Source organism: Lycium ferocissimum, chromosome 4 (genome assembly GCF_029784015.1).
Source record: "Lycium ferocissimum isolate CSIRO_LF1 chromosome 4, AGI_CSIRO_Lferr_CH_V1, whole genome shotgun sequence".
NCBI lineage: Eukaryota > Viridiplantae > Streptophyta > Magnoliopsida > Solanales > Solanaceae > Lycium > Lycium ferocissimum.
The window spans coordinates 10,751,600-10,823,688 of record NC_081345.1 but is presented as its reverse complement, the minus strand read 5'-3'; the positions used below and the strand labels follow the sequence as shown (position 1 = coordinate 10,823,688).

Here is a 72,089-nt window from a genome sequence, read left to right as displayed (position 1 = left end):
GGTATTAAGGGTGATGGATAGATTGGTAAGATTTCGCGATCGCTCGATCTCGGTTGCACTACTTGCAGCTATTCTTTGCACCGATTGGGGCGATGAGTTCGTCGTTCCCTCCTCCCGGCTTCGGGTTCGTCTCTCGGAAGGGTGACAAGTCCCAAGCCGATTGTTCGGATGCCCCTGAATCATTCATATCGCTGGATGCTCGTGTCTTTGATCTTGTAAAGTACGGGTGGTCCGCCAGTTCGCAGTCAACACGAATCAACCGTTTGGGAAAATAATCAAAATAAAAGAAAAACCTTTAAAAAATGAAGAAAACTGCGTTAGTATAGTGCGAATGACTGCTGCTGAAAATAATGCGAACATTGAGCAAACAATGTCGAAAGAAACACATATTGCATTGCAAACAAAACACATATAGCAAACAAAACACATATTGCATGGCAACAAATCAAATAGTAAAAGGGAGATATAGCAAACACAACGCGACCTATTATGCACGGGACCTCCTTTGTGCCAGAGGTAGGCCTAACGCGGATTTGAAGGATAGAATATGCAATTATACGTCATCCCAATGTGCTATTAATTGAAAGCCCCGAAACATACAATGTTTAGAAATTTTAAAAAAAAACTAATACAAAAGTAATTATTACAATGACTCTCATAAGCTAATTAAAATGAGGAAAGCCCTTCGTTACTCTTGAGCCCCTTATTTGCTTGGATTGAATGCCCGATCTTTCAGGGATGCATGATATGGCCAGAACTCCTCCCGTTTGATGCTTTCTTGACGTAAGTGTCTCCTTGCTCAGCTAGTAGTGTATTTAATTCTTGCATGCTTTGCTCGTAATTAAATGCCTGCTGCTTGTATTGTACTGACTTGTGGCTGCCTGCGTATACAAGCGATTAGTTCTACCTAAATAGCACATGGTCCACATAACACGCATGTTTATCCTTCAAATCAATGCATATAACATGATAATCGTCACTTGGGGTCATGAACCCACTCGGACATTTGGGCGAGTTTAACTAATGGACTTAATACACCTTGGGTATTAAGCCTCCTAGGCTCGTGCATGCTCTTAACAAGGGTTTTGGTTTAGCTCTATCTTAGGCTGACTAGGAGCGGGTTTCCTATGACGCAAGGTTCCCCCAAGCGGACAACTTGGGAGTGGAAAGTCCGTGGCTGTCGATTGCACCGCCGATCGACTAAATCCACAAGATCGATCCAACTAAAGGGGTAATTTAGTAGTGCACGGCCGCGAACCGCGAAACCGCTTTTAAGTGTGTGAATTGTGTGAGTTTTCCAGGAGTGGAGGAAATATGAGCGGAATGTTAATTTAATAAAAACAAAAATATACATATTACATAGCAAAGACAAATAAAGTACAAAAAAATAATAATAAAAACATTTAAGCATATAAGGCAAAATAAAGAAAAACAAACAAAACATCCAACAAATTATTAATTAACCTAAGTCTGCTGTGGTTTAGAACCTAATATTCCCCAGCAGAGTCGCCAAGCTGTTATACCCCATTTAGACGGGTTAAATTAGGTACAACATATTGGTGATTCCTATTTGTTTTATTTTAAGGAGTCGCCACCTAATTGATTTTAAGGTGAATTAGGGCACTTAATTATTAACTAAGGTAAAACTAACTAAACCTCCGTTAATGGTCTGCTTAATTTTTAAATTCTAGGTAAGGGTTCTAGTTATCCTAAAGGGAAGGGGTTAGGCATCCTCTAGGATCCGTTAACTACGGTTTACCGGCCAGACTTGGATTAATTAATTAAGGCTAAAAGGCGATGCTTAAATTTTAAGAAAATGATTTTTAAATATTACTGAGGTTTTAAAGGAAGTTATAAATATGCCCTTTAAACTAACTCGTAGAAAATAAAGTAATCTGCATGAAGGAAAAACTTTAAATGCTTTTGAAATAATGTTTATAAATGTTAAAATTTTAAATGAAAGTATAACAATGCTATTAAAATAATACTTGTAGAAAATATAATAGTTTGCATAAAAGAAAAATTTAAAGACTAAATAGAACTTAAAGATATTGCTAAGGCCTTAAATAAAAAATATAGTAATGCTATTCAGAAATAAAATTTTGTGGAAAATAAAATAATTTGCTCACAAATAATAGTTCTAAGAAGAGATCTAGCAATTTTGAACTTTGGCTAAATTATGTTATATGGATATATCAATGTAGAAAAACTCTAGGCCTATTATAAGTAAGATTCAAAAAGAAGTTGTTTTTTTATTAACTTGGCTAAAAATATGCGTGATTGATTCAAAACTTGGAGAGTGATTTATAAAATATACTTGAATTCATAGTTGCGTATTAATGATGTTTTACAATTAAGATAATAAGTATAAAATATAATTCCTTTAATTTGAAAATATGAATTTATATTATCAATTATTCTAGAGGTGAATATTATAGACACTATAAATGACTTTAATACAAAGAAGAAAATAAAGCATATGGGATTAATTATTAATTTGCCTTAAATTAACTACCCATTACTAGAAAAAATTAAATCCCACTAATTTGCTAAGAATTCATCTAAATTAAGAAAATAAAAACAAGATAAAGGGTTAGTGGCATAATACAAATTAGATGCACAAAATAAAATAAAAGGGGCGAATAATCCATGGGCCAGCCTGATTTGGACTGCTGGATTTATTTGTTGTTGGGCTTCGGCCCAATAATAATGCTGTTGCGGATGCATTTCTTCTTTGTTGGGCTTTTAGCCCAGAATTTATGTTTTCCATTTTTTCTTTTTTTTGCGGGCCCGGACACGAGAAGATTGCGTTGGGCTTTTAGCCCAACACCGAATGCGGAAGACGAACGAGTCCCTCGGACTCATATGCGATGGTCATGCAAAAGAAAGATAAGGAAAAGGATTAGCATATGTATAAGTATTTGTATTGAGGCATAAACAATTTACATCTAATTTAAACACACACACAAGTTTGAGCAAATGAATCACTAAGTGACAGCACGGTATTTAAGAAGAAAATAGAATTAAGACCTAAAGAATAACAGAATGAGAAGTCGAAAATCTATATGGGTTACTTATAAAATTTCGGCCCATTTAGCATCTATTCAAATCAGCGAGATTTTCACCAATGCGTAGCAATCTGCTCCTAATTTCAGGAAAAATAATAAGCAGTGGCAAAACAGCCACAGACATCAGTAGCAAAATTGCCGCCCAAAAGTATCAACCCAGGCAACTGTAGGTAGTCATAAGCAACAACAAGTGGGGCAATAAATGGCAATATTCCTCCAAAACAGAAATGCAACTTCAGCGGCAATGAATTCCAGCAAAATGCAATAAGAGATTCATTGAAACATCGCGACCAAAAGTACGGCCTACTGTTGGCCAAAAACGTAACAAGAATGACCAAAGACACACCAGTGAATAGCCAAATGATGCAGCAGCTGGCTGCTTAAGATGTAGCAGCCAATAACAACAAACGATTAGCTACAAGCCAAGCAGGGGAATAGGAATTAAGATTAAGAAAAGAGGGAGACTCAACTACCATACCGAAAACTTCCATTTTTGACATCAGATGCAAACGGGTCTTAATTCAAAAATGATGCATTCTATCCTACCATTTATTCTTTCATTATTTCAGTGACAATATGAGGTATTTCAAAGAAAGAGTGAAATAGCTTAAAGAAACATGACAATTCGAAAATAGGAAAATCAGTTATTTAAAAACAGGCTATTTGAGCTAAACTTCTAGCATAATTAGATCCATTAAATGAAACTCATTTAAACTTCTTTCAAACACCATGCAATTGTTACAACAAGATCTTCTAATTTTCAGATGCTCAACAAGATTAGAAAAGGAACAGAGATGCAATACTGTAGAAGCGTCCAATTATACAAGGGCATGAACATTCGGTATGGCCACCTGAGTTACAAACAGGCAGGCATAGTTTGTTCAGACATTCACACTATTATTGACAGTCCCTTGACAACACGTATACGCATTTTAAGAACGCAAGAGGTGTTAGAGTGAGCACATAGACCACACATGATCGGGTATACGGCTTGGGCAAGTATTATGGATTATTTTAAAGTTATGTTAGGCTTAAATCGCCCTGAGCAACCACATGACAAGCACAAATCAGCTAGACAGGTCAGAGCATACAAATTCCTATATTAAACTTGAACTAGTTAAGGTAAACCAAAGTTAGCCAATAAATGAGTTAAGCAGATTCATGGTCGCATACACACAGACCGGCCGATGTTAAACTCATACGAAATCTATGATAATCCTAAATAAGTTAGTGAACACATGATGCTTGTAGAGTAAGCTAGGCAGACTGATCATCAAATGGACATATAACTAATCCCAATCAAATATGACAACCTTTAATCATGCTAAGGGATCAACAAGTGTCCAGATCAAAACGAGTTTTAGACAATATTCAAGCTAAACAAAAGCTGTTGGCATGCTAATGAGGGAAAAATGGATTTAACTCATGTTCAGTTGGGACTGGAACTAAACTGGACTAAAACAAGATCACAAGCTGGTAAAAACAAAACAAGATTAACACGATTTTGAGACTGATTAGTGCACATAAACCTAATAAACAGGGATTAGGTTGGACTATGAAATGCCATCATACCAAAATCACACTTAACTGACGAGGCAGAAAACAAGCTAAATAAATACATACGACGTATAAATGATTAAACTAAACTAACAGGCAGTTACACTAACGCTACTACTAACTAACAGCAATAAAAGAAGACAGGACACATAAACATGCTTATACGGGCGAATGACTAAACTAATCTAACTAAGCGTATATAAACTGTTAAACTAAATATGAACATACTAATATCTATTAACGCATAGCTAAACTAAACTAACAAACACGCAAACAAATCAGAAATTAAGGAAAATAGTTTAAAGGAAGAACAATTACCTTTTTCAAGTGCGGCGAACTGAGGCGTCGGGTCTCGAATCTATACTCGAACGCGACGAACTCCAAATCTACTCGAGTCTCAAATCAGAAGAATAGAATAATTTTTCTTAACTATTTTTTTGCTTTCTTTTATAAGGCTACGGCTACAAGCTTTCTTTTGTATCTGATTTTTTTTTAATCTCTATTCCCTCTCCTTTTTTTCTTGCCCCCTCAACTGACTCAAAAGTGATTATTTATAGGAGAAACATCTAGGGTTTTTGGCCGATACTCAGAATTTGGGCAGGATTTGAAATCAAGAAACTCAAATCAAGTCAACCTCTCTGTTCAAATCTGAACGTTGGAGAGTCCCTTTTTACGTCATCGATCAGAAACTGAGGAAGAAGGAGACAAAGACTCATTAAGATTTGTACCCGAAAACATCAAAAGGGCTGATAAAGGAGAAATTTTGAACTCGCAAATGACAAAGTTCATTAAGGAGTTTCAGATCGAAGCGGGGGGGTAGGAAGAAGAAAACAAACCTTACCCTCTTTCAAATGGTAGAATCCGGACGGGGGTGGTACAGACATTAATTTCCTTCCCCAAATTGTCCATGCATGGACTGAGACCATGAAAGGGGACTGTGATTTTGCTATTCTCGGTCGATGAAAAGGACGAAGGAGTGAGAGAGATAGAAAGAGAAGAGAGAAGAGAGAGAAGAGGGAGGGAGGCGGATGAGGAAAAGATGAAGAACCCTAGTGGTTCTTCAACTTGAACAAGGCGGGTCGGGTAATGGGCCAGTGGATTTTGGGCTGGTCTGAAATTTGATGGTTAGTTGGGCTCCGATTTGGGTTCTAAATTAAATAAAACCCCCTTTCCAATCAATGATATATATTAGTGTATGCTAAATGTTATTTAGTACGTATTTATTAATGCCCGGATAAAACAAAATTATACGACGTCGTAATAGCCGTACAATAATATTTTGAAAGTCACCAGTAAATAAATGCTATTAATTTTGCGAAAATAAATGCGATGCGTGTGCACAGGATGGTAAAAATGCTGAAATGGTCATAATGCGAATTATAATAATACTGGTAATAATAGTAATAACAAAAAATAATAACAATAATAATAATAATAATAATAATAATAATAATAATAATAATAATAATAATAATAATTATAATAATAATAGTAACAAAAATAATAACATCTAGTGACTGCAATAGAATAATGAAATGCCGGTATTAATAAAAGCTAATAATTTTTTTTTTTTTTTTTTTTTTTTGAAGTTGCTAAAAAGATACTAGAAGCTCAAATAGATATTTCGGAGGAAAGGTGGGACAAAATTGGGTGTCAACATATAATAAGCGGATGATATGTGCTAAATAATGATAATGAGATAGATTGAAAGTGCCAAACAATATGTAAGATTAGCTCGGTTTTGGATGAACACCACAAATTCGGACCAAAATGCTTGAAGAGAACTTTTAATATTTCAGATGGTTATAATGTTGTGATATGAGGAAAAAGCTAACCTAATAAAGGAAGAGGGAGGGGCGGGGGGAGGGGGGGGGGGGTTGCCCTCTATTTATAGGTTTTCGTAATGGGCCCTTAGTACACTACCAAATAAAACCTTTCTGAATAAACCCTAAAAAGGATAAGGCTAATTCGTACAGTCTGACACCCGTACGGTTGTCAGCGCAAATAGCGAAACGGTTTTATGACGCGTGGCAGCCTCACACTTGATTATCCGGACCAACAGACACGCACATTCGGGCTCAGATTATCCGGACTAACGGACACGCTTATTTTGGCTCGAATCTGCTGTGTCCGGTACAACACCCCCGGTGTGGAGTAAGACCGAACGTATTCGTGCCCTATTCGAACCTGTCTTTTGCTCTGATCTTATCAGTCACAAATTGATCCGGTTTTTACCGTATACACTTTTATTGATTGGACCCTACAAATAAGAGTCATTGGTGGTGTAAAATAACAAAAGAAATCTGTAGATACCAAGAGTACGAATTTAACATAAATTTGGATTTTACATTTTGACTTGGACCCAACAACTAATGAATTAATTTTACGTTTCTGTACATCAATATCGTAAGGCTATCTAATTAATAAAGAGTATAAAAGTCGTTCAATATTTAAAGGATATTTTGGTCAACCAACATTTATATTCATGCTTTTAAAATAATATAGATATAAATATAGATAGATAGATAGATAGATATCTTTTGTCGTCCCCCTATCTTAGTCGATATCGCTTTGTTTCTCTAAAGAATAAGTTCACAGCTAACAACAGTATCATTTTTCCAAATCACATTTAATGATGATTCTGCCTGTATGACTAGTTTACTTTACCGATTTTAGTGGATAAACAAGGAGGTTTTGCGATAGACTGACTGGCAGCATAAGTGCATGACACTAACTAATTTATTATGTTTAAATGAATCAACATAGTCAACAAAAAATTATATAATCGATCTCAATTGTTGTTGATTTAATGACATTATAGGCGATGGAACCTTAGATGGTAAACCAAACAAAGTGAAAGCAATGAGCCTATGGCTTATATGCTGGGGTGTTTAAGGGATCTGTTTCGGTAGGTTTTCCCCTAAAAAGGGATTAGGGATAAGGCATAAGAACCCTTCTGAACTATGGCGAAATTGTCGGTTCTGCGTAAACTATGTGAGGGTCTTATTACTCTCATGAACTTAATTTTTACGTATTATTCACACTTAAAATGGCGAAAGTCCCGCAATAGCCCCTGAACTTAATTGTCAAGATTGCACTGGGTTTTATGTTTAATCTGTTGTGTCTACTAAGATGGTGTTACTGCACATTTAAGTCAACTTTTGCACTGATTTTTGTATCTATGAAGCAGCATCACTCGTTTTGATATCTATAAAATTATTCTTCAGAGGTTCTTTTTATTTATGAAGTTGTCATACGTGTAAAGTTAGTATTTTGCACATGTTTCCTTCATTTATTTGGTGTATAGCTTGCAAGTTGTTGTTCTTGTTCATGTCATTGGATCAAGCTGGAACAATTTCAAAAAAATATGCACCAAAGAGTAGCTAAAACCAGACCAAAATCCACCAAAAACTGCATTAAGACAGCAGCAAAACCAGGACCAAGAATCGCACTTGGACAACAGCAAAAACTATACTAAAATAATTCAATGGTTTACAGAAATATTAAATTCAGGATGGTAATAGGACCCTTGCATAGTTTAGGGGTGTAAATCATTCGAAAAAATTAAGCTCAGGGGTTAATAGGATCCTCCCATAGTTTGTGTGACCGACAATTTCGCCATAGTTCAGATGGGTTCTTATGACTTATCACAAAAAATTATCAAACTATAAAAGTCAATTTTTTAAAATATTGGAACCAAACCAAACCAAACCAATTAAGTCGATTTTTTATAGCTTTAATTTCTGTCAGTTTTTTGATTTATTCAGTCTTTTATCAATTTTTTAAAATACGTGACAATATACTTCGAAACATATAATAGAGTGATTACATTCCAGCATAACACTACCAAATCAATTATGCTTTAAGAAAAGAGGGAACTATATATGTAATCAAGTTATATATGTAGCTTCCTCTAAGAAATTATACGCACTGTCCAAGAATTTAACAATTTTCAAGGAACTCACTATAACTTTTTACAATCATTTTTTTTTTCAAAAATTAAAGAGTTGTGATTTCCAAGATATCTTCAATAATTGAATTAAATGACTCAAAGACAAGTTATTTTTAACATGAAATAGATTCTTGAACTTATCAAAATAAAGACTACAAATAAAACTAGAAAACTAAGGCAAAAAATTAAATTACTATAAAGGCAAACACCTAGATTATGAATCAAGAATGCAAAAAAAATAATATGTACCATAAAATTTTAAAGAGTTCATGTACAAATATACATATATGTGCAACTATAATTTAAAATATGTATTTATACAGTCGATTTGGTTCAATTTTTCCGGTTATTTTTTACTTAAAATCATAACCAAATCAAATTTTATCGATTTCAAAAATAAAAAATCAAAATCAAACCAAAAAGATATCATTATTTTTTCTTCAATTTAATTTGATTTTCTGTGAATACCGCACCCCGTCTTATATGGATAATAAAGTATGGAACAAGTATCTGTATGTATTCAACCGTGTGTATCTGTGCGCGCATTTATTTATTTAATCAAAAAAGAAAAGGAGAAGCAAAAACCAAATGCAATTGGGAAATCTTGCTGTCCGTAGGGACAGTTGGGGTAATGAATATAATTGGATGAACCAACACCAATTACAGCAAGGTCCCTGATAAGTCTGTCGTGTCAGGCTCATGCCCCATCCATAATAGTATGGAAATGTCAGACAAGCTGTAAATGTACTAGTCCATATTGCATGCCAATCTTGATTGCTATATTTGTGGGGTGTTCCTCTTTTTCTTTTAAAAGAGAACATTAATGAACGCATTTATTTATATCACTGATAATATTAAAAAAAAAGTTTATATTGACATGTTGTAGAAAATAATTCATTTTAGTTTACAAGTTATTAATTTCAATTTTAGGGATGGTTAGTGTAGTTAGCTATTAGGTGATCTAAAAGTACTAAAACCATTAAATTGCGAATGTATAAAAGTAAACTTATAAGATTTGAAATTAATTCAAGAAATGACGCACATACAAATATTGGAACGAGATCCACTGCCATATTAATTGGCCCGGTATTGTTTAATGAACTTACTGATTAATGCCACGTGTATATTTAAAAAAAAAATGGAAGGCTGGATTTCATCCTGCTCATCTTTTGAGACGACAAAGTTACTTTACTACTACTATATATATAATCTTAGCAAAACATGACTGAGTGTTGCAAAATATGAACCAAACAACTTTTCTACCGTTATTGAACATTATCTCACTTTAATCTCGTATGGCAGGAATCATGCTGGGTTAAGACGACCTCTTGATAGTAACTTTGATCTGTGAACTCTTTCCGATGGATTTATATGGTAGTTTATGTATAAGAGCTTTTTCCGGTGATATAGACCTTATTTCTGATGTTTCCCAAAGGACAAAATCGGCCTTTTTCGGATGACACAAACTATGTAATTGAAATAGATGGAAATGCAATAGGAATTTAGGAGAGAATTTTCTCATATACCATGCAGAAAGTGATGGCTCCACTGAACAAAAGCTCCAACAGAGGCAAGCTAGTTGAAGCACCTTGTTGTCTTGTACTTCTTGGGTCCAATTTTGTTCTGATCCACCACCAGCCTTCAATGCGAGGTGAAGTGAGTTAAATTTCTAACTTTGACCAAATACCTGGCTATTCTACAAAAGATGAGAAGGGTGAAATTCAACCTTCCATTTATTAAAGCACACATGACATTAATCGGTAAGTCCATTGAACAATACTGGACCAATATGTACCGGAGGGAATCTCATCCCATATCTATAGATCCCATTGTAAAGATGATTTATGAGGAAAAAAGGAAAATCATTGATTAAAATTAGTTCAGAATACCGAGCTAATTATATGATGCATTCATGAGATTGCAAATATATTTGGGGGCTAATCTTGCGTGAAAAGTCAAATTTCAAATGAGTTTAAGTAATATACGTCATAAACATATTTTACACTATCGGGTCATTTTTACCTATTGTAGCAGGTAATATATTTGATTTTTAAGATTTCAAATCTCACATTTTAAGGAAGTTACCTATAAATATCTTTTATATGACTGATGGTGTAAAAAAAATGCTCTAACGGTTTATAAAATTTGAACTCTTTCAAAATTTATAATAATTGGAGGATGTGAGTTTGACACGTCTTAAGATGAAAAGTCAAATTTCACAATTATATTTCTGGAAGTGGCAATTGATTCATCAACATGCTTTCTTAAAAGATCCAAATATTTAAAATGCCATATATAGGCAATCCAACTTTGACCAGACATGTTCTGCTTTCTATCACATGGCATTCCAAACTAACCAACTGGCAAGATTTTAATTTGTGGTATCAACATTTCTTCATGTTGATATAGTATATACGTATTTTAAAGCAATCAACTGTTCAAGTTTTTAAAATTTTATAACTCCCAACCGTACAAAACTACTCACAGCAACTATGCTGTACTGATTTATATGTCCAATAATGTGAGAAGATGAGCATTTATAAGTTCATTCAGGAAAGCCATACACATCAACAACTTCTTTGCAAAAAGTAGTGTTATTATCCTTTGTGTTCTTCAATTCCTTTTCTTATTATCATGGAGGAAAAGTCCACAATTTTAGATTTCTGCAAGCTTTTATTGAAGCAAGTTTCATCAACTTTCATGGAGAGTCTCAAAGTCTTGGTTCTTTTGCTTTTCTTTTCCATGGAATCCTTCATTATCTTACAAAATGTTGAGCCTGTGTTTCACATTGTACCCTTTAGTGTTCTTCTTATATACTTCATTTCCTTGGCCTATATCTCAAAAACTAGTCCTGTCTATGTTGTGGATTTCACATGTTTCAAGCCACCAAATTACTTGAGAGCTCCTTTCTCAACCTACATTGAGCATGCAACAAAGTTTGATTTCTTTGATGATAAAAGTGTCTCTTTCATATCCAAGATTCTTCAACTTTCTGGTTTGGGAGACCAAACTTATTTCCCACCAGGTCTTTTTTATATCCCTCCAAGATCTGGACAAAAAGATGCTATCAATGAAGTACACATGGTCCTTTTCGCTGTCTTTGAAGATCTCTTGTCCAAAACAAATATTTCTCCAGAGGATATAGATATACTTATTGTTAACTGCAGTGGCTTTTGCCCTAGTCCTTCTCTTTCTTCCATTATCGTCAACAAGTACGCGTTGAAAGAAGGGGTGAAAAGCTATACGATAAGTGGAATGGGTTGTAGTGCGAACTCTCTAGCCATTGATATGGCTAGAAACATAATGAAGACACACAAAAACTTCAACGCGGTCATTCTTAGCACCGAGATCTTATCCACGGGGTGGTACCCCGGGAGAGAACGTGCTTTCATGATCTTGAACTGCATTTTTCGCATGGGGGGCGCTGCGGTCTTGCTTAGTAACAAGAGAGAGGCGAAAAGGGATGCTAAATATAAGTTGCTTTGGACACTTAGGACGCAAGGAGCCTTTGATGACAAGCGTTATTACTCTGCTTATCGTGACGAGGACTCGAGTGGAATCACTGGAGTTAGATTGAACGGGGACGTCTTGCAGGTGGCTGGAGATACTCTGCGGTCCCACATCCCTGTTCTCGGGGCGAGATTCCTCCCCCTCATAGAGAAACTAAGGTTTGTTGCATCCGTATTAAGGCACAAAACTCCTAAATGTTCAACGGAAATTTATATTCCTAACTTCAGAACAGCATTTCAACATTTCTGCTTTCCCGCGACGGGGAAATCGGTTGTGAGAGAGACTGCAACGAGGTTGAAGCTTGGAGATAGAGACATGGAGCCAGCATTGATGACATTGCATAGGTTTGGGAATCAATCTTCATCTTCCTTGTGGTATGAATTAGCTTACTTAGAAGCCAAGGAAAGGGTGAAAAAAGGTGACAAAGTGTGGCAATTGGGAATGGGAACTGGGCCTAAGTGCAATAGTGTGGTGATGGAATGTATAAGGCCCATTTTTGATGAGGCTCTTATTGGACCATGGGCCGATACCATAGATAGTTATCCAGTCATAATTCCATGATCTCAAATACTGTAACATTAAAGATGTGATAAAAGCTTGTTGTAAGTTATTACTATATAACTATATATACATTTGTCTAATTATAAAGTTTATTTTATTATTTTTCTTTTTCGTCAATTGGATTGAAAAGGGATATCGTGTTTTCTAGCTAGAGGATGAGCGGTCTGGGGATCCTGACCAACGATCTTTAGATTTATTATTTGAGAATAGTATTGTTCATTTATATTTTATGGGAGCAGAAAGGGAGAGGAAGACTACTGCGTCTCTTATGTTTGGCGGAGAAAATCAAAAGACCTCCTCTTTCACATGTAGGAGAAACAGTATAATTACCATATTTCATATCTTGTCAATTTGTGGGACTTTAATAAGAGATTAAAGATAGTTTCGTTTTACTCTAAATCTTCTTTTTCCATCAAAGGAAACAAGAATACAAAAAGTAGTTCATCTTTGGTTTAAATACTTGTAGCATCTCATTTAAAATGTTCATTTTCACCCCCTAACTTTGCTTTAAAAATCAAACTCCCCCCTCAACTTTGAACAATAGTCATTCTCCCCCCTTTATCCTAATTGGCTTTTTAAAATTTCTATTTTACCCTTACGTTATTAACTTGTCTTTTTTTCTTGGCTTAATGCATATGCAGCTTCCTAAACTTATCCCTTTTTTTCATTTTGGCACCTTAACTAAGTGTTGTTCCTACTAAACCCCTGAACTTAGCCTCAAGTGTATCTATCAAACACAATCCAACTTACATAATAACATATATGGTGAGTTTCATTTTCTTTAGCCTAGCGCGTGAATGTCAATCGCATCCTCCGTGAAAAATTCAACCAATTAAAACACCACACCCATTTTAATTATATACATCAGATAGGAAGAAGTGTACTACTGTGTTATACAAGTGAAGAAGCACCACTTAAACCAATCAAATAACAAAACTGGAAAATAAGAAATCAAAATTGGAAACTAAAACTGAAAACTGAAAAATAAGAAACCAAAAATATTAAGCAACATCAGATCCTATTATGTTATTCCAGAATCACAAAAAGCTTCAAACTCAATCTCAAAAGGCTGGTCTTCAATTCCTGGTTGGCCGAATTGCTTGGTTCTTGAAAAAAGGTCGTTATACACATATTTTAATGATGTGTATAATTAAAATGCGTGGGGGGTTTTAATTGGTTGAATATTCCACGTATGATGCGATTGATGCGATTGACGTTCACGCTAAAGAAAATGAAACTCACCATATATGTTATGTAAGTTGGATTGTGCTTGATTGACACACTTGAGGCCAAGTTCAGGGGTTCAATGGGAATAACGCTTAGTTGAGGTGCCAAAATGAAAAAAAGAGGCAAGTTTAGGAGGTTGCATATGCATTAAGCCTTTTTTTCTTTTACCTCTTTAAAATCATGATTTTTTTATCTCTTTAATCTATGTAACAAATTTCCTATATAAAAAAAAAAAAAAAAAAAAAAAAATATATATATATATATATATATATATTTTCGAGATAGAAAAAGAAAAGTGAGAAATACTAGTGAAGTATATAACTTACTACTGTACTATAATGAAATAAATGAGAAGAATAAGAATTTTATTAATAATACTCAAAACTATGATATCTATTTATGCAAGTAAAAATAACATGTAATAATAATTTTATAAATATATTTCAATGAAGGTAATATAAAATATAAAATATAAAATAAAAATAGAGGTATATTCTATAACAAATTCCTAAAAAATTAGCTATTTATATTGTAAATGAATTTTATATTTTTTTAAAAAATATTCCATTAGTGACAATCAAAACTCATTTATATATTGACAATAGAGAATAAAAAAGAGAAGTATATATATATATATATATATATATATATATATATATATATATATATATATATATATATATATATATATATATATATATAGAGAGAGAGAGAGAGAGAGAGAGAGAGAGAGAGACGCCCACACGCACACACACATACAAATATATGTAAAAAATAAACAGTAATATGTATTTGTATGTGTGTGTGTGCACGTGTGTATATATATATACTTAATGCATCTAATATTAAAATATCAATCATAAAAGTAATATTTGATTTTGTGATAAATTCATAAATGGATTATTCTACTTAAAATATGAATTTAGATAAAAATGTATAAATAGGTTAAAAAATAAATTTTCTATAATATAAAAAGGTATTACATAGATGGAGGATTGAAAATGCCAAGGGTAAAATAGACATTGTCTAGGATTGGGGGGAGGGGGGGGGGGGGAATGTCTATTATTCATAATTGAGGGAGATTTTGATTTTTAAAGCAAAGTTGGAGGGTGAAAATCAAATAGGACACTTTTTCCTCTATATACTTGTCTTTGCAAATGAAAAGTTTATTCCTTGATTAGAAATGGGCTGGTTGAATAATTTCAAATAATTAATGTCTCCGGATAAGTATATCCAAGCTTAATAGTGAGTAATCTGGATTCTGGATAATTAACTTCAGCTTTGGAGCATATTTTGAATAATTATGGCTTCTTCGATGCTTCACATTATTACTCTGGGAACTAGATATACATAGATTACTAAAACTCAATGAGCTTCAAAATTGGACCATAAATTGTACAACTAGGGCAGAATTTGTGAATAATCGAACATGTGCAAGCTTTTGTGTATTCGGTAAAATTGTGAATAATTTATTAATATTGGTAGAATGAAGATAATACAAAATAGGGTTGTACATAGTTCAGATATATCCGAGAATCCGAACCGATCCACGCTATTTGGATGGTCGGATTTCGGATATGGGTTATTTTTCTTAAAATTTCGAATCAGGCTTGGTACAATTTTAAACCAATGCGACCCGAAATTCAAAATGTATATATATATATATATATAAAGGTTACACTTTCATTTTAGGTTATTAGGCATTTGTTTGGGATTTCAGTTTACTTTGTTGATGATTGCAGTTTATTTTGTTCACGATTTGTTTAATGAATTTTGTTATATATTGGTTGATGAAGATTATGAACTAGGTGTTGGGATGTTGGCGTGCTGCAGCAGTTCTATAAGCATCTTAATAAGGCTACAATCCGATCCGAAAATTGAAAATGTTAACCCGAACCAAACATCAAAAATTCGATCCGATTCAAGTTTAATTTGGATTGGATTCGGATTGCATTTTACAAAATTTGATTTCTAAAATTATAATCCAAAATGTGTTAAATCCGATCTGATTCGGCCGGTGAACAGGCCTAATACAAAGTCTTATAAAAAACTTGTGAATAATTGAACAACACATACAAGTTTTGTCAATCCAGTAGAACTTTTGCACAATATGTACCAAAGTATGCCGCTTGTAAACATGGCAGGTTTTGTCGATTCGACAAGATTTGTGTACCAAAATTATGCCCGAGACTACTTTGCACAAAAATTATAAAACAAATGCAAAATTTAAACAGCAGCTCCGAATCATCCTATTTCTGCAAATAGCCCAGCTTTCAGTAACGTTCAATCTGGAAAAATAGGAACTGCATGACAACCTAATCTTGTGATTGGCATAAAACAACCCATTTTACGTTTTTGGCCCGGGATAGCCATCAATCACTTTTCATTTTAAAATTGGTAAGATATTGTCCTTTAAATGGCTTAAGAATATTTACTTTCTCTGTCTTCTAACCATTTTCCGCAATTACTCTCTGTCAAGATAGACCCATGACGAGGACAATTAGCCAGCCATCTCCTTTTTTTTCACAACTTGAACAGGAAATCTAGAGATCCAACTTGAATATGCACGTTTCTTGTTCTCCAAACTCATACTACTTATTTTTCTCTCTTTTTTTTTTTTTCCGTCTCTTTCAGTTTCTCTAATCAAACTGATATTCGATCAAAAATATATTCCATCTCTTTTGCACTAATCAATATACAAAGCTTTCAGAAAATATGAGATAGATTATTAGTATGTATAGCTGGAATAATATGTATAGATTTTATTAGAATACATAGTTGTCTATTGCATGTGTATACATATTATTAGGTACATATTAATGGTCTATTGTAGTGGATATATATATACACACATATTAATGTATATCAATATGTATAGCACCCATTTATTTGAGATATGTTATGCTAGTGTACATACAATGTATATCATTGTGTATATCATATATTTTGAGTTGAAATTGGTATGCATTATCATATTTAAGCAATGGAACTGTATCCAAAAAAAAAAAAAAAGTTTGATAGAATATCGGGTTTTAATTAGAAAATCTAATGAGATGGACTGTAAGAGATGAAAAAATGGAGAAGAGAGATGAAATGAAAGAGGAAAAAGTGAAGAGATTTAAGGAGTTAACTGGTTGTGTGTACATGTCAATACCCCATCGATCTATAGATGCTCGGGTCAGACCGGGCTCATTTAAGCCGGGCCATGCCAAACATTTGACAGCTCTAAGCCTTGTAGTAGGTTTTCAATCCATAAATATCAAAAGGAACTTCATACCCCATTCCGCCAGTACTTGTCTAGCAGATTAGCTGTGTTATTATGGCATAGAACCTACATCCAGTACTGACTGCTAGGCTCTTGTACTACAGCCACAATTGATTGCTACGTTTAAGTATCCGCACATGATAAATCTGATGATTCTGTGAGCAGTGTGATTCATTTCAATGGTCACTTAATTATATCTAGTTTTGAACCTCTTCTATTTTCTTCTTTTTCCAAGTCAATGAAACATCTTTTCTTTGTATTAACTTTTAACAGGTCCAGTTAACAATATTTGTATTTTTGTTATATGAGTGTATTATGAGCCCGTTTGGATTGGCTTATAAGTTGGCTTATAAGTGTTTTTCACTTTTTTGAGTGTTTGGTGACAAATTTAAAGTCATTTTGTGCTTAAAATAAGCTCAAAAAAATAATTGGACCCATTTAATTTAGTTTATCTAAAAAGCGACATAAGTTTAAAATAAAACGGCTTATAAGCCAAAAAAAATAAGTTGGACTACCCCAACTTATTTTTTTCAGCTTATAAGCTGCAAACAGCTTTAAGCTATAAGCCAATCCAAACGGGCTCTATAACTACAATTATAAAACCCTACTAGATCTGAAACATATCTAACAATCCTGATGGATTACAAACTGACTCCACCCTACTAGATCTGAAACATACCTAACAATCCTGATGGGTTACAAACTTACTCCCAACGTTAGGTTTTCACACAAAATTTAAGAAACTAATGAATACTTCTAACATATAAGTAGGGGTGTTCATGGTTCGGTTTGGATAGGTTTTCCTCAAAAAAATATTTAAAAAAAATCAAATCAATTGAATCGATTTTTCAAATTGACTATAATGCAACATACATAACCAAAATAGTTGCTATACTACTTATTAAGAAAAGAAGGAAATATATATGTAATCAAGTTATATATACATTTACGCACTACAAGCGGGCCAGGATGAGGAGATAAAAGGCGATTCTGGGAGGATTTGGACAAGGTTGTGCGGGGTATTCCGCACTCAGAGAAGCTTTTTCTTGGTGGTGATTTCAGTGGCCACATCGGGACGTTGGCTAGGGTTATGATGATGTGCATGGAGGCTTTGGGTTTGGTGATAGGAATGAGGGAGGTACGTCGCTATTGGATTTCGCAGGAGCTTTTAATTTGGTGATAGCAAACTCTAGTTTCCAGAAGAGGGAAGAGCACTTGGTTACTTTTCGGAGTACAAGCGCCAAGATCCAAATTGATTAACTACTCTCCTGAAAGTGCGATAGACGTTTATGCACGGATTGCAAGGTTATCCCGAGCGAGAACCTCGCGACCCAACATAGGCTCTTGGTTATGGATCTAGAGATAAAAAGGAAGAGGAGAAAGAGGGTTGTATCTGGTCAGCCGAAGATTAGGTGGGACTCTTTGAACAAGGACAATGCCCAGGAGTTGGGGGAGGGCGTTGGGAGCCTGGAAGGATAGCGGGGATACGGGTAGTATGTGGACTACGACGGCTGCTAACATCAGGGAAGCCGCAAGAGAGGTGCTAGGGGTCTCGAAGGGTTACTCTAGCAGACACAAAGGGGACTGGTGGTGGAACAAAGAGGTCCAAGGTAAAGTGGAAGCTAAGAAAGCAATGTATTTAAAGTTAGTAGAGAGCACAGACGAGGAGGACTAACATGGAGCAGTATAAGAAGGCGAGGAAGGACGCGAAGTTAGCGGTTATGGCGGCTAAGACTGTTGCACTGGGGGGAAAAAGGCGGGGACAAGAAGTTGTATAGGCTAGCCAAAGTGAGGGAGAGGAAGGCTCGGGACCTGGATCAAGTGAAATGTATCAAAGATGAGGGAGGCGAAATTTTGGTGAAAGATGCCCATATTAGACAAAGATGGCAGACTTACTTTCATAAACTCTTGAACTAAGAGGGCGACCGGAACATCGTATTAGGCGAATTGGAGCTCTCAGAGAGCCGCCGCGATTTTAGGTACTGCAAGCGGGTCAAGATTGAAGAGGTCGAGAGGGTTATGCAAAAGATGAACAGGGGGAGAGTGACCGGACCAGATGAAATCCCGGTAGAATTTTGGAAAAATGCGGGCAGGGGAGGCTTGGAGTGGCTTACGCGGTTGTTAAATGTTATTTTTAGGACGGCGAAGATGCCTAAAGAGTGGAGATAGAGCACCATGATCCTGTTGTACAAGAATAAGAGGGATATCTAGAACTGCAACAACTTAGGGGTATCAAGTTGTTGAGCCATACGATGAAAGTTTGGGAGAGAGTGGTGGAAGCGAGGATGAGGAAGATAGTGTCTATTTTGGAGAACCAGTTCGAATTCATGCCGGGGCGTTCAACTACAGAAGCCATTCACCTTGTAAGGAGGTTGGTGGAGCAGTATAAGGATAAGAAGACTGACTTGCACATGCTGTTTATTGACCTAGAGAAGGCTTACGACATAGTCCCAAGGGAGGTGCTGTGGAGATGTCTGGAAGCTAGAGATGTTCCGGTAGCTTACATTAGAGCGATTAAGGACATAGATGATGGAGCCAAGACCCGGCGGGACGGTTGAAGGTGACTCAGAACACTTCCTAATCACAATGGGCCTGCATCAAGGGTCCGCTCTTAGCCCTTTTTGTTTGCTTTGGCAATGGACGCACTGACAAGCCACATTCAAGGAGAGGTGCCGTGGTGCATGTTGTTTGCAGATGACATTGTGCTTATTGACGAGTCGCAGAGCGGTGTTAATGCGAGACTAGAGGTTTGGAAACAGACCCTGGAGTCAAAAGGTTTCAAGTTGAGCAGGACTAAGACAGTGTACGTTCAGTGATGCGATTTAGGTAGAGGGCGAGGACGTGCAGCTAGATACTCAGGTCATCCCGAAGAAAGAAAGTTTCAAGTACCTGGGGTCGATCACCCAAGGGAATGGCGAGATTGATGACGATGTCACACATCGTATAGGAGCGGGGTGGATGAAATGGAAGCTCGCATCGGGGGTGTTGTGCGATAAAAAGGTGCCGCCTATACTAAAGGGAAGGTTCTACAAAGTGGTGGTTAGACCGACCAGAAAATGAAGGTAGCAGAGATGCAGATGCTGAGATGGATGTACGGGCATACCAGGAGAGATAGGATTCGAAATGAAGTGATTCGGGACAAGGTGAGTGTGGCAGGTTGAGATGGTCTGGCCATGTGCAGCGGAGATGCATTGATGCGCCAGTGAGGAGGTGTGAGAGGCTGGCAGTGATGGGCTTGAAGAGAGGGAGGGGTAAGCCAAAGAAAGCTTGGGGAGAGGTGATTCTGCAGGATATGACGCTACTTCAAAGATACCGAGGACATGACCTGTGATAGGAGGGGGTTGAGGTCGAGTATCAAGGAAGAGGGCCAGTAGGGGGCTGCGAGGATTTCTTTTTCGATTAGGAGTATTATTATCTTTGTTCACTCGCTTATTTTTTCTAGATATCTCATATAGCTTGCTTGTTTCTTTCTTTCTTTCTTTAATGTCATTTATCATACTGCCTATTATTATTGTTGTCTTGGCACCTTATCTTGGTAAGGGTCTATCGGAAACAGCTTTTCTACCTCCCAAGATAGGAGTAAGGTCTGCGTACACTCTACCCTCCTCAGACCCTATCATGTGGGAATATACTGGGTATGTTGTTGTTATTTTCTCAAGTTATATGTACGTAACTTCCTCGAGAAAATCATATATATTATCCAAAATTTATCTATTTCCAAGGAACTTAATAAAACTTCTTACAATGAATTTTTTTCTTGCACAGAAATTAAAGACTTGTGATTTGGTAAGATATTTTGACGAATCAAAAAATGATGAATAATTAAAGGACTCAAACATAAGTTATTTTGGGCATGAAATAGATTCTTCGAATTATCAAAATAAAGACTACAGATCAAACTAGAAAGTAAAGGCAAAGAATTGAATTACTATAAACACCTAGATTACGAACCAAGTGTGCAAAAGATTAATATATACCATAATATTTTAAGTATTTTACATAAAAATATACATATATATGTACGTATATATATACATATGTATGTACGTATATATATACATATGTATGTACGTATATATATACATATGTATGTACGTATATATATATATATATATATGTATGTATATATATATATATATATATATGTGTGTGTGTGTGTGTGTGCGTGCGTGTGTGTGTGTGTGTTCAATTATATATTTTAAATAGGTATTGATAAAGTCGATTTGGTTCGGTTTTTCCGATTATTTTTCGCTTAAAACAAAAACCAAACCATATTTTGTCTATTTTTAAAATTGAAAACCAAAACTAAATCAAACCAAAAAGTGTTTGTTTTTTTCTTCGGCTTGGTTTGATTTTCCATTTGGTTCGATTTTTTGGTATTCCGTATACACCCCTACATATAAGTCAAATATATACAAAGTAAAATATACCTTCTAATTAAGTAACGGTCCTTCGAAATCAAGAAAGTCAAATCATAGAGGGTAAAATGAGGATACTAAGCAGGCGTTTGAACATGCGATTTGAAACCATGAGCTGAAATCAGCGTTTGGACATTTATTCCATCTCATGATTTTAAATCATGATTTCAAACCCTAAATCATCCAAAAGGCATGATTTGAAGTTTCAAACCATGATTTCAAAAATTTTAAATATAAACTTGACCCATAAATTTATATTTTGTAAAAAAAATTATAAGTTAATAGATATTTTTAACAACTACTTCCACCAACCGTTTACAAATCTTTATTTATATCTACCATGTGCGAGAATTATTTTAAAGAGTAATTACATTACTATTCATGTTAAATTTTTCTTTTTATTGAACTAACATTTAATCAATTAATGTTGTATCTGACTTTGCTCATTTAGTAAGATTGTATAAGAATTGAGAATATTTTAATGGAAGCCTAAACACAGTGCAACTTGTTCGTACTGTCGTATAAATAAATAACTTCAGTTCCCGGGCTTGTGCACTGTGATGTTACTAGTCAAACCAAAAAATTCTTCACAAATTTTAGCTTTCACGCTGGCCCCAAAAATAAAACATTTCTTCATATATCACACAGGTCAAGAACTGCTGCATCCATCAACAGTCTGCCTCCAACGGTAAACATGCTTCAAAGGTTTTAGATTTTGGTATTCTAAAATCATCAACCTAGGTCAGACAGGTCAAAGCAAACAAAAAAGGTCGCCGACATGGGTTTAAGTTTCCAGGGCCATGAGCACTAACATTAGGCTTTCCTAAAACCTAGTTTTCCCGAGTCTAACCCAGAAAAAACATCCTTCCTAGAATTCAAACCCCAACCCTAAAATTCAAACAGTTGAAAACACAATAGTAGATTAAGGAACTACTCATTCAATTTAATTCAAGAGCAATCTGCAAAACTTTGATCATATAGCAAAGCAATCTTTTTTCCACTAAAGAAAGAAATTAAACTACAGCCCACTAACAGGAAAATTTAAACATAACCAGTACAGAATCCCTAACAAACATCTTAGACATATATCTCCTGCAGCGCATAAACGAAAGCATGTAATGAACAAACTGACAAGTAGATGATTTAACGCTTTTTCGAGACACCAACAGTCTTTCCCCTGCGGCCAGTGGTCTTTGTGTGCTGACCACGCACTCGAAGGCCCCAGTAGTGACGTAGACCACGATGATTCCTGCAACCACCAGAGGTAAAATTAATAAAGTAATAAGGGAGGCAAGCACAAACAAACAAGGTTAAAAAAATTTATACTTGACTACTACTTGTTGACCGTATGTTTCCCTTAGTTTCAAAATGCAGGCAGTATTCTCTTTATTTTGTTTATCAAAGTTGAATGAATTATTTTAACAGCATTGAGTGGCAAACTACCTGATCTTTTTCAGGCGCTCAAGATCATCCCTAAGCTTCATGTCAAGAGCATTAGAAGTGACTTGTGAAAACTTTCCATCCTTGTAATCCTTCTGCCTGTTCAAAAACCAATCAGGGATTTTGAATTGACGAGGATTAGCAACAACCACCATGACACTGTCGAGCTCTGCAGCAGTGAGTTCACCAGCCCTACAGAACAGATTAGCAAAAAGATCTCCGGTAAGATTTCAAGAGATAAAATACAGAGCAGGAACCATCTACAGAGCTGTTAACTCATGTTACCCTTATATGACAGAAAAAGGCATGTTCTGCCCAACAAAGTACAGATGAAATCCTACACAGAAATCTCAAAGACAATGAACAGAAAACTTTCAACCTGAAGACATAAAGCGGGAAGAAAATTTTCAAGCCTCAGCTTCACTTTATTGGATAGGAAATACTCCCTCCGTTTCGTTTCAATTTAAGTGTTTTAGTTTGACAATGCAAGACGTTAAAGAAAATAAGAGAGTCTTGAATCTTGTCATCTTGATTCTTGAACTAAATATGTGTGTAATGTAACAAAATGCCCCTAGAATCTTGTGGCCTTGTAGAAAATCGGATTTAAAGAATTACCAAATATAGAAAGAGGCTTTCTTTCTTAAACAAACTAAAAAGAAAAAGTAAGACACTTGAATTGTAAGTGTGAGAGTAATAAATAAGACTACAAGGAGGAAAATTTCAAGAAACAGCTTGATACTGTTCTTTTTTTTTTTGGGAAAATGTGATCAAAGAAATGTTGGGTTCAGTTACTGTTTTTTAAGCCGAACAGAAGTTGTCCTAATATGTACTACATATAAAAACACACTAAAGTTAGGGCCTGTTCAAAATCACCGCCAAAAAAGGAGAAGGTCAAAAAAAAAATTGCAGAAAAACGGAGCCATCCTTTTTGCAAACAACTCTCTCCAACCTTTAGATAATCACCCTGATCCCGAAGAAAAACAAAGTGGCATCAGGTTATAAGACAAATCAAAAACTCTAGGCCCAATCATCTTTATATATGCATCGTGACCAAAATTTCGCCTTGTTACTGAATTTGAATAGCAAGTTAACAGTTGGTTGAATATGTCTTCAATGTAGTGCAAGAAACCTTTTGCATCTAATTTATTTTTTCCCAAAGTCTATTGGTTAATAGAGAATTAAGACCCAAACAATACACACAACCCAAGCACACTACGGGGCATGACAAAAATAACTAAAAATAAAACACCAATAACTCTCTGCAAACAATAGCATAACCACACCTACAAACAACAGTAAAGTATCACTCCCTCCGGTCCAAAATAAATGGATTTTTAGAGTGTGTCACAATCCTTAAGAAAGTTAATTCATTACAATAATCAAAGTCATTTGACAATATAACCCTTTTGCAATTCATGCCTTGAAACATACTCCCTTTTTAATTCTAAAATAGTTGAAAAACACATTTGAACGAAGGTTAATTATGGAAAAATAACAAGTGTATATTTGGAATTTGAACAATTCATTTATTTTGGACCCCCAAAATTCATTTATTATGGACTGGAGGGAATATTTCTTTAGCAAACATAATATCCAATAGTGGAATGATTCTATACAATAAGTTAAAAGGGTAAATACAAAAACTAAGGGTGCAAATGGACATTTAAACAAATACTAGTTAAAATAGCTAACCTTTTGTTCATGTCAACATCGGCTTTCTTGCAGGCAATGTTAGCGAAACGACGACCAATACCTTTGATAGAGGTCAAAGCAAACATGATCTTTTGTTTCCCATCAACGTTGGTGTTTTGCACACGAAGAATGTGCTGAAATTCTTCATTTGCAACAAGCGACTGAAAAAAAATTCAACACCCACAAACAAAAAATGAATTCCAAAATCATTAATCAGTATAAACATGGCTAATATCGTAAAAGACTAGGTGTTTTTTTTTAGCAAACCATGGCTAAGTTTTAAATCTTGCTATGTGCGGCGGCGGCTTCTTTTGTGTATACAACGAGAAGTGAGCTCCAAAACCCTACTAGGCGAAGATTAGAGCTTTGAACCGTTTATATATAAACCAGAAAGGGGTAATATCGTAATTACAATTACCCCACTCACGTGGCAGTATTTAACCAAAATTATCCTTTATGTTTGAAGTAGGTTCGTTTTCACCCTTTAAATATACACAAGTCAGCATATAACGTCCCTCAAGTTTTCATTTCGTTTACGGAAGAACACAAATATAACCTAAAATTTGGATCAAGTAAGCTCAACTTTAGCAATTCAAAGGATGATATGTGCTCACATGCATATTTAAATGATAAAAATGAACTTACCTCCAAACATGAAAGATAATTTTAGCTGAAAACCTCTTTCATTCGTCAACGAAAATTGGAGAATATTTTTTATAAGTTAATTATGAGCCCGTTTGGATTGGCTTATAAGCTGGTCAAACCAGCTATAAGCCACTTTTACCTTTTTTAGGTGTTTGACAAAATAGAAAAATGCTTAAAATAAGTTAAAAAGTGCTTAAAATAAGCCAAAAATAAGAAGTTGGGGACCCCTAACTTTTTCCTTTTTGGCTTAAAAGTCATTTTAGTTTGACCAATAATTTTATTTTTTTATCCCTTATATTTTCTTCTAATTCCAATATCACCCTCACTACTAAAAAAAGTGCTTAACGACACTTGTGTACCAACCACATCAACAACTTATTTTCAGTTTCAGCATTTTTATCCAAACACGTAACTGCTTATTTATAAAATATCTTTCAGCACTTAAAAATACTTTAAGCACTTATTATGCTTAAAAGCCACTTTTTTTCAGCTAATCCAAACGGGTTCTATTTCTTTTTTTGCATTCAGTTGGGGTTAGAGATGGACAAGGAAAAAGCGAATAATAAGAACTAAATCATGCTTATTATGTAGAAGACTTTCACTAATACCATTAGATTATAAAATACTCCCTCCGGATAAAAAAAAAATCCAATTAGTCATTTGCACACCCCTTAAGAAAATACTAATTCCTAGACAAAATGGGTAATTTGACTAAACTACCCCTAATTAAATAGGCATTGGGATTTGATCATATATAACACTTAATAGGAGCAACTATGGAAAAATAAGGTTAATTCTTTCTTGATTTGTTAAGTGGACTCTTTTTTTTATCCAAGAAAAAAAGGACAAGTGGACTCTTTTTTTTATCCGGAGGGAGTAGCATTCTAATAGGGCTATTTGGCCATGAAAATTTTTCACTTTTTTTTTGGAATGTTTTCACTTTATTTGGAAATTAACACAAAAAAAAACTTGTTTACACTTCTTTTCACTTTCAATACATTTAAACAACCAAATATTCTTTGCAAAAACTATAACCAAACACAACTTCATTTTCAACTCCAACTCCAAAATACCAAATAAAGTAAAAAATATTTGATTTTCATGGCCAAATGCCTACTAAATATGATTTAAGGTTTTCTGTTTTCCTATTTTGAAGTGATTTTTCATAGATGTATTTGCTTTTAGCATTCGATTTTTTCTGGTTTAGGCTTCATTCTATTGGTTAATGTCACTAGCTAGGATTTATAGAGGTGTGTCCTTAAAGTTAATGGTTACTATGTTAAGCCGCAATGACATGGGGTGATGTACATTGGTTATTGACAAGTTGATTTTTAGTCAGCTTATCACTACCTTTTTTTTTTTTTTTAAGCAAAGTCCACTAGGCTTTTTGGGCCTAGGGCTAGTTTTATTAATTTTCTAGAAAACAAAAAAATACCCCAAAGGGAGAGTACAAGTAAGGGGGACTAGGCCTTACCCTACTAATCCTATGAGGCAAAGAACCTCTAAACTAACAGGAATGTAGAAAAAATGAACTCGAAATGATCAAATAAGCTATGATCACCACAGAGTTTATAACACACTCTATGATGATATTACACATGATAATGCTAAAATAATGAGAAAATAATACAAGAATAAAGACAGAATCCTTAATCTCTGAACTTGTAAAATCTTCTATATTCATTGAATTTTCCACCTTGTCTTGTTCTTCATGCCTTTCCAAAAAATCTTGAAACTTTATCATTTCTTCTTGGATCTTGTGGATTTTGTTGAAGTGGCGGAGAGCCGGCACCGTGTCTTCTTTGCTTGTCTCATTGGTATACGCCTTGGGACAAATTCTTCGATCATTTTCCATCCCATCCTGCCTTCCTTGCATGAGTTTTGTGTCTTTTTACACTTTCCACCGTCTAGAGACAAATCCCCATCCCTTGCAAAAGATTGTGGAAATTTTGTGCAATCGACTCCTCATCCATGTCAATCCTAGGACCTTCACTAGATGGTATTGCTACTTGTAAGTTAGTTTGAGGCTTTGCAAGCATACCTTGTTGTTGTTGTTGTGTAGTGTCCATAAGATTACCGCCTGCTGCTGCTACTGCTTTACTTGGTTGCTGCTTCTTGACACTGCTACTATCATCTTGTTTCAGTTCAGCTGGTGTGTTTATGCCCACCTCTTGACCTGCAATTATTATTGATGGATCTGTAATAGCCAAATGTCCCTCAACTTGATGCCGTCGACTTCATTAGCAACTTTGTTTTTGGTTCAGTCGGAAACGGCAAACGCAAGAACGCCGGAAACGACAAACTTTGTCAAGTTTCGTCCGGAACCGTGTAGACGGCAACCGTGGAAACAAAGAAACTTTGCTTGTGTAGGGGGCCTATCTCGAAAGTCATCTTCCACATCATGTCAACCCCGTCAAACATATTGTTAACCTCTTGAGAAGATGTAATGGAGTCCGCATAATGTGTAACATCGCCTTGTTTGACTCCATAAATTTCTCCTTCCTCTCCATCTTCTTCAACCCGTTCACTCCATAACGCTCGTCCCTATCGGTATTAGTAGCATTTGAAGGAACTTCTAAGCAAGCTTGGTTCAAAGTAACAAGCTTCTCCTCTACTCGACTATCTTTCATAGATGGCTTCATGCTCTTTATCGGAGTGAAAGCTTTAGCATTAACATTAAGTTGCTTCTCACCAGCCTTATCAGCTACATGAACTGAGTTTGTATCCAGTTGTACTGCAGTTGTACTTGCAACAACCAACTGCTTCTCCAATCCATTCTTAGCAACATCATTCACTACATGACCTGCAGGTGTTATAGCAACCCCATCTGCAATCTCGCCTTCTTCCACCTGTTCTTCAACCTCATGGCAAGGCTTATTCATAGTGACCTGCTGCACATTTGAGCTTGGAAAAGAAGCTTCAACCCACTGCTTAGTGTTACCAGGTGAGTGCTTCTGCCTTCCAGGAGTGAAAGCGGTGCCTTATGATTCAAAGTATCCCCAAAGACTAACCGAATCCGGGCTGCTCCCTTGCACCAGATGAAGCAACTGCTGTATTAGCAGTCTTTGCACCATGATTTTGACCATCACCATTACTCTTAGACAATTGTTTCCCATCATCAATATTCTGATGATCTTTTTCCACAATTGCATTCTCATTATTACCTTCATGATCATGAAGATTAACCACTGCCTCCTCATCAATAGAATACTCATTATCATCCCCTCCGTCACCTAATGCAGCAAATTTATTTTGCTGTGTACTAGGCTTAGGAATTACCAGTAGCGAGGTTTCGCACGCGTGTTAGGGTTCAACATATTTCCCAACATTACCTTTCTTATTCTTCTTTCCTCCTTGAGTTTGCCATTTATGATAATCATTAACTTTGCCAACGATTTTCCCACTGGATAAAATTGTGTGAACACCATCAGGAGGGTTTATATTGCTTCTATGGTTTCCTTCTTCATTATTAAGGTTTGCCTCCTTATTTCTTTGAACTCCTTCACCTTCACCATTGTTTTCCTTATCTAGTAACAACTCGGGATGTAAATTCCAACACCCATTCACATCATGTCCTTGAAGACAACACTCTTTACAATATTTGGGCATGAAATCATATTGGATTTTTACCCAACGAGATTTAACATCACCCTTAGCATCCATAACATTAATTTGTACTCGTGTAGGATGTTTCTCCAGTAAATCAACCTCCACCTTCACACGAGCACAACTGGGTCTCGTTTTATTTTTTGTAGCTAGGTCAAGTGTCAATGGCTTCCCCCTTTGCCGAAGCTAATGAAAACAATACCTCTTCCACAAAATAATGAGGTGCAAGCGTTGGGAAGGAAATCCAAGCTATAGAATACTTGTTTTTCCTCCGGAGTAAACCAAGGATCCCACTTCAACGTTCTCGTGGGATAACATAAATTTTTATCCTTAATCCAAAATGAAGACTTGGACATAAGTGTAACATAATCTTCAAACGAGCTACATCTAATAAGAACATGTCTATTGCACAAATATCCAATAATAGGCTCTCCCTTGAGTTCACATTGCTTTGGAATGGCCGTACGTAGTGCGTTAAGATCATTCCAACCATTCGTGAATTTTCCAACAACTGCGTATTGGAGATTTTCACGTATTATCATAGCATTAATCTCCTCCATAGCATATTGAATTGTGGGTTCACCATGATGGTAAACTATAGGCTTAATGGGTATTGAAGCCGGCGGCTTTTTGCTAGAACTAGGGTTTTGCGTGGGGTTTTGAGGATTTGTGAGTAATCAGGGGTTGTAAGAATTGTTGTAGGTGGTGGTGGTGGCTGGACAACCTCAGGAGGAGGTTGTCCATTGGCTTGGGAAGCCATAGATGGCCGAGAAGGAGCTCAAAGCTCCTCTCTCACTGGTTCGCCGTCTCCGAGAGGGTTTTGGGGTTTAGGGTTTTTTTTTTTTTTAAACAAATTCTTATCACTACCTTAATCTTAGATTTTTAAGTTTTTTTTTTTTTTTTTTTTTTTTTTTTGGTTTTGGCGTTGTGTGTTGATAAGAAAGAATTGAATTCTTGTAGAAAGGTGCTAAAACGAAAATTTGAAGTATTGAAACTTAAAGAAAAGTTGTGCAAAACAAGCCTGGACAACTAGTTAAAAGAGGAAAGATTGTGCGGAAGACAAAATTTTATGCAAAACCAAAAATAAAATTATGAAGACACATATTACCGAGGGTTGATTTGATCATGAAAGCTCCCTTTCCTATTGACATCCAGGATAAGGATGTAACGACCAAACTTGGTCGTTACGGACTCTCTTTATCTTTTTTTTCCCCCAAAATACCCTAGTTCAGATTCGCACATGGCTTCTACGCATGGGATTTCTGGGTAAGGGTGGCAAATTTAAATCAACTTAGGGTTCATTGTTGCAGTACTTCGCGCCAACGGTCAGCGGGCCGCGTCGGCGACCTCGCACCCCCGACAGTTTGGGCCGCCTCAATGGAAAACAACAATTTAAGTGGGTCCGAAGCAGCGGATCATTTGTACGCCGAAGCGAGGTCGCCTCAGCGAACCTCCCTCCGCCGGGGCGGGATCGCTGAAATCAGCAAACCCTTATAATATCTTATTTCCAAATTCGAGGTTCATTTACTCCCTTCTCATTTTCTGACCTAGGGGGCTAGTGGAAGGCCTTGGAGAGAGATTTTTCAAGGTCATTGGGGGTAAGTTCCATGTCCTTGCCTTGTGATTTCATTTTAGATCATTAAAGGCTTTGATGGGGGGAAGTTTGTTTTAGGGAGAAGGGTTAATGGTTTGTAAACCCTAGGTGAAAAATAGTGTCATTAACTAATTTTATGGTTCGTAGGGATAGAAGTTAAGGTCTAGCTTGGGGGAAACCATTTCTTATTTAACTCTCTAACCTTTGATTTGAATTCTTAAATGGGTTAGTCTAAGGTTCTTCTTAAAAATTGGAGGTTTATAAGATACAAGGAATTGCGGCTTGTTTGGGTTTAGATAACTATGAAATTTATGTTATTAACCAATCGGGAACTTAGTAAACTAGTTAAGAAGAAGTTTCAATTTTACCCTTGTGGACTCGGGATTGTCTTTTAGGTGTTCTAGAATCTTTCTTGGGTTATAGCAAATTATATATTCTTAACGCCTTGCTTACTCGAGTTGTTTGCCTTTCCTAGACCTCCCGTCTCGACTTTCTATAATGACCCAATTGGTCGTTATAGTGTTAATGACCCTTTTACCCCTGTTGACCTTTCCCTAGGTCATCGGGCGGGTTTTAGAGTGACTTTTGGAGGTTTGAGCCTCAAAGTGGAACTCATTTGACCCAAATTGGACTTTTGAGTAAACACACCTATTTCGAAATTCCGTCAATTTCAAAAGGTCCGGACAGTTATTTATGACTTGGTAGTGTGTTCGGTTCGGTTCTCAATGCAATTGGGAACGTTTTGAAACTTGGGTTGGGAACTTGGCTTTAGGCCATTGGGGGTTGACTTGGTCAAATAGACCTCCGTTAGGAAATCTGAGGGCACGGGTGAATTCGTAGCGCGTTTTTATATGTGTTTGCGTGTTTGTTTGGTATCTGTGGGGCCTCAGGTGATAGTCTGATTTCGGGATGAGATTGGTCAAACCAGAACTTTCTGGTTCTGATGTAGGCACTGCAGCGGTACTATAACCGCTGTAGCAGTCCCGCTATAGCGCTTGAGAGACAGCTATAGCGGACTGAGGGATTTAGCGACTAGCCGCCATAGCGGTATGCTTGCCGCTATAGCAGCCTAATAATGTTTGGTAGAGGCCGCCTTGGCGAGCCACATGGGCGCCATAGCGCTTGCGCTGTAGCGGCTCCTATGACCGCTGCAGCCCTAGTTGGGCAGAATTATTTCCCTTTTCTCAAGTTAAGACCCTTAACCCTATCACTTCTTCTTATCACTTTTCTAAGCACTCTTTGGGGAAATAGAGCTACCTGTGGACTGATTCTTCTTGGAGGTAAGATCTATGACCCTAGCCTTTGTCATTTGCCTTCCTAGATTCCTATTCCATGCCTAGAATCTAGATAGAGAAGATAAGTCTTGTGTTAAAAATTTTGAAATGGGTTTAGACTTCTAAATTAGAAATTGGTGGTGAAATTGACTAGAATAACCATAGAGTTTGATGAATTCCTTGTTGTTAAGCTTATTTCTTCCATTATTAATGGTTAATTTAAGGATTGAAGAATTAGGGTTCATACCCAAATTTGGGGGTTTCTCTTTAAATCCAAATTAGGCTTAATCTTGAGTTGTTTTAGCAAATGATTAGTGGGTTTAGTCACCTAGAACTTGAATTGCATGTTCAATCTTTCAGTTTTCTGTTTTACCCTTGTGGGCCGTTTTCCCAATTTCCTTGGGTTAGAATTTAGCCTAACTAGAAGTATAGCAATATGGGTGTCATTATTCATGGATTTTAATATAGAATTTGATTATGAATAGACTTTGAGTACTTGAAGGAGTTACGAAGAGGCAAGGCCAAGGCGTGACAGTTCGAGGCTCCTGTTCGGCTTTCCAGGTAGGTTACGACTTACCTTTCGGTTAGACTTTGGTTAGCGGACTATATGTATAGTTAGTGATTGTTGGAGAAAGCATGTAAACCGTCGGGTATGAACTTGGGATGGAAGACTTAGGTTGTGATTTATGGCTTGTTGCCTTATTGTGTTCTATTGTGTTGTAGCTTATTATGAGTATTGGTTCGCCGCCACGTGATTGATTCTAGAGATTTGATGCTTAGTGATTAGTTGTGTATCGGAAAGCATATTTATTCATGAATGAGGTTGTTGGGAAGGAAGCAAGGATTTGATATTGTTGTTGTGAGTGAGATTTGTATCTATGTGTGGCACCATTGATTATTTAATCTTGTTGGCTTTGTTATCATGCATTCACTCATTCGTATATATATTGGGATCGGGTTGCGCTCCGCAACACTGACTGGGATCGGGTCACACGTACCGCTACAGTGACTGGGATTGGGTTGCACGTTCCGCAACACTGACTATTGGATCGGGTTGTGTGTTCCGTAGCAAGTACATGGACTTAGCGGTCCCTTATGGGTCATGACTGTCGAGGCGACGAGATATTCCGCTCGAAGCGTGTGTGCATCACTGCATATGCATTGCATTCATCTCATATTTATTGTTGGCATTGTTTTGGACTTGTTGATTGATTCTTGGTGATACGCGAACTTGATAGTAGTTCTTAGGATGTGGATCAGATTTATAGCGGACTTGAGGTGATTTACTAGACTTGGTGGTTTGGTACTAGATTCGATAATTGGATTGTGTTGAGTTTTATCTGATTGTGAGCATGCCTACTTTTTCAGTCTCTTTCTTAATATATATATATATATATATATATATATGATTTTCTAATTGTTGTCAGCCTATGATGCCTACTTAGTATGTGCTGCCTTCTGACGGGTATTCCATGGTGAGCATTGGATGGATTCACTGCCCGGATGCCTCTTCTTAGTTACTTGTCTTATTTTGATATTCTGAGACAGTATTCCATTATCAGACATGTATTCACATTCAGACTTATAGTGTTTGTAGTAGTGGCTCTTGTACGGCCTTAGACAAGATTCCTTGGGGTTGTTGTATTATTTTCCCACTTATTCACTATCTTTATATTATCTATGTTTGAGACTTATAACTCGATTGCCTTGATTAATTTATTGTGGTTGAATGAATAATTTGGGAAAGAGCTCACCTACCGATGTGGGAAACGGTAGGTGCCCGCACGATTCCCCTAGTTGGGGCATGACACTTTCTCCCGGAAATGGAAGAGGGAATTCAAGTGGACGTTCGTGGCACCTGTTCGGCTTCGAGGTAGGTTACAGCGTACTTGAGTTAGACTCCGATTAGGATTTCGTCCGTCATTAATAGATATTGATGGCGAAAGCATGCTTAGGTCTTCGGACATGGTATTAGGATGGATATTCTTGGTTGGTATTGTTTATGTGTGGCTTGTCGCCATTTTTTGATATTAAATTTGTCGTCTTTGTTGTGACCATGTGGACTTGTGGCTTGTTAGTGTGATTGGGCTTACGCCATGTGATATGTGTTTAAATTGTTGCCCTATTTACCTTTTGGTTAGACCTCAATTAGCGAAGCATATGTAGAAGTTAGTGATTGACGGAGAGAGCATGTAAACCTTTGGGCATGAAGTTGGGATGGATATTCTTAGGATGGTATTGTTGTTCGACTTTGTGGGCTTGTCGCCTTGTTTATTGTGGTTTGGCTTGTTGCCACGTGTGAGGTTTTAGGCTCGTTATCCATTTTCTATGTTGTGTTTGTTACGGTTCACTTTTACGCGAGGCATAAAAGCTACTAACAGGTTGTGGACTCTATTTGAATTTTTATATTTTTAGAGTTACCACCTGATTTTATAAAGGAAATTAGGAAAACTGAGTTAAAGGGTTTATTCAAACAAGAGAAAAATACTTTAAAATTAGAGTTCAAGGTAAGGGTTCTAGTGATCCCCTAGGGAAGGTTTTAAGCACCCTAGTATTAAGGATCCGTAAAATACGATTGACCTACGAGCTTCAATGTGTGATTAATTGTGATTATTTGCTAAAATGTTTTATTTCTTGCAAAAATTGTCATGTCAATATCATAACTCCATCTCTTTGGCAAAATATTTTAAGGAAAAAGAATTGGTTTTTTTTTTTTTTTTTTTTTTTTTTTTTGGAAAAAAATGTTATAAGGGGGTTGAAATCACTTTATTTTCGGACCAAAACACACTTAAGATTTTCTCTTAAGTACAGTCCCTACTAGCTTGATCCATTGTCATGATTTTGCCCTTTTAAATTTATATATATGTGGAAAAATAAATGGAGTATATCTCCCTTTGAAAATATAGGATAGATTTTTATAGATGTAAATGAAGAGAAAAGAGTTTGCTTATTTTATTCATTTATTCCATTTTAGGTCAACCAATATCCTACTCCAAAGCCATCTTACTCCGAACTAAAGTCCAAATATATCTCCTCTTGTTTTTTTTAACTTAAGGTTTGGGTTTAGACCCAAAAGGTTTTTGAAATCAACCTTAAGATTCTGAAAAAAAAAAAAAAAGCATTTACACTACTTCATATTTTTTGAAATCCGTTTTTTATTCCTCTTTTCCTTTTCAAAAATCAGTCCAAGGGTAGAGAATTCAAGTTTTTCGATTCTGTTCCAAAATTAACGTTCAAAACAATCCCATTTTATTGAAAGGGCGTAAGGACCCAAAACAGCTTTTTCTTTTTCTTCCTTATACATCTTGTATATCATATACCAATTTTCATTAATAAATAAAATAAAAAAAGACTTTGCCAAAATTCAATTACCAATTTCATGCATTGATTCTACTTTAACCGTGTCCAAACTTGGAAAATCGTTTTGAAAGTTTTTCCTCACTTCTACATGAAATTCCTAAGTCCTAACCATCGAGTTTCAATATTTACAAGTATTTGTTTACAACAACATTTACAAATACATAAAGATAAAAGAAGGGGAAGGCTGGTGGGCCTACCTAAGCCCACCAGTTGACCATTTTCACCCATGGTTGGGCCTTCTTTATTTTTAATTCCGCCCGGACTCTATCACAAGAGGAGTTGGGCCTCTAGCCCAACAGGTTTATGAGAAGTTGGCCCAAATGGCATCGTCAAGGGTCCTATGCAAACAAATAGGGGACAAGGGAAAATCCGATTAGAGGGTATCTAGACTTATTAATGTATGCAAGATAATCACATGTACACAACCATAGAGGATAGTTTCAATTCATACATATATGTAAAAAAGTTGATGCAAAAACACATGAGGAAACCGTCCCAGTTGAAGTAAAATGAAAACATAAGATAGGCCCAAAACTCATAAGTATAGGAATGTAAGACATAAGGTCCAATATGATAATTAAAGGCAATTTTCAGAGTTTCAAAGTCCAAATTTAATAAATAGAATTTCTATTCAAGAAGCACAAAAATGAAATATACTAAGAATATACTCGATATACAAATCAATGTATACCCAGAATATGAATATACAAAAAGTTGTATACATCCAGTATAGTGATGTATATCCTTCTCTTTACAGCAACGATTTCCCAGAACAAGCATCAATAAGGGCAAATATAATCTTTGAAATAGATAAGGGAAGAAAATGCAGCATGTTATTCTAATAAAAAAACTCAACATGCTTTGGACAGAAACAAGTCACAAGATGGGGTTAGTGAAAAGGGATCATGCAGGCTTATAACCAAAACAAGTTCTAGACGAATTCCAAGTTATCACAACAACATATGCATAGGGTGCCCATTCAAACAAATGAGAGAGGAGAAAGGAGGTGTGCAAACATTTATACTCAGAGTCAGACTCCTTAATTTTTTTCAGATCTAAAGGCAAAATTGGGAGGGATAATCTAAAGACCCACCAGTTGCCTTGGCATAATCTTTTAAATCACATAACCAATTTAAACAGAGAATATCCCTTCTGATTCTATGGCATGTTCAAATGACTATAATTCAACTCTTAAGGACACAACTGAACCTCTGTCCAAACAGGCATACATCTTTGACACATTCTACGACAACACTGTAATGAGAACTATTCATGAAAACCCCATACATGCATACTTTCAAGTATACAAGTCATACTTAGGCAAAAGAACCATTTTTTAAGTGAGTAGTACCTTTAAACAGGATATTCATATTCACATAACAAATAAGACTGCAGGACCTCAAACATGCCAACACATATAAAGGGATCACATAAATTAAAAAAGGGTTTGAAGGTATGGGACAAAGCAGGTTGCACAAAAAACTAACTTTCAAACATCGAATGACCCTACCAGTCCCATTATTGTCAAGTTTCCACTTAAATAGGATTAAGAATATGCGCGGGGAGGGGGGGCACATTTCAGCACTTAACATGGTCAGGGCAAACTAATAGGTAAACATGCACATAGGACATAAAGAGAGGTTAAAAAACACTTGAAAGGAAATCACTTTAGATGTAGTGTATGGTTATAGGCTTAATCCATGTACACAGAGTCTTATAGGACAAACAAAGTCTAAATATGGCAAACCAGTAAAGCATTAAGGTCATACAAGTCCTCAACGGATTCCATATCATTCTTTAGGCCCTTTACACAGATGTATAAGCAAGTAGACCAAATCTGCACATAAATGGGATAACATGATCACATGAGAAAATATTAGAACAACATCCACAGACTGAGGTTATGGAAACATGGGCACAAGGGGCATAACTAGTCAAAAAATTATATACAAGACATGCTTTCATTTCAAATAACCACCATGAGATCATATTAAGCAGAACCAGGTTCATACAAAACATATAAATTAGCTTGAGTGGCTGGAAGCCTTATGTAACGACTCGTTTGGTCGTTATTGCGTTTTTACTATTTTTGCTCCCGTTGACTCATCCCCCAGCCTTGTTAGTACTATTTTTATCCGCGGGACTGGTGGCACAATTCCCTAGGAATTATTTTGGGTTTTGGAACGACTTTTAGGAAATTTAGTCTTAAAGCGAAAATCGTTTGACTCAAAGTTGACTTTTGGGTAAACGTGCCCGTAATAGAATTTCGACAGTTCCATTAGGTCCGTAGGGTGATTTATGACTTAGTGGTGTCCCGAAGGGTTCGGGTGTGATTTGGGTCATTGGTTGAGAAATTGGTTAAATTAGATTTGGAGTTGACCACTGTCAACATCGGGTCAAGATGAACCCGTGTTGATGTTTTGAAAGTTTCAATAAGTTTGTATGATGATTTTGGACATGTCCACAAAGTTTGATTAGATTCCGGTGAGTTTTGGATAAATTTGAGTTGTATGGTGATTATTTTCGGTTTGGACGTCGGTTTGAGCATAAAGGGCACCATATTGAGCAAACGGTCTTTGATTCGTGTTTCGACTAAACCATTATATCCGTATCGTAAATTCAGAACCATAGCAACTGGAATCATCAAGTTTCGACATCGTATGAGGGAATTATGGTCATTTTACTAAGAATTGGGTTGCAGATTTGTCGATTAATTACGAAATTGCTTTGAATTCGTATTTAAAATGCTGCACTATTCCAAATATTGAAACCAACATATCTCCTTTATTATAAGGTCAAATAGAGTGATTCAAAACCCTAACTTGACTGGAATTTTACAAGGAATCCATTGGAGGCATCAAAAGCGAGTTTGGGGATCGTTTGGCACCAGAAACGAGGCAGAATAACTGGGCGTTTTTGGCTTTTAATGTTGTTTAGGTTTCTCTCATCTTGAAAGCTTGGGTTTGGGAGATTTCAAGGATGTTCTTCAAGTTTCTTCCATGGGGTAAGGTCTAAACCATAATTTAAGTATTTCCCTTTGATTCATTCCCTGGGTTTAAGTTTTAATCCATGATTTCTAAAGTAGGGAATTGGGGTTTTCATGAAAGAAGATTTAATGGATCTTTCTTGAGAAGTTCATAAAATTAGTTAGACTCCCTAAGTTGCTTTAAATGATGAAATTGATTGGGTTTATGCCAGATTATGATGTATCTAAGGTTGTTAATCATATACCTTCCACCATTAGTGTTGATTTCTTGAATTTAAGAGTTAGGGTTTATACCCAAAAATTAGGGGTTTTGCTTGGATTTCGAAATTGGATGAATCCTTGAGTTAATTTAGCAATTAGTTAATGGCTTTTGATCACCTAGTATTTAATTGGATAATATTGTTATATCCCGTATTTTGTACATTGGGATATTCCGAGCTAGTTGTGATAAGTTAAGGACAAGACTATTCCGGGATACGAGGTTGAGACTTTTGACCTCCGATTTTGTTTTAAGGCATAAGTTGCTTATGATTTTATTGGTATGGAATATTAAGGAAAATTTGGGGTTAAAAGTGAATTATGGAAAGTTAATTATTTCATAAAAAGGGCCAAGTTGGCCGTGTGGCTTATGGGTGGTTCCACCCATGCTGGCAAAAATTTAATTCATCCAAGCCATGTCTGGGCCATGGTACACATGGATGAATTATATATGTGGATATTAGATGACTAGCAAGTCATAATTCATCATTTTTCATACCTTAGAAGCTTGGAGAAACATGGAGAAAACAAGGGAGAACCATTCGGCCAAGGGCTGGCCGAACATGGTGCCACAAAATGGATCAAAAAAATATTTTCTTCTAGCTTTTCAACCAATTGGAAGGTCCTAATTAACGTGGAGTAGTTGTTGGAGCAATCAAACCACTCGTTTGTGCCATTTACAACCCTAGCCACGTTGAGAAGTTGAGTGGAAAAGGTAAGGATTAATCTTCTTTTTCATATGTTATGGATGGGTTGTGTATGTTGTAGTATGTAGAAATGGATGAAATTCATGAAATGTTGTGTGTTGGTGTAAAGCCGTGTGGGTGGTGTGTTGTGTAGGAGTGATGAACTAATTTTATTTAGTATTTTTGGTTGTTGTTGTTGTGGATTCTATGATATAAAATGAAGGTTTAATGATCCAAGTTGAAGTGGTAATCGTGTGGGCTGTTTTGGAAGTTAATGTGATTCTAATATAGTCTCTTGAGTTTATGAGAATGATGTTGTTAACATGTGGATTATTGGTATAGTTCATGAATTTGGAAGAAAGAAATGTGCTGTTGTTGTTCTTATTGAATTTGGAAGGTTTCGGGTTATGTTGCATATTGGTTGGGTTGTTTTGAATATTGTGTGGATTGGTTGGAGTGTTCTTGAGTCGTGTTTGAATGGTTTCGGATTAGTGCTTGAATGTGTGAGCATTGATGTTGGCTTAATTATATGTGGTTGATTTGAATATAAATGGAATGTTGTCGAATTATGTAGAGAAGAGTTACTAACGTTAGAATGCGTTTTGAATTGATTGTTGATGTTGTTAATATGGTTGTTGGTATTGTTGTTGATGATTTGGCCGAGTTAAATTCTCGGGGTTTGTTGAATTTACGGGAAATCTTTAAATTTTGTAAATAAAGTGCTAGCTTGGGATTGAATTCCTAAGTGCCCATGGCTAATGTTTGGTGCCTAGTGACGTTATTGTAGATCTTGAGAAGCCGAGACTTACGTTCGGATTAGCTTAGGAAGCGGACAAGGTATGTAAAGCCTAACCTTTCTTTCTTTTGGCATGTCTTAGTTGTAGGTAAGTTATGATACGAGTCTCGGGGTAACTCTATTCTTACGATCCGAGCATGTCTACGATTCTTATTCACTTCTTGACTTTCGCATTCTTAATATAGTCGGGCTATGGTCTTTGTGTCTTTTGTATGATTGGATTTCAAAAATTGCATAAAAAGTTTTGTTTCTAAAGGGTTTTATGTTGAATAATGTCTCTAACTTTCATAGACGGGCTCGGATCGCTTCGATACGTTCGTAGAAGATTCTATAGCGTATAATGTCCGTAACTTTCATAGGCAGGCTCGGATTGGTGTGATACTTGTCCGTGGTCCCCGAGACTTCCCTTTGTATAGTTCTAACGACATTAGAAAGAACTTAACTCGACTATCGTCTTAATCCTCGAGTGTCGATTACTTACTTATCTATTGGGTCTGTAATGATGATTTTTATGCATATGGTTACTCACGACTCTGTTCGTGCATACTGTGGTTACATCTTTCGCCGAGTCCCGGGCCGGTTATGTCATCGTGCGCACTATGCTATATTCTGGAGTATAATGTGTTACGATTCACCGAGTCCCTCGCTAGAGGGCCGGGTACCGTGTATATATTCTGGAGTTATGATGTGTTATGGTGTTATGATGTGCTATGATGTTATGATGTGTTACGGGGATATGTCGGGTTACGGAGATATGAAATCTTCTGGAGTATGATGCGTTATGGCGCCAATGACAGGTGAGCCACCATATTCCCTGAGCCCCATGCATGATTTGTGTTTTAATCAGTAAGCATTTTGGTATTCTGGATATTGCACTTATTTTCTGTACTTTTTTGTTAGATTATGATCTGTTCTTGTATTTCATGCTTTGCATACTCGGTACATATTCGTCGACCCCTTTCTTCGGGGGGGCGCGTTTCATGCCCGCAGGTATAGATACTCGTTTCGGTGATCCGCCAGCTAGGGATTTCCATTCAGCTATCTTGGAGCGCTCCCTTGTTCAGGAGCCTATGTTTTGGTGCAGACACCTTCATTATATATATGTGTATGTATTTGTCTATTCAGGGGTACGGCGGGGCCCTGTCCCGTCATATGATTCTATTATTACTCTTAGAGGTCTGTAGACACATATGTGTGGGTTGTGGGTAGTTGCGGTCGGTTGTGTCGTGTGATTTGTGTTTTGGACGTCCTCGTATTATGACGGCCTTGCGCTTATGTGCGATATCATCGGCCGAAAGTTGTATTTGTGATATATATATATATATGTGATATATATTTCATTATATATATATAAGTTATTTGTATGCGGTTTCTGGTTAATGGGTATGTACGAGTGTCCAGTTCGGGCACCAGTCACGGCCTACGGGGTTGGGTCGTGACAAATATAACCCCAAATTTTCTGTTATGACCTTGTAGGCCCCGTTTCCCCAAATTCTAGGGTTTGTTTTGACCTAATTTGAATGGTAGTAATATAGGTATCGACCTTCGTCACTTCTAATCTAGAATTCGAATATGCCTAGACTTTCTTGATCTTGAGGCTCAACGGAAGGGTAAGGCTAAGGAGTGATCGTTGGTGTATTGTTGTTCGGCCATCCAGGTAGGTTATAGCTTACCCTATGGTGAGACTTCGTTTAGCGAAGCATATATTTAGACTATATTGTTGGAGAAAGCATGTAAACCTTTATATATGAAGTTATATTAGATATTATCTTATATTGAGCCATTGTGTGATTGGGGCTAGTCACCCCGTTGTGTTGTGACTTGATACCATGTGGTGGTAGTAGATATTGGAGACTATTGACGTATCTTGTTCTTGATATTGTAGTATCTTACTTGTTAATGTTTGATACGAGGATAATGTTCTATATGACTTGTGTAGCCTTTTCATGATATTACTTGTGTGCCCTGTTTAGTACGCTGTGTATAAATTGGTGGATTGTTTGTGAATTGGGAGTAAATCGGAAGGATAAAATTACTTGATATTGATATTGGTACTTAGTGTACGCCTTGTTATTGGTATAGCCATTTTGGGATAGTTGGCTCTTATTTTTATGAAAAATGGAGATTCATTATGATTACTCTGTGGATCACTTGTTAACGATATGGGTGCGCTGTGTGTGGCACAACTTGAACTTGATATTATTCATTATTGTACTTGCATCGTTCCATATTCATTTCATATCATTTTATTATGCTGTGTGACTAGTACTATTGATGGAAACGAGAAGGAACATTGATGATTATAGAACATGGTAAGTCACTTCTGAGCTGTGTGCGGAGGGATAGATCATGGGACATAGTAAGTCACCTCTGATCTGCGTGCGGAGGGACTGATATGGATCACTGACATTGCGATACTTGTGGAAAATTGGGTCCTCTGAGCTGTGTGTGGAGTGACGGTGCATGGACTTCGCAGGTCCCCTGTCACACCCCAGCTTTGATAGGGCATGATGGGCACCCGACCCTTACTTAGGGCCGAGCGAACCCGCTGATTCTCGTGATACTCACAATCATATTGGACTCTTAAAGCATGAAATGAACGCATAATGTAAGCTTTTCAAACAAACATACTTTTCGTCTTTCTCAAATCGAGGAAAATCTGTAAACATATGAAATTTGTAACATACTGCATAATGACACATCGGCTTACACGGAGCGACACAAAGACGACATGTTCTATACGTGACTCTGTCTGCAAAGTCTCTAACATAAAACAAGATGCCATAACATAGATACTTTGACTCGGCGGCAATCCGGGAAGAAATGGGGCTCGCCAATCCAGCTGGAACATCTTCTACTGATATCCTCTACTCATCTGTATACACCTGCGTGGCATGAAACGCGACCCCAAAGAAAGGGGTCGGTGACGAGATATGTCGAGTATGTAAAGCATGAAATACGATGAAGGATCATAACGGAACAAGAAGTACGGTAAATAAGTACAATATCCGAATACCAAAATATTTACTTTTGAAACATAAATCATGCATGGGGCTCGGGGAACATGGTCGCCACCCATTATGGGCCATAACACGTCATACTCCCGAAGATTTCATATCTCCGTAACCCGACATATCTCCGTAACACATCATAACGGCATAACACATCATAACACAAAAATATATATGCGGTACCCCGATTTCTGCAGCGTGGGACTCGGCGAACCATAACACATCATACTCCGGAATATAGCATAGTGCGCACGACGACATAACCGGTCCGGGACTCGGCGAAGGATGTAACAACCATATGCACGAGCAGAGTAGTGAGCAACCATATGCATATAAAATCATCATTACGGACTCAATAGATAAATAAGTAATCAACGCTCGGGGGTTAAGACGATAGTCACATAAGTTCTTTCAAAAAGGCATTAGAACTATACAAAGGGAAGTCTCGGGGACCACGGACAAGTATCAAACCAATCCGAGCCCGCCTATGAAAGTTAGAGACATTATTCGTTATGGAATCTTCTACGAACGTATCGAAGCGATCCGAGCCCATCTATGAAAGTTAGAGACATTATTCAACATAAAACCCTTTAGGAACAAGAACTCCTTATGCAACATTTACTATCCAATCATGCAAAAGACTCAAGGCAACAGCTCGACTATATTAAGAGTGCGAATATCAAGAAGTGAATAAAAATCGTAGACATGCTCGGATCTTAGGAATGGAGTTACCCTAAGGCTCGTATTATATCATACCTTACTTACATCTAAGACATGCCAAAAGAAAGAAAGGTTAAGCTTTACATACCTGCTCCACCTCTTATTAGCTACGCCTATTCGTCCAAGCTCGTAAGCCTACACTTAAGAGGATTTACACTAACGTTAGACTCTTTGTTGCACACTTGTTCCAAATTTCAAATCAAACTACTCCATATTCTACTTGAAAATCGGTAAAGATCTCCCCCGTTTATATGCCTAGCCCAAAATTATAATTCAAAGAACCAATCAACAACAACAATAATACCAACATCAACAACACTATTATTCATACCAACATATTCCATAAACATCCCACACGACGCTTTTAAACATACAACAACAATATGCACTTTCTACAATCCCAATCAGGGAGTATAATCTCATCAACACGCCAACAATGTTAGATACCGTTTTTGGTATGCATAAATCAGTCCATCCACACGGCCACAACACGTTCAAAACAGCCCATAACCACAACAACTACAATACAACACTCTATGACCTTTTCTCCATAACTAGTTTCATTTTTAAGGCTTGCTAGACCTTCAAATAAACTCAACATAAAAGATGGGATAAATAACATACCTTATACTTGAAAAAAAAAAAAAACTCAGCCACATCAACCTTTTTCCAACACCAAGCTTAAGTAGAAGCAAGAACAATTACCTTTCACGGACTAGTTTGGCGTAATCTTGTTAAATTCTTGATTTATCGGACCATAATATTTGGAAGATGTTTTGAGAGGCTTCTAGGACTCTTTGGAATGTTAATATGCTGAAAAAAAGGGGCTTATGGGGTATTTATAGCCCCCCTAGGTCGGTTCCACCGACTTATTCATGTGGGGCCCGCGGAACCATTTGGCAGCTTGGGGTCTTGCTCTTAAAATGGCCATAACTCTCGATTTCGACATTGTGTGAGGGCCTGTGACCTATGGATGGAAATATTTTTCAATTATCTACAACTTTTATTCTTGGTGTTTTTCCAAATTCCAAACTTACAATGCGTTTTTGCCCTCCTCCAAGTCGGATCGTCGAAAACGATTCCTTAAATCGTCCTTTTGGGGGCTTATGTCCATATTTGGCTTATGGGTCCTTCTTAGGACTTTCAACTTTCCATGTACTACTTGTATCACTTTTAATATATCCTTTACAAAATCCCGACATGTGGGCCCCACCTTAACTCATGATTTCGAGGGCTATCATCGAGTGATCATGTTAACCGATTTACTCCATACACTCTCCAAATGTCATATATATGTTCTTATGCTCAGATAACATAATCTTCATCCATAATCCTTGTGTAACTACGCTCTCCCCGAGCTCGTACTAAGCCGGCCACAATTTGATAACGAAATTTTCCAAGATGTAACATCCTTCCCCCCTTAGGAACATTCGTCCTCGAATGTTAAGTTCTTAGGGATTCTACGAAAATTTTACCGAGTTTCCCCTAATGTACCACATCATCATCACAACAACCCAAAAACATATAATCGCCCCACCGGACTACAACATCAACATCCATACTGGCCTACACACGACCAAGAAATCGCTTTAAATGAAGCGTTACATACCTGAGGGCTCTGTTTGCATATCCTTTGGGGGCTGAAATAGATACGGGTACCTAGACTTTACTTCTTTGCCCTCACGTACACGGTCAGAAATTGGCTAGCACCTCGCTCTTGTTTTGTCTCAAGCAGTGTAGTCTTGACATGGTGTGCCTTGACTATTTATTATCCCGTAAGTATTTCTCTTTTTCTCTTTCCTTGTTTGCTTGCTAGTGACCCACTACTTTTCTCGTACACGGTGCCACTTTCTCGTTTATCCCTGTACACTCGGCCTACTCTTTTTAATATCTGTCCGCCTTAGATATACCGCACCGACTCCTTATAGTTTATCGGGCGTGTTCGTGATCTGCGCACATCCACTCGTCACTATCTCTCCTACCCTTACACCGTAAGTGTTTATTGAATGACTTTATCGCTAGTGGACATAATGGCTGTGTTCGTTAAGATATTCCTTCCAGTTCCTTTCCAAGACCATTTCCCTTGATCCAAAGTACGTATATACCTAATGATTCTTCACCCCCCTTTTTTTTTTCCTTCACAGCATAGTTACACTTATGGTAATTCATAATCCGAGTTCAATTAAATTTGTAACTTATGACCTTTTTGAGCTCTTGCCACAACTGTTTCTTTAACCTACATTTTAAATTCCTTTAAACCTCCCAATACAACTCAAAGCATAGGGCTACGACAATTCTTACTCCATTACGACTCTCTTACCACTTATATGTATATCTAGCTCCACAATGTGATTACATGTACCATTATACCGACAGGTCAACTTCACATCGTTATTCTTTATCGTATTTTCGGGGTAGCCTTTTGCAATTATAGTCGGGCATAGCTTCATATCGATGGTTTATATACTCCACAGCACATGCTTTCATATTTAGTATAATTAGCGATCCATGAAATATCTTCTAATATCCGTTGAACTCTTTTATCTCCATTCATAGGAGCAACATCTTTCAAAAATTTCTGAACTACCAATCGTCGTTCATTTTAACACAATGTTATCCTCTTTGGTGCAAAATTTCCTCTGGTCATCACCCTGGGTGTCCTTTAGGTTCGTCATCCTCTCTATCATCCTTTGTGAATTTGACTTGAAGACCTTTCTTTTTGCTTTTTTCATTGCCACCAAAGACATGTTCTTGCATATTTAGGTACGGCGCGAATTTACCCGATACGAGGGATTCAAATCATGGTCTAAAAATATCGTAGTTCCTCTTGACGTAAGGTGCTCTCTTGAGTTCTCTTCCATACTCCCTCTCCGCATGTCTACCTCGTGTACCCGTATTGTCAATTCGTTTCTCTTCTTGCCATTACCTTCCCGATATGCCAATACGCCTCGAACTTTATTCCCGAGCTAGTAAATTTCTTCTTTTGAGCTTGAGACTATCGTAACTCTTTGCAAGTCCAACATGTTCTTCCCCCCTTATTAAGGGGACCCTTATACGCCAATAGTTTCTAAACGTCCATTATCTCCGATAATTATGTGCCGCCCTTCATGACTTCCTTAAAACTGGAGTTCCTTCATCACATGGTCTGATGATTCTATTTTCTTGCTAGTTACTTCATATTTAGCCGGAATACTTAAGGGTATCGAATTCGATGCTTTCTTTTTCGTACTTAAGCCTTTCATGACTAACGGCGTCCGGACTCGCAGTTAATGGGGACGTCGAGATTCACTACGTCCTTTATGAAGTTTTTCGGTTATACCTAAATCCTTCTCTCTCTCCCGACTTTCTTATAATATACGCGGTTTTTTACCCTAAGTTCTTCTTCGATTTATGTCTATACCGCCGTTCTTGTCAATATTCCTGTGCCTTTCCATCCACTACCAATCCTTTCGCCCATTTAGCTCACTTACTCATAATTCTTCTTAACTATGCGTTTATTTCGCCGCTGTGCATTCGAGTTTTCCGAGTGTCCTACTACTTCTTACTGTTGGAGCGGAATTCTTACAATTTACACTCTTTCTCCATCCCCGTTCATCAACCCTTATCTATCTTTTGATCTTACGCTACGGCGATCTTCTCTTCTTACGCACGTTCCTTATATTTCATTCCATTTCCACTATGACCCAATCTCCGCCTTCATGGATTCCTATTCTATGTCATCAATTTACCCAAATAGTCTCATGCTGTGCCCGTCGTCTCTTTTGGAGGCTTTACTCACTCATGTTTCTTACTTTTTACTTTTTCAACACTTTGATCTCCCTGCCTTCCATCTACTCACTTTCTTTCTTTTCCAAATATCATTGTACTAGAACTTTCCAAGCTTAACCTGTAGTGAAAACAGTATCAGCTTGCCTTGTAACCTTCGTGCCATTTATATTTTTTTCTCACTTGAACTTCGTTACCCTGTCCGATTAATGCCTTCCATATACCGCCACGTTGGTTCGGGGAATACACATATCACTCCTTTCCAGCCGTGATGCACCTTCTTTTCTTCACCCTTGTTCGGCTGCCTCGTCTATGTGACCCCTTAAGGTTTCCGCTCACTCTGTATACTCTAATTCCCCTTAGGGCTACTCTAACTTCCCCATTTGGTTCTCCTGTCGACTTTATAGGACTTTTAGTACACTTCCCAAGGGGTCACCCATCCTGTACCTTCTCTCACTCCAAAAAGACGCTTAACCTCGAACTCGATGAAATACGATGCTTTAATACTAGTATATAACGTCCACCACCGCATTTACCTTTCACCACATAACTGGAGGTAAGTTGAAGCCTTAATAGATTTCGAAACATTCTCATAAAGACATCTCCCTCCGAATTAGAAAGGGTCTATTACTCTTTTCCGACTTCACAATTACTAGTTTAGCCCTTTTTTCAATCCTCGATATTCACTTTTCACCTATGGACATGACTACTCCGTCCTAGACTTCCGCGTTCCCAATGGTGATGAACACACCTTGATCGCCGTTACTTATAAATACTTAGTTATCGGCCTTTTGATTTCTGCTCTCATTTTACCTCGTTCCTTATCCTTTCTATAACCGGGTCTTTCACAGTCCCGTCACTTATAGTACTCATATCCTTGGCTATACATGTCATGGTCTATTACTACACTGTCATCTCGCTCCCTTCTTATTTCCTTCTTCCAATTACCCTTTCTTTTCTTACACTCGCTATCATTTCCGTGACCATATGACCTATATTCTAACTTTCCATACAGAACTTGATAAGCCTTCCTTATTCGTTCTATAGCTCGCTTTTCCGTTTCACACTTGCCTTTATATTCTAGCTACATAGATCACATCATAGCTTTGGCCACCTCCTCACTCGGCTTTGCTTATTTTCATAACAATCCTCATTGCATTCACATTATATCTTATTCGTAATCAATCCTATAATGTAATACTTCTTAACCCTTTACCCTTTCTGGTCCACTTTACCCTTAATATCTCACAAGCTGTCTTATCAATGCATTCATATTCGTCACAATTCTTTTCCTCTGTATTCTTGTCTTAATCATCCTATTACTTCCAATTCCGCAATCAACTTCTTTCTCGAGGTCAGCCGTACTTGCAACTTAGTCAAATCCTATCATTACTATTTGTACAACCTTTCAAGTCATATCACAAACTATGTCTATTCTCATTTTTTTTTATTTCCGGAAAATTTTGGCGGTGGTTTTCCTCTGTATTTCTTACTTTCTCAAGACCTGCACGCAGGGAATACCAACGATGCCTCACAGGGCCACACAGGGCTCCCGATGTCAACAATAGTACGGAATTGATGAACATACCTCGTATGCCCAACTCAAACTGCACCTGCTACACTTTCTTGTTTACTTTCCCTTTTAATCTTCAACTTGTATTTCAATCGTACTTCAATATCTTACCCGACATATATCTTTCATACCTTTGCTACTCCAAGCGTGCTTTGTAACTCTCCAATATCATTAGTCACTTTCTTCCGACGATGCCATTCTTCCCCGAAATCAAGGTTAGTATAAGGAATCTCATTCCCTATGACTTGGCTCAATGGCACGATCTCGGATGTGAAAGAAGAGTAACTGCATACTAGATGTTACGCGTAGCCTCCTGCTTATAAATGTGGGCGCTTCATAAACAAATCGACTCTACCGGACACGACTTTGCAGACAACCCCCAGGACGAACCTTTCCGATACCAATTTGTCACACCCGACTTTGATAGGGCATGATGGGCACCCGACCTCTACTTAGGGCCGAGCGAACCCGGCGATTCTCGTGATACTCACAATCATATCGGGACTCTAAAGCATGAAAACGAGCGCATAATGTAAGCTTTTCAAACAAACACACTTTTCGTGTTTCTCAAATCGAGGAAAATCAGAACATATGAAATTTGTAACATACTCGCATAATGACACACGCTTGCAGAGCTCGCTTACAAAAGATCACATCGTACACGTGACTCGTTCCAAAGTCTCTAACATAAAACAAGATGCCATAACATAGATATTTTGACTCGGCGGGCGCTAGGCCGAAGAAATGGGGCTCGCCAATCCGGACCGGAACATCTTCTACCGATATCCTCTACACATCCGTATACTTGCGTCGTATGAAACGCACTTACGAAGAAAGGGGGTCGATGCGAGATATGTACCGAGTATGTAAAGCATGAAATACGAATGTGGATCATAACCTAACAAAAATACAAGAAATAAGTACAATATCCAGAATACCAAAATATTTACTTTTGAAACATAAACCATGCATGGGCTCGGGAAATACGGTCGCCACCCCGTCATCCGGCGCCATAACACATCATACTCCGAAGATTTCATCTCCGTAACCCAAAGATATCTCCATAACACATCATAACGCCATAATACATCATAACACCAAAATATATATGGGGACCCCGCCCTACCGAGGACTCCACGAACCATAACACATCATACTCCGAATATAGCATAGTGCAGACGACGACATAATCGGTCCGGACTCCTGCAAGATGTAACAACCATATGCACGAGCAGAGTAGTGAGCAACCATATGCATATAAAATCATCATTACGGACTCAATAGATAAATAAGTAATCAACGCTCGGGGGTTAAGACGATAGTCACATAAGTTCTTTCAAAAAGGCATTAGAACTATACAAAGGGAAGTCTCGGGACCACGACAAGTATCAAACCAATCCGAGCCCGCCTATGAAAGTTAGAGACATTATTCGTTATGGAATCTTCTACGAACGTATCGAAGCGATCCGAGCCCATCTATGAAAGCTAGAGACATTATTCAACATAAAACCTTTAGGAACAAGAACTCCTTTATGCAACATTTACTATCCAATCATGCAAAAGACTCAAGGCAACAACACTATATTAAGAGTGCGAATATCAAGAAGTGAATAAAAATCGTAGACATGCTCGGATCTTAGGAATGGAGTTACCACAAGGCTCGTATTATATCATACCTTACTTACATCTAAGACATGCCAAAAGAAAGGTTAAGCTTTACATACCGCTCCACCTCTTATTAGCTACGCCTATTCGTCCAAGCTCGTAAGCCTACACTTAAGAGGGATTTACACTAACGTTAGACTCTTTGTTGCACACTTGTTCCAAATTTCAAATCAAACTACTCCATATTCGCCGAAAATCGGCAAAGATCTCCCCGTTTATATCCTAGCCCAAAATTATAATTCAAGAACCAATCAACAACAACAATAATACCAACATCAACAACTATTATTCATACCAACATATTCCATAAACATCCCACACGACGCTTTTAACATACAACAACAAGATGCACTTTCTTCCATCCCAATCAGGGAGTATAATCTCATCAACACGCCAACAATGTTAGATAACATTTTTGGTATGCATAAATAAGTCCATCCACACGGCCACAACACGTTCAAAACAACCCATAACCACAACAACTACAATACAACACTCTATGACCTTTTCTCCATAACTAGTTTCATTTTTAAGGCTTGTGCAGACCTTCTCAAAAATAAACTCAACATAAAAGATGGATAAATAACATACCTTATACTTGAAAAAAAAAAAAAAACTCGACCACATCAACCTTTTTCCAACACCAAGCTTAAGTAGAAGCAAGAACAATTACCTTTCACTTTAGTTTGGTGTAATCTTGTTAAATTCTCGATTTATCGGACCATAAATATTTGGAAGATGTTTTGAGAGGCTTCTAGACTCTTGGAATGTTAATATCCGAAAAAAGGGCTTATGGGGTTTATACTTCAGGGTCGGTTCCACCGACTTATTCATGTGGGGCCCTCTTAAAATGGCCATAACTCTCGATTCCGACATTGTGTGAGGGTCCGCGACCTATGGTTGGAAAGATATTTCAATTATCTACAACTTTTATTGTTGGTGTTTTTCCAAATTCCAAACTTATAATGCCGTTTTTGCCCCTCCAAGTCAGATCATCCGAAAACGATTCCTTAAATCGTCCTTTTGGAGGGCTTATGTCCATATTTGGCTTATGGGTCCTTCTTAGGACTTGCTCAACTTTTCATGTACTACTTGTATCACTTTTATTATATCCTTTACAATATCCCGACATGTGGGCCCCACCTTAACTCATGGTTTTAAGTATATCATCGAGTGATCATGTTAACCGATTTACTCATACACTCTCCAAATGTCATATATATGTTCTTATGCTCGAGATAACATAATCTTCATCCATAATCCTTGTGTAACTACACTCCCCGAGCTCATACTTGCTCGTCCGCGCATTTTGTCTGTAAATTTTCCAAGGTGTAACATCCCCCATGGGTTGTGTTGCCGGGACGTCGATACTTTCGTCCGGAGTATATATGTACACAGCATTGCATTGCATTTGCATTCATACATTATTGCATTGCATTATGGCTTATATTGTGATGATACGGTGATTTACTGTGTTCATTTGGGTTCGGATTGGATATATTGAGACTTAGCACACTGGTTTAGATCTTTCAACCTAGGTGATGACGTGTACTTGGTTCGACTTGTGTTTGAGTTATACTTGTTGATTTATACGATTATCTTGCTTTATTATCCGGATTATGTTAGCAAACTTAGTCGGCGACGACACCTCACTGCATCGTATGTTTTGTCTTGCCGCACTTGTCGTATTCTTTTATGAATGTAGAATTCCAAAGTTGGATCTACTTCGTTTTTTCGTGGCCGATAGTCTCCCGAGAGTTGCTTTGAGTCTGGGGCGAGCACAAGACGCCCGCCGCCTGACATTCTTCATCTTATTTATGTCTAATTTCCTATTTCGAGACATATTCGACTCCTGATGTATTATTATATTCCGGATTGTAGATTTTAGTTAGATGCTCTTCTATGACCGGATTCGTATATTGAGTGGATTTCATTTACTTTCATTTTCTTATTTATATTATAATTGTGAGATTTTCGCTATTTTACTTCTTCCGCTATTTTCTATTATTTGTGAATGTTGAGTTAAGGGTTCGCCTACCTAGGTGGGAAAGGTAGGTGCCCGCACGACTTAGTGAAATTGGATCGTGACACCTTATTGACCAGATCATGAACCACATAGAGGGATTACATAGTATACAGTTTCACATAATATGTTCATGACCATTTTGAAGCTATAACATAATGTTCATCCCCTTTTAAACTTCAAACTAAACAAATACAACATGCTCCTTAAGAGAACTAAATAGGATAGGTTAAAACAATGCAAAGCAGTTGGAAATAGTTTTCATGTCAAGTTAGATGCAAACAGACTCAATGAGTATGCCAAAGTTCTTTCAATACTATTTCAAGTTTGTTTCACATGTAAAGGCTCTATATCACTGAATTGAACTCTTACTTGGGCATTCGTTTTGAAATTAAACCACCAAGAAGCCAATAGATGGTGAACCAGTTAATAATTTTAAGCAAATCAGGTGCCAAATAGGTTTCTAGAGCATGCTGATAATAGGATTAGGCTAATGATAGCAAAGCTTCAAGATAAGGTGTTTTTAAAGTCAAATCCCTATATGCTCACTTAAACCCCAATTTGACTTCTTAAATACAGCCTCATTACACTGCTAATACATGATAAGGACTATGAAGGTTAATATGGATATCAACAGACCCAGATTAAGCTAAACAAGGCAATAACATTGAACATGGGCACTCATTTAACAATAAAGGGATTAGCAGATTTATGAGGTTATCTATACTAACATTTAAACATAAATGAACTAGTCAACATATATGAACTAGGCAACATACTTAAAGACCGATCATAATAACATTAACTAATGCTAACACTACACTGAAACTAGACTATATTAATCGTACAATGGTTGTTAAACCAATATAAACAAATAACACTATATTAACTTAAAACAAGGCAGGCTTGTAATGCTAAACTGCCAATAATGCTAAACTACTATTAATCTAGCAACTAATCACAAATATTCCTAAAACGAGACTGCATAATAGACATGAAACTAGAAATAAACACATAACAGCCCTTAACAACTAAAATAATTAATCTAAACCATCTAAGCAATTAATGCTAAACTAAACTAAATAAATATTAACAAGCCTATATTAAACACACAAACATATTATAAATTAAGCACATAAAAATACTAAAAATAACTAAAAGGAGAGACATTTACCTTTCTTATGTGCAGCCTTGAATCGAGATTGAAATTGGAGATCTTCTCGCTCCTCATACCTCAAAACTTAGCCACAAACGAAAGAATTAAATTAAAAAACTAGGAAACTCAATAAGTTAAAGGTTCTAGCAGAAATGGCTAGATCCCTAGGTATATTGAGTTTTTTTTGCTCTGAATATTGAGACTTGTGTGTGTGTGTGTTACTGACTTGGGAGTTCTTTCTATAGAACCCCCAAAACCCCAAATCTTTTTCTAAGTATCGATGTGGGACTTTCGGCTTTAGAGGGATTCATCTTGAATCCGTGTGAAATGGTTGTTACAGTTCGCTTTTATGCGGGTTAAGGCATAAAAGTTACTACGACGTTATTGGTGCTCTAATTGGATTTTAGTAATTTTAGAGTTGCCACTTAATTTATTATGGAAAACTAGGAAAACCAGGTTTAAAGATTTTTTCAAAAATAAGTAAAAAAAAATTCCGAACTAGAGTTCGAGGTAAGGGTTCTGGTGATTCCCTAGGGAAGGTTTTATGCACCCTCGTATTAAAGTTCCGTAGAATAAAATTGGCTTACGAGCTTCAATGTGTGATTAATGTATTTATTTGCCAAAAGAGAGTGTTTTGATTTTTTCGCAAAAATGTCATTCTTTTTTATATCAGAATCATGGTTCCGAGAAAAAATTTGGCAAAAATTCCCCTCCCCCCCAGCAGGGGTTTCGGTTTAAAAATCCACGAAAGTGTTTAACTCACTTCGTTGCCGGACTAGGATACACCCGAGATTTCTCCCGAGTAGAGTTGCTATTATTGTAGTCCTAACAAAATAGGTTTAGTACTTATGGGTTTTATATATATATATATATATATATATATATATATATATATATATATATACATATATATAGAAAATATGGCATATATCTCCGATTTTTTATACATTATATATATAAAGAAATGCAACCTTTTTTAAGCCCATTTTTATCATTCAAGCCCATAAGTCAACTTGTATTCCAAACCCAAAGTCCTCAATTTTGGTCCAAATAGTTTTATCACCATTTTTAGTCACTATTTTTAGTCACTATTGCTTTGGGACTGTCAAGCCCAAATCAGCCGAATTCATTAGATTTTACCAATTCCAAATCCATTTCCATTCTTTAAAGAATGCATGCAACCAGATCGAGCCCAAATTTAAAATGGTCTTTGAGTTTTATAAAAGATTGTTTTCAACCAGTTCCAAATTTTAAATAGTTCGCCTATTTTTTACGAATCACGGATGACAGCTTGAAAATCTATTTTTTGGCCAGCTTTAGGGAAAAGATGCTAGATGTTGCTTCATTTTAAACTTAAGCAAGATCTCGTTACAATTAGCCATGCCGTTTAACCAAAATTTGAGAAAAAATTCACTATCAAACCGAGTTCTAATTTTATGCGAAATTAAACATTAAACGAGTTTGGAAAAAGAGTTTTTGGCATCCTCTTAAAAATACTAGGCGTTCTTCCTAAGTTCTAGCATGCACAAGGGTTCCAATATTCACATACTCAGTATACATACAATATATACACGTAAATATATAGATGGAGAAAGGAGAAGAGTGAAATTTTTAACTGATGGGCCTACCCAAGCCCATCAGTGCCATTTCACATTGGCTGGGCCTTCAAAACATATTAGCTTCCCTTTTACTTTTTCTTAGCAGACTCGATCAAAAGAAACTATTGGGCCTTTGGCCCAATGGGTTTATGCAAGAGAGATCACCCAACGATGGCATTTCATGCAAGCAAGGATAGAAAAAGATAAAGATTAGGACTTGTGCAAATTGAGATGGCAAAATGAAAGTGAATTCAAGTAATGCTCAGATGCACAAAGCAAGCCAGAACAAAGCCTGGAATCGACTAAGTATTAGAGGCACTAAACAAAGTAAGCCCAAAAATTATGCATAAGCCCAAAGCCCACATAAATCAAAGCACATAGAAGCAAACCAAAATATTTACATAGGTAAAGAAAGGTATACGAGATCAATCATCTTTAAAATAAGCACTGGGCAGTGTCATACAAATATATAGGACTTCAAACTTAATATACCTTAGATATACACATTCACGGAGATACATGAATAGCCCAAAAAGAAAAGCTTTTATCTTCTTATTCCTGATGTCGCACAAGATCCAACGGGTTTCTAGGAACCCCAGCCATGGCAGACACCAGGGAAGATTTAAGCTTGATCCTTGAGTGCTATTAAGCATCTCTAATTATGTGCTAAGTTGGGGTATACAATAAAGAAAGCATTAATATTTGTATGCACAACCCTCCATGAAAAATCAGCTATGATATACATACAATATACAACCAGTCGAGTGTATTGCAACATTTAATAATGAACACCCTTTAAAGAACAATCAGGCCCAAGCAAAAACAGTACTTAAAAAAACCTCAAACCCAAATAATGTCAATTATTAGAAGTACAACAAAACTGGGCTAACCAATGAATTATACTTAGGCACTTAGGAATGCCCCAAGAAACTGGCCCTGAGCTCCTAAAAAACTAAACAAATATTAAAGCCAATAGACTCATAATAGTGATATACACCATATATATTAGGTATACCAATTTTATACACTTGTGAGGTGTATAGAGCTTGAGTATATCCCGCATATCTAGGTGTATCCTTTCATTTATTATATAAAAAAAGGAAGAACAAACCACCCTACATAATAGATGATGAAACAAAAAGATGGACCCTCAAACATAGAAGTTTCAGCCGAACCAAATAGACAGCATCAGAAAAACAACAGAAGGGATTCATAGGTCAAGGGTCAAGAAGATATTGTGATCATGAATGTTTCTACTCTCTCCTTTTTATTTCAAATATCAAATGATAAACTCTTGCCAACTTAGTCTTTTAAACTCATGATCACACTTACCATGTACCAACTCTAAATCCAGTTTTTGCAATAAGTCTTTTAATCAGACACAGATAGAGAGAAACACATATGTATAGTTGCAAGATAAGGGCAGAAACAAGCAGGGGAAGATAGGTTTTGAAATCATTTTCTATTCAAAACTAAACATCAAATGATAATGCTATAGCCAATGCAAATACATATCTTGCACAAAACTGCCTCATGAGGCAATTTGTAATGGACTTAAAGGACCAACATCTCATCACTTCTTACCCAAACACAAAGGTCTTGACTGTCCTCATGAGTCACAGATCATAAATGCCAATTTTAGAACATTTTGAACATAGATTCTAGCACTTAGGACTCAGTTAAAGACTCCCTTTTTAGATTGAAATCAGTTAGATCAATTTGATGGCATAAGCCTCATACCTCCCAAGGAGTATGTAAGGATCTTGATTTCCACAGACAAGTCAATTTGAGGTGTAAATGTACAATTTCAGTCTAAACAAAACCTCAACAGATTCATACACCATTTAATTTTAAGATTTACCAAGAATGGTGTGCAGGTCTTCAGGGCAAAGCGAAGCAATAAACAAACACTACTATCAGGTAAAGCTCCTATTTTTCTTTTAGACAAAATGCCAAGATTTAGACAAGTTTTTTTTTTTTTTTGGGTGAACTAACTTGGGCAAAACCAAGCTTGACATGTTAAGACAATCAGACTTAGTAGAAGTTATCATAAGACAGGAATAAAAGTTTAAACATGGTCTAATTCAGTGAAAATCAGCCAAAAGTTTCCTAGACTTAAATTTATTGCAGTACTGCCCATCAAATATAAGATCATCAGACCAAACAGGCCAAAAACAACCTAGGAAAAGTATAGCAAAAACAGTCAAGTTGACAATTAACTCTACTGATCATATTCAAGTTAACATTGTCTAGTAACCATCCAACTATCCCCCCATAAGGTAATAACACACATTGTTCAAGTCAACAACAGCTAACAGTCATCTAACTAGCTCCCAACAAAGCAATAATACACCTCTTATTTAAGCAACACAGCACAGATTTAGACATGAATAAATTTAGGCATGAAATGACTAGAAAAAGGGCATATTTGGCCATACAGATCAGACACTTAACCTATAATGTAGCTAGTTTGATTTTAACAGTGCATAATCACTCTTTCCTTATCATATCAAGGCTTAAACTATAGAACCCTATTTTTTCATTATAGATAGGTTGGATTAACAAACAAGTAAAGCCTATTTGATTAAGGTTGAGCAAGTTATTAAGGGCAAAATCAATATGGGCATATTTTAGTTAAACTAGATTAACTAAGTGTGTTAAGTAAATTCCTTTATTAAAAGCAGTATTAGGTTTCATCTAATCAATATACCTTAAGCTTAAACCACATCATCTTACCTATTGAAATCAAGCTAAATACATATATTAAGCTAATTAATTTGCCTAATCACACACATAGACTACATTGTATTAACAAGACAAATTAACTAAAATAATCAACTAGACTAACACAGCAAAAGATTAAAGAAAATAGGAATAGAGAAAAAAATGCAGAGGCAAATTACCTCCTTCTTGTGCAGCCTTTAATCTTCCCAAAATTAAACTCAACCACATACTCAAAAAATGATTTAAAATTTTAACTCCTTAAACTTCAGTCTCAAAGCAAGTGTTTCCAAAACTGAGTTTAAGCTTCTATTTTTTGTGAAAAAATAAATTTTTCTCCTCTCTTTAAAAATGTGGGCAAATGTCTCTTTTTATAGCAATTCTTCAAACCCGTCAAACCCTAACTTCGCGATGTGGGATAAATCCCAACTATGGGATTTCCTCCTCACCAATCCCTGTTGTAGGGTCAAGATTTAATCACAACAAACATCAAAGGTCAGATTTTAACCAACAAAACTCGATCCAAAAAGGTTCATCAAGAACCAATCGCAAACAAACAAAAGTAATTAAAGAAAATACAGTGTTGACCGTTGATAATACAAATAATCGAAGAAGGAAAATCGAAAACCCAAGGTAATACCCTGTTTGGTTGAGATTGAGTGAAAAAGCGGAAGAACAATAAATGTGTTGCCTCAAATGGTTGAACCGTGACTGTAAAGGCATATACCACCTGCCATTTTGCCATTTCAGGCCATGGTGATGAGGAGAGAGAGGAATCGCCGCTTGGCGGCGCCTAGGGTTTCAAGGACCCTTCGTGAAAATGCCAAATGACCCCTAAGGGGTTCGTTTGGCTGTGGACTGGTGCTTTTATATTTTTTAAAGTTGGGCCGGGTCAAGTCCTGATGGACTGGGCTCGGCCAACTTGAAATAAGAGGTAAGGGGCCCGATTTTATGTGTATACATGATATACGTGTGTGTATATGTATACACATGCGTATATCGGTGTATACTTGAATATAGGGACAAACATGTAATATTTAAGAAATGGCCACAATTGAAATAATGTCCTTAAATCCGAACTTTCAATTGGGTCTTAAATTAAAAAAAACAAAATAATCAATTTTGCAAGAACGACCCTTAATTAAATCTAAACCACGAATTGAACCGACTTAATTAGGGTCGTAATTGATATAATCAAAACAATTTTGAAAAAAACTAATGACTTAATTTAACCAAACAATGCATTTAGCTATTTTAATCATAGCCCTAATTGGCTAATTAATTGATTATTTCAATTATAGCCGTAATTAGACACCAATAAACAAATTTACAAATATAACCCTAATTAATTCATTTTAAATCAATCGTGATTAATTTGAAACTTGTCCCAATAACTTGGTTATGTAGAAAATTAAAGTCTGAAGGGTAAAAAAGATTATTTATTTTAATTAGCCAATTTCCTTGAATTAAAAGTAGTAAAATATTCGCTGATTTTGGAAAATACTAAAATTGTTGCAAATTAATTTCCAAATGATTTATTATATTTATAGAAATTATTTCACCAAATGAGAATGGTAAAATATTATTGGCTTCTAAAAGTACATATTTCACTCCGTTTAATATTCAAGGACTCTGGATGATTAAAATTAATAATGGGAGGTCAAAAATTAGGTGTCAACAATGGTCATCAACCAATAGAAATCGTGAATTCAAATTGAAATGAGACAAATCCCTTGACTGTAAAAATGTAGAAAATAGTAAAAGAGGAGGGGTTGTACCTCATTTGGATTGAGATACGGTGGAAAGAGGCTAAGAAATTAATGCTTTACCCAAATGATCGAGCAGCTCTGCCATAAAGCAGTTGTACACTTCAAATTTGCCATTTTTAGCTCGATGATGCGATGGGAGAGAAGAGATGAAGGCTGTGACGCTACTCGGGTTTCGACAAAACCCTTGTTCATACACATAAGACCAAATGAGGTATTTTTGTGTAACTTTGTGTCTATATGTTTGGGTGGAAGTGGGATTGGGCTGGGTCTTGGTCCATATTGGACTGGGCTCAACCCTAAAAAAATAGCCCAACCTCTATGTGTGTGTGTATATATGTATGTATATGCTTGTTACATACACAGGTGTATACACATGTATACACAAATATATAAAGGGGAAATCTTTTTCAAAACACGACCATCAATTAATTTAACAAATAGCCAAATTACGAGTATGACAACTAATTAACCATTTTAATTATAGCCCAGTTAAAAGTAGAAACTAATTAGCCCTTTTCATATACGACCAAAATGCATAAAACAAATTAATTATTTCAATTATAACTCTAATTAACACGTGCAAGCAATTGGCTATTTCAATTTAGACATAATCAACTCATGCAGTTAATAGAAAATTCGTTGGTAATCAATTTGGAATAATTTGCAATTATAGACCGAATAAATCATAAAATTGAGAAGTATTTGATTATCTATTTAATTAATTAATTTTATTGAAATTAAGCGGAGTAAAATATTTATTAATTTATCTTTTGATAATTTAAGCAACTAACTGAATAATTGTTTCAAGTTATCTTCTAATTTGTCTTGACAAATACTTTAACATTAATAGTAAAATATGTAAAAAAAAAAAAATGGCTTACAATATATATATATATATATTTGAAGTTATTTTGCCAAATGAAAAGACAAAATATTATCAAATTAATTTTGTAAAATCACTTTGATTTATAAAAAATACCTCTTTCACTCCGTTTGAGATTCGGGAACTCCGGATAATTATATAAAATTATTGGAGGTTAAAAGTTAGGTGTCAACAGTGTTTATAATGCATCTATCTCTCACTTATCTTGTCACTTATCATCGATAAAGGAAAGAATATTGATTTAGGATTGGTATTGTGATGTGTGCTCTTGTAGAGGCACGAATGTTATTTGGTTGTGATTTACACTTGATATTGGCATCATGCATAGCATTCATACACATGTACATGATTCATTGTTACAGGATGTGATTAGTACTGGTGATGATAAGTGAGGAAGGAACATCTGAGATTGTGGACAGGTTTGATATGGAAGCCATCTCTGGGTTGTGTATAGAGTGGCTAGTAGTGTGGAAGTCATTGGCCATTGCATTGCATACATTCCCATTCATGTGCACTGCATTTACATCATTGTGATTTCCTTATTGTCTGTTCCTTGGTTGTGTAATGCTCATTAAAGGTTTGTTAAGTTACGTGGTAGGATTCTTAGTAAGAAGAACACATATTGAGGATTAGAAATATGACTTTAGGATATGAATTGATCATAGCAAGACCTTTCAATCTTATGGGTTGGGATAGGTTATGCGTGTATGAGTCTGTAGTTAGAAAGCTAATGACTGAGGATTAGAAGGTTGTATCTAGGCCCATGATCTGAGACAATTGTTATATTGTAATTATTTGTTGCGGACCACTACCTGAGCATGCCTATTAACTATGTTTGATTACCTAAGATTCTTATCTGTTGACTTCTATCTATTATATATGTTTTTCTAATCGTTGTCTGCCTATGATGCTTACCACTATGTGTGTTCTACTGATACTACTCTTGCTACATCCTATTTGGGGTGTAGAGTTGTTACAAGTTATGTTCGAGATTCCATTAGCTTTCGAAGATCTCACAGTGTCCACTCCAAAGCTTCTGTTAACTTTCATTCTAAGACAAAGGTTATACTTATGTTGTGTTGTACTTCATTCCGAGTTGTAAATCTTAGAAGCTCTTGTACGAGTCTATACCCGGTTTTGGAAAACGGTTATTGAATAAAATATTTCTTTTGTTAACTTCTTTTTCTAGAGTAATGTATATAAAATGACTAATTATTTATTCTTCTTATTTTGGTGAGAAGGTAGAAATTGTTTTGGGAAGGGTTCGCCTACCAGGTGAGATTGAGTAGGTGCCCGCACGATCCATGTTTTGGGTCGTGGCAAAGGGTAACCCAACTAATAAGATAATAAAGATTACAAAAATATTTATTGACCGGTTTGAGGATCCTAATCAAGCATGATTGACGTCTAATACTTTTGAGCATGCTATCTCACTAACTTCAGATCCATCTACAAAGGTTCCCCTTTTATATTCTATAGTTGTTCTCTGTTCTAGTTACCGGTCACTTTATTTTTTTCAAGGGGAAGACACAATTCTAAATATTTACTTATCAATTCTTCTTAATAAAATTTCTTACCTAGCGACTTCAACTCATTAGTGATGATGGTGAATCGGATGATAATTTCTTGTATGGATTCATCATCCTTCATGGAGAACAACTCGTAGTTTTTCATCAACGACTCGATACTAAACTTATATGAAGTTTCCTTCAAAGCTTTGGACACGAGTGCTATTAACGTATTGGACCTTTATGGTATCTCGTATGCATTCCGATGATTGGTTGAGCGAATAAGTCAACTTCAGAGTGAATTTATTGTGCAAAGAGTGTGTTATGAACCATGGCCAGTTGGTGGAGGCGGCTCCTCTGATGTGGGCAAATGGTAGACTCGACTCTACGAGCCTGATGAAAGGTTATACAATAGTAATAGGAGTGTTACACCTATATTATTCCCCCCTGAATAGTTTAGAGCACATATTATCATATTTATTTAGCATTTAATCAAGCATATGCTCGAATATACTCATCGGGATCAAGTCTGTATATGAGGATATTTTTGGCCTTGGCCTTTTTCTCCATCATCTAGTAATCTACAACTATGAACTCTATAGGCTCTTTTGGATATCTCCGTTCAGTCCGCTTATCACAATGTTTCATAACTCGTAATGCTCTGCAATAAGAAAATATTTCATTTTGGCTTTCCACCAACTGTAATACTGTCCATTGAATAGTGATGGTCGAGTAGTAGGTTTGTCCTCTAATATCAGGTGGTGCACTCATCATCTCCGGAGGTCTCTCAACGGGCTAGCCTAGCATATGAGAAACCCGCTTTATGGGTGCATCTTAATGATTCAAGTGGGGTGGATTGAATTAGGTCGTACCTAATTTTTCTCTCTTGATAATATTAGTCTAACTCGACTAAAGAACTCGAGTCTTATGAGTATTCAGTTTAATAACCAAAAATAGTAACGTGTGGAATAGTAAGAGCACATGGTTTAACGTGAAAAGATTCTGGCTCAAAAGGTACAAAAATCATAATCTATCCTAGTAGGATTTAACTCCAAACTTCACTTAAAAAAGTGAGGTTTAAATTCATATCACAAACCATTCCAATCTAAACTTAACTCTAAACCTTGACATCAACAGTCACTTGACTACTATATTCCTATCAAGTCACCCTTACTTGAAACAACAACAAAATGTTTCTTGCAACAAATAAACAACAACCTAATTGTATTTCTGAATAAGTAGATGATTACAACTCAAAATTCTAATACAATCGAATTAGGGTTGGACTCGATGAATAGAAACAACGACACAAGGACAATAGTCTTCAACACAATTCTTCACACTCTTAGATGACCAGTCTTCGTACTTCCAAGAACAACGAGTTGTTTGATAGCTCTAAATTGTTTCTCAATTTCTTAAATCTGTAAATAAATGATTTCTGCAAAGTGGTATACAATATATAATAAACATGTTAGAAGCAAATGAAAAAGAAAATCACTTATTTCAAAGATTTTATCAAGTAAGAAAACCAAATTCAGATGAGAGTCCTTTATCAAAAAGGATTCTCAAGCCATGTCTTACTAAAAGGCAAAAATAACAAGTCGTTCAACATAGAAAATGCGTCTACAACTCAAACACAATGGAAAGATCATGTGAATATCCAGATTATATTACACAAATAATAATAGAGATATACACATAAAATTTTCATATATATTTTTCCTAAGATATCGCAATACAATATCTCAACACAAAACACTTTTCAGCCCGTTACATATACGCATTAATGACCTATTCTTAGCAAATTTCTTCACGTAGCATATTGTGTTTGTTAATCATCAAAGATACCAATACTCAAGACAAAGCAAAAGTAAAAACTATAGAAACTTTAAAAGCACTACTAAAATTTCTATTATGATATCTAGAAGTACTGATATCTAAAAGTATGTATGATTAAAGCAAATTGTCCAATTTTTTTTTTTTATTAAATCTATTCTATGATTAAAAGAATGAGATAAAATAAAAATTCCAGCCCAACAGAGGTGCCACCTCACCTCTTCTTAAACCATCTTTATATAAATATATGTAGATCCTCATTATAAGTAGTGGTAGAGCCACATGTAAGGAAGAAACTTTAAATTGAATAACCTTTATCTGAAAATTATATGTGAAATCAAGTAAAAGTTAATTTTCTCTGTATAGTTCTTTTTATTTCCTTAAAATAAATAACTTTTAGGGTCTGCTTGAAAAACCACCATGTAACTGGCTTTGGTCTAATAACTAGGATAATAATTACACAGCCTAATGATTATACAGTACTGTAACTACAAAAAATCATGTTTATTTGTCATACGTAGTTATAGAGTTATTACATTGAGCTGTTTGGTTGTACAAGCGTAATTTCATAATTAAATCTTTTAACTTTTAAAATAAAAGTTAATTATAAAAAAATAGATTTTAATGTTTGACAAATATGTTTATATTGAAATATTACTAATCACTAGGTATTCAAGATACATATATATATATATATATATTTTTTTTTTTTGGAAAATATAATATTAAATAATTATAAGTTGATAACTAATATTATAGAAGGTAATTGATATATAATTTTCAAATCAATAATATTTTAATTTAATAACATATTGGGCATGTTTTTTTTTTGTTTGTTGTAATTAAAAAAAAATTCTAACTCACACATTTTGCAAGAACATCATGGATTGCAATTTTGACAAAAATAACTAATATTTACAATTATATCTCATAAAATTTTCCAAATATTTAATAAAAGTAATCTATTAATTCGAACATCACTCAAAGACAAGTCAAGTTTGTCTCTAACCTCATACAATAATAAAATCCAACTTTAACGATATCATTCATTACAAACCAAGTTTGTAGATGAATTATTCTTTCTATATTAGAAGGTATAATTTCAGAAAAATTAAAATAATAACATAGCTAAGCTAAATGAAAGTAATAAGGAAAAAATAAAATATGAGAAATTACACGAAAGCACATAAAGTAAAGGTCGAAAAATGAGATGTAAAGAAATGAAAGATAAGTAATGTAAGAAGAATTCTATTTTTGAAATTTTAAAAAAAGAATTTAAAAGGAAAAAATAAAATGTTTAAAAAGAGAGAATAGAAATAAAAATAAATTAAAAAAGAAATTAAAAGTAAAACAAAAAAGCTTTAAAAATAACCTTATAATTACCATCAATTCTCAACCCCTCTTGAGAATTGAAGAGTGTAATTACCTCCATCATTTACACCAATTACATGCTGATTGAGTAAAGCCACCAGGTAATTGGAATTGGTGTAATTACTAGGGTAGTAATTACATAGACTAGTAATTACATAATATAGTAATTACGACGGCCTATTTGTTTGCTTCGTGTAATTACATGCGTCTGGTTCCACAATTGTAATTACACAATTAGATTAAATTTTAAAAACAAAATTAACTATCAAAGAATAAAAGTTAATATTTGTCAAACATATGCCTTTATAAATAATATTAAATTAGGTATTTAATATAACATATTGTTTCTTGAAAATATATGAATTAGTAATCATATATCTGTAACTAATATTGTAAAAAATAATTCATAAATACTTTTAAATTTAATTAATTATAAAAACTAAAAGCACACATTTTGTAAGAACATCATGGCTGCATATTTGAAAAAAAGAATAATATTTACAAACATAATGTCATAACACTATTCAAATGTTTGACAAAAATAATCTATCAATTGTAACCGAAAAAATGAACATCATGCAATGTGAAATATCAAGTTAATATTAATAAAGCAAATAAATTGAAACCGGCAATATAACAAATTTAAAATGGTTAACATAATACACTTATGTCAAATTTCAACATAAATAAAATAAGTTCCAACATGACTTAAGTAGAATAATAACAACAACAAAATTTTACTTTAACAACATCATTCATTATATGCCAAGTTTGTTAATGACTCATTCTTTCTAATATTAGGAGATGTAGTTTCAAAATATAGAATAATAACGCAGTTATGATAAATGAAAATAGATAATTAAAGATAAATAATGTAAAACTCGAAAATAAGAAGAAAGGAAATGAAAGATAAACAATGTAATTTTTTTTTTAAAAAGTGAAAACAAGAAAAGAAATTAAAATAATAGAAATAAAGAATAAATTAAAATGAAAACAAATTAAGACAAAAAGGAAAGAAATTAAGGAGTAACCTTGTAATGTAATTACGAGCAATTCTCATCTCCCTTGAGAATTGAAGAGTGTAATTACTTTCCCTCAATTATATGCTAATCAGGTAATCGCTTGGTTGGATAAATATGACACAACTGTATAATTACACTCAAATTCAGTTACACGGTGACTTTTCAAACCTGCTACAAATAATTAGCTGATCATAAAAAGATGGATATAAGGGTCAAAAACACACCTTAACTAACACTTTTTTTTGAGTTTCATACCTAAACTATCATAAGGTTGAGAAAACTACCTAAACTATCACTATCTAATTTGCAAAATACACCTGAACTAAATGCGTGAACTCACTCTCCAAAAGGCAATTGAAATTTTCTCAAAAAAATTGTCCACATGGCATAAGTAATGCTATGGTGGCACCTACATGGAAATTAAAAAAAATATTTTTTTATAAAAAAAAAACTGTATATTTTTTTTTTAAAATTGCATTACTTTTTTTTTAAAAAATCAGCATTTAAAAAAAAAAAAAACCTGGATTTAAAAAAAAAAAAAATTTGTAAAAAAATATCAAAAAATTTAGAAAATCAGAAAAAAAAAAGATTTAAAAAATGGAAAAGTTGATTTTTTTTCTAAAAAAAATGTGAAAACTAAATAATCAGTTTTCTTATTTTTTTTTTAAAATAACTTTTCTATTTTTTTTTTCTATAATTTTTGATATTTTTTTACAAAAATTATTATTTTTCAGTTTGTTTTTTAAAATAAATAGTTTTTTTTTTAATTTCCATGTAGGTGTCATTGTGACATTATTTATTCACGTGGATAACACTTGGCAACATTTTTATATAAAATGGAGAGTGTAGATCACATGCCATTCAAGAATAATTTGAGGTGTGTTTTGCAAACTAGATAGTGATAGTTTAGGTAGTTTTCTCAACCTTCTAATAGTTTAGGTATGAAACTCAAAAAATAGTGATAGTTGTGGTGTGTTTCTGACCCTTTTTGGAGGTGTCAAAATTGTGTAAGCTTTCCAAACGCAATGATAAAAGTGGTTAAAAAAAGGGAAAAGGGTCAAAAATACCCCTCTACTTTGGAAAAATGGCTAAAAATATCCTCTGAACTTATTTTGGGTCAAAAATACCCCTCTCATCCTTAAAGTTTTCAAATATACAACTGTCTTGATGGAAATTATCCCCCAAAATAACCCGAAATCATTATTTAAACCCGCGATCATTTAAACCCGACCAACTAAATAATAAATTTCATAAGATCCCTTTATTCCCCCAATTCCCTCAAACTTCAAACCTACGTATTGGGGGAATAAGGGGATTTTATGGGTTATTATTTAGTTGGGTCGGTTTAAATGATGGAGCGGTTTCAAAAATGATTTCGATTATTTTGGATAATTTCCGTCAAGACAGTGTAGATATTTGAAAACTTTAAGGATGGGAGGGGTATTTTTGACCCAAAATAAGTTTGGAGGATATTTTTAGCCCTTTTTCCAAAGTAGAGGGGTATTTTTGACCCTTTTCCCTTAAAAAAATGCTACATGTGACATTCTTTTACATGTGTTTTGAAAGCTGTAAAAATGTAAATGAAAAATTAGAAAAGAGAGAAAAAAAAAATGCTTAGCCTAATGGAAGAAGTATAAATGGAAAGAGAGAGTGACCTTAGTTATCCTTTCCGTCTGCAGTGATATTGTCCTCGGGAGGTGACATGTTTGAAAAACCTAAGGATTTAACATTATCCACAAAGAACATTCTCACCTTGTGGAACAAGGAAAACACCAAAGAATAATTAAACATCCTATTTGGCTGTAATTTTGGTTTCCCCATGGCTATTTCTACATCCTTTTGCCGGCCCATTTCCTCTTTCAATGCTATCTCTCCGCCATCTCTCTGTTTCTTGAAACCCATTTACCATCATTTCAAACTTGATGACTCTTCTTATCCTTCTTTAGCCGTCAAATGTTGCTCCTCTCACAATGGCCAATCTTCAGACCACATGAATGGCAGGTATTCTAATTAATTCTCCTTTTCTTTTCTAGGGAATATGAGAATTTTAAGTCTTCCTGTAATATTTTCAACTTAGTCAATACGGTGTATTAGTAATGCTGGTTTCTTATCCGGTGTTTGGTTTGGTGTGTTAAGGTTAGTTCTGTCTTTAACCATGCTTATCCATGTATTAATTACCCTTGTATTGCTAATACCATGATTTGCTATGTATGAGGATAGTACTGAATAGGGTGTTATACATATGTTGAAAAACACTACTCCCTCCACTTTCCCCTTTACACGGCTTTTAACCCTTTACACGCCCTTTAAGAACTCATAAATAAAAGTATATTTTTACTACATTACCCTTATCTCTCTCCAATTAATTGCACTCTAATCAATATTGGTTACTTTAAAAAACAATTAATGATAAGGCCAAAGTAGGAAAAACTTAATTGATTATATCTTTATTTTGTAAATGGACAAGTATTTTGGGACGGATATTTATAGTAATGTGGACAACTAATATGGGACGGAAGGAGTACCAAACAAGGGATTAGTGATACCAAAGCTAATACATGTATTATTTTCTCTAATACATACTACCAAACGGCGCCTTACACTTCTACAGTGGAGAGCCAGGTTTACATTTGTTGATGACCTGTCATGGAATCTGTATTCTTGAATTTTCTTTATAACCCAGCTGAAACATTTAATTTTCATAGGCAGTTTAGTGTTCCATACTAGCTTCCATGGCCATATATCAGGTAATTGATTATGAGAACATAGTTGCCTATAGCATTCTTTCACTGTGAATGTGCCTTTGTTTCCCCATCTCAACTTGTCTGGTGCACTTTCATCAATGTTGTGAGCTTCCACCTTTGCTACCATTTCCATCAAACTCCCAAGTTCCCAATCCTGTACAAATCTTCTGAAATGCACATCCCAACTGTTGTTGATCCTGTTTTGAGCAATTGAGGAATCCTTGTCGATGGCAATGTTGAAGAGGCTGGGGTATTCCTCCATGAGAGATGTATTGATGAGCCATCTATCCTTCCAAAATTTAATATGAACAGCATCACCAGGTTTGAAGTGGATTCCATGAGAAAACTCAGAACCCAGCTTACAGCTTACTGATATACTTCCATGGCCCAACTCCATAAGATAAAAGCACAGTATTAGAGCTCCAGTTGTCCTTTTTACCATGTTTAGCTATGATCACCTCCTTCCAGAGACTTCCATCATCTGAGCCAAACCTCCAAAGCCATTTCATGAGTAAGGAATTGTTATGAATTGCCAGATCTTTGACTCCCAGGCCTCAATTGCACTTTGGGAGCAATACTTTGTCCCATTTTACCAAATGAAATTTGTGAGTGCTGCTATTCCCTTCCCATAGAAAATTTCTCCTGATCTTGTCCAGCTTTTCTAGCTTATCAGCTTAAAGACTTTGCTGCTGTAAACTGAGGCCAGCACCTGATAACACGGTCGTTTGGTAGGGTGTATTAGGTAGAATAATGCTGGTATAAAATTTTAGTACAATGTTTGGTTGCAAATTCAAGTCTAGTACAACTAATACCAGTATTACTTATACACCCTATTCAGTACTATTCTTATACATAGTAAACCATGGCATTAATGATACCAATACTATTCTTATACTGTTATGCACCCTATTCAGTACTATTTAGAAATTATGCAATGCATGTTATGTTAATACAACAACCCAAACAATCGATAAGAAATAATCCCAGCATAACTAATCCCAACATTACTGATCCCAACATTACTAACCCCATCATAAATTGTCTTCAAACCAAACGATAGGTTTCATATGATTGTCACTATTGTGGTGAAAATCTATGTTGCTCAGACTCGGTGTCGAGTGTCGGATATGGGTACGGATCTAGAGGTCGGATTCGGCATAAGCTAAATTTTAAGATTCGGGGGTACGGATCCAGGTGCGGATACGGGTGCGGGGATTCAGCTAAAATTATTCAAAATTATAAGAAAAATAACTAAATCTATGCCTAGAAATAAAAAACAAAAATAATTTTTTATAGTTATGTTTCATTTATAATTAAATATTAATTTTTAATTAACTTGAAACTCTTCTAGATACAATAAGTGTCCACTCTTCAAGAGCTCTCTTTGTTTCTTTCAATTTGGCCTCAAATTTTTTTTCTCAGATTGGTCCATGGATTTGGTCAAAGTATCCAATGTCGTTTGACCAGATCCGACACGAATCCGGTGTCGGTGTCGGTGTCATGTCGTGTCGGACACGGGTGCGGCAGCAAAAGTGAAGGGTCCGAGCAACATAGGTGAAAATAGCTTAAGGTTCTACAAAATCTTTTGGGTGTTTGTGCAACTCAGTTATTGTGTTTTTTTAAAAATGAAAAGCAAAATGTCCATATTGATATTACATTTATTTGAGGAAATTGAAGAAACTCTTGACGGTAGCAAGTCAGCAGTGGGAAAGCTTTTGTCTTCAGTTTACCTGATAATGGTCATATGATGTGTGATAAATGTATTAATCATATGAAATTATCTTTTACTGTAATAGCACTTCAACTTGTAGAAGTTGAGAGGTGGAACACTGTCCTTGAATATTCAAAGTGCATTCATAGATTTGCCCTTTTAACTCGACTAGTTTATTGTGAAAAGGTTATTCATTAATACCTTAGTGGACTCGTCAAGTAGAGGTGAGGGAAACAGATTATCCTGGGGAGGGGTGTGAGTCGTTGAACGCAAGCACAACAGTTTCTCCATCTGATTTATAAGGGCTTATGAAACCTTTTACTTTATACTTGAAAGTAAGAGTAAAATAACATAAATTTAGCAGCCTAAGCACAACATGCGGGGTTCTTTTCATTTTATTCATTCAGCGAATAAGCTCAAAATTTTTATACTTTTCGCCGAGCAGGCTAATCATTCGAACTTCCTTTTTCCTTTTGCGCAATAAATGTATCACTGATTGCAACGAATGGAGTTTACCCTATTTACCTTGGATTGGATGCTTTAGTAGCAATACCAAAAATGTTTTACATTCTTCCACTTTTAGGTATTTTATTCTTCATGCTATTGATACTTTAAGTAAGACCTTGCATTTTTAAAAAATATTAAATTTCGTTCTATCTTAAGTGTGTCATGCAGTGTCACTTTAGATATAACTTAATAGTCCCTAACTATAACTTGTTATACATATTATTGTTACCACTTATCTCTATTGACATTTAGTTATTTGTGCTTGCTTTGCATGAAGTTGTGTGTTTCTTATATCAACTTCCTTGTGTCTGTGTTCTGTGATAGGCAACCTGAGTTATCTCCTATAGCTCCTTTTGGTGTCACGATGACAAATAATGGAACATCTAAACCATCATATAGATGGCGTAGGGTGCTGCTTAAAGTTAGTGGTGAGGCACTAGCAGGAGATCAAGCACAAAACATTGATCCCAAGGTCAGAATAGGTTGCTGTGTTGTTCTGTTCTTTTTCTTTCTAGATTTCTGATCTTTTATAAAGCTTTCATGTTGTTGTACAGATCACAATGGCCATTGCAAGGGAGGTGGCAGCTGTCACTCGACTTGGCATAGAGGTT

At 35.8% G+C, this 72,089-nt stretch overlaps 3 protein-coding genes and 2 long non-coding RNA genes across 5 annotated transcripts in view; 2 read left to right on the top strand and 3 right to left on the bottom strand.

The window, feature by feature from the left end:
• Nucleotides 1-10,975: 10,975 nt before the first annotated feature.
• LOC132051548 (3-ketoacyl-CoA synthase 5-like) lies at nt 10,976-12,748 on the top strand. The gene has a single exon (XM_059442681.1). It carries the CDS (start codon nt 11,212-11,214, stop codon nt 12,646-12,648), a length of 1,437 nt encoding a protein of 478 aa, XP_059298664.1. The 5' UTR covers nt 10,976-11,211; the 3' UTR covers nt 12,649-12,748.
• A 9,734-nt stretch (nt 12,749-22,482) lies between these two features.
• Nucleotides 22,483-25,116, bottom strand: LOC132051545 (small ribosomal subunit protein uS13z/uS13y/uS13x-like). Its single transcript, XM_059442680.1, has 4 exons — nt 24,958-25,116; nt 24,691-24,851; nt 23,002-23,190; nt 22,483-22,807 (listed from the first exon to the last, which is right to left on the bottom strand). Exons 1-4 carry the CDS (start codon nt 24,958-24,960, stop codon nt 22,702-22,704), a joined length of 459 nt encoding a protein of 152 aa, XP_059298663.1. The 5' UTR covers nt 24,961-25,116; the 3' UTR covers nt 22,483-22,701.
• Nucleotides 25,117-35,169: 10,053 nt separating this feature from the next.
• LOC132051546 (uncharacterized) lies at nt 35,170-54,571 on the bottom strand. Its single transcript, XR_009413753.1, has 2 exons — nt 53,827-54,571; nt 35,170-35,507 (listed from the first exon to the last, which is right to left on the bottom strand). It is a non-coding gene; the product is annotated as an uncharacterized LOC132051546 (long non-coding RNA).
• Nucleotides 54,572-55,193: 622 nt separating this feature from the next.
• LOC132051544 (uncharacterized) lies at nt 55,194-60,092 on the bottom strand. Its single transcript, XR_009413752.1, has 2 exons — nt 59,906-60,092; nt 55,194-55,528 (listed from the first exon to the last, which is right to left on the bottom strand). It is a non-coding gene; the product is annotated as an uncharacterized LOC132051544 (long non-coding RNA).
• Nucleotides 60,093-68,195: 8,103 nt separating this feature from the next.
• The window catches only part of LOC132051543 (uridylate kinase PUMPKIN, chloroplastic-like), an 8,173-nt gene continuing 4,279 nt past the window's right edge, over nt 68,196-72,089 (top strand). The window contains exons 1-3 of the mRNA XM_059442679.1: nt 68,196-68,517; nt 71,803-71,950; nt 72,033-72,086. Of these exons, the coding sequence (XP_059298662.1) occupies nt 68,336-68,517; nt 71,803-71,950; nt 72,033-72,086 (384 nt within the window). The 5' untranslated portion in view covers nt 68,196-68,335. The remainder of the gene's footprint in view (nt 68,518-71,802; nt 71,951-72,032; nt 72,087-72,089) is intronic.

What these genes read in the sequence shown, in the direction of transcription:
- LOC132051545 (XM_059442680.1), bottom strand. An exon ending in GATGTTGACATGAACAAAAG is followed by an intron (nt 23,191 to 24,690) that starts GTTAGCTATTTT and finishes TCTGTTCTGTAG; the next exon opens with GGCTGGTGAACTCACTGCTG. An exon ending in GAGCGCCTGAAAAAGATCAG is followed by an intron (nt 22,808 to 23,001) that starts GTAGTTTGCCAC and finishes TGGTGGTTGCAG; the next exon opens with GAATCATCGTGGTCTACGTC.
- LOC132051548 (XM_059442681.1), top strand. Translation starts at nt 11,212, where the DNA reads ATGGAGGAAAAGTCCACAATTTTAGATTTCTGCAAGCTTTTATTGAAG.